At 34.4% G+C, this 72089-nt stretch overlaps 3 protein-coding genes and 1 long non-coding RNA gene across 4 annotated transcripts; 1 reads left to right on the top strand and 3 right to left on the bottom strand.

Moving 5' to 3' along the window:
• Nucleotides 1-10303: 10303 nt before the first annotated feature.
• On the bottom strand, nt 10304-13520 carry LOC149906739 (uncharacterized). The gene is made up of 2 exons (XM_090104922.1): nt 13287-13520; nt 10304-12204 (listed from the first exon to the last, which is right to left on the bottom strand). The coding sequence occupies exons 1-2, from the start codon at nt 13444-13446 to the stop codon at nt 11762-11764; spliced, it is 603 nt and encodes a 200-aa protein (XP_089961048.1). The 5' UTR covers nt 13447-13520; the 3' UTR covers nt 10304-11761.
• Nucleotides 13521-20034: 6514 nt separating this feature from the next.
• On the bottom strand, nt 20035-22318 carry LOC149906738 (uncharacterized). The gene is made up of 2 exons (XR_016457026.1): nt 22133-22318; nt 20035-20445 (listed from the first exon to the last, which is right to left on the bottom strand). It is a non-coding gene; the product is annotated as an uncharacterized LOC149906738 (long non-coding RNA).
• Nucleotides 22319-35979: 13661 nt separating this feature from the next.
• Nucleotides 35980-71864, bottom strand: LOC149906736 (uncharacterized). The gene is made up of 2 exons (XM_090104921.1): nt 71764-71864; nt 35980-37091 (listed from the first exon to the last, which is right to left on the bottom strand). Exon 2 carries the CDS (start codon nt 37088-37090, stop codon nt 36275-36277), a length of 816 nt encoding a protein of 271 aa, XP_089961047.1. The 5' UTR covers nt 37091; nt 71764-71864; the 3' UTR covers nt 35980-36274.
• On the top strand, nt 56726-58516 carry LOC149906737 (uncharacterized). The gene has a single exon (XM_090104920.1). The coding sequence runs from the start codon at nt 56810-56812 to the stop codon at nt 58514-58516; it is 1707 nt and encodes a 568-aa protein (XP_089961046.1). The 5' UTR covers nt 56726-56809.
• Nucleotides 71865-72089: the final 225 nt, after the last annotated feature.

The raw sequence follows: 72089 nt of genomic DNA, 5'->3' as shown, positions 1-72089 counted from the left end.
GTAGTTTTACGTAAAATCTTTAAGAAAGTATTTTGATGTCGTTTTATTAATACTGAGAACGAATACTGTAAGAATTGTAGAACTTATAGTTTCCATTGATTTGATAGATTCCAAAAGGTTTATCAGTAATTATACCGACTTACGATACAATACAGAAAAGTTTTATTGTAATTGTGCACGTATTCTTATCTGATGTTCGCTTTTCGTGATATTTTAAATACATACCTAATTTTTATAATGCACAATAAATTTTAAACAACATAATTTAATGTTTGCATGTTAGTATTTACTAAATAAATTACGTAAATTTTTACGCCAAAATCTGTATCTACCTGAGTAGTTTATTATGGGTTAGACTTAGATCTAAATGTAGAGAGGTAAATTAAGGGACTTTTTCATTCGAGAGAAACCGGAGTACGCAGCTAGTTTACAAATATTCCGAATGATGACTGAGCGAAGTTATTCTATACACGTGTCTTCGCTCGGAATGAAATGTGCTTTTTTGCTTTTCATTTTTGAAAGGCTCTCACATTTGCGATTTTAAGAACGTGCCACATTATTTTCGACTTTATAACTATGAACTTAGAATGTGTTTTTATATATCCATTTCCGATGAAAGGAATGAAGTTTCTATGTACATAATATATGTACGTAGATTGCATAAAAATTGGATCGATATTGAAATTAATTAAAGAACCGTGTTATTCTTTTACTTTTTAGTATTTTGAACTGTAAATCAAAGAATTTACTACGATGACCGGAATCTAATTAATTTCCTTCTCCCCGAGTGTTTTTCTGCTGTTATAAGCATAGAGATAGTATGTAGGTATAAGGTACTGTTAATAAGTACTATAAGCGATTTCCCGCCAATTTACAATTCAATATAAAAATGATTTGCTTGAACTTATACAAACATTTTGTTTGATTTTAGAGAAGATTTAGATATCTATAGTTTGTACTGATCTGTATGTACCTATTTTTGAGGCTAAGTATGTGAATATCTAAATTCTTCTTATGGCTGAAAACTCAAACTCTATCTTTCATATTCATATCAACATTCTCATCATCAACATCTTTTACACGTATATAAATAGAGTTTACCATAGGTTTATCGATTGAATTGTTTGAATAATATCATTTGTAACATAACTTGCGCGCCATTAATACTACCAATAAAAAAAACAGTAGCTCATTAATTAAAAAAAATACCCAAAATGTAAAAGCACAGATTATGTACGTGTTGTATCTATATTGTAAGTTGTAACATTGTTGTCAACAGGTTGGAGCCTCTCGAGTTGAGAACAAAACAAGCGTCTGTCTCAAGATATTTGAGTGTCTGACGCTTTGTAACTTGAATTATTTCGACAGACTCTTTCCAGTCTTTACGTTAATTTTTTTTAATATAAAATGCAGGTGGCTTTATGTTAAAAAGTTAAAAAGTAGAATGCAAATGACATAATGCTTCTGTAGTACGCGAATAAAAATAGTTATTTATATAGCACTTGATATACATATACAGTTATCATGACAATAGGTATCTACCTACCTAACATAATATTAAACATACCTACTTAGTAGTTATCATTAAAACACTCAATTGTCAATTAAGCTTTTACTTAGTAGATTGTAGAGCTAAATCTCTATATATGTGTATCTTAAATTGATGAACGATGGCTCTACATTACTTTCAATCCTTAACATTTATAAAAACTTATGAAATTTTCTTTCAAATAAATTGATTGTTACCTACCAATAAAAAAAACAATCATTTTCTTCTAAGAACTAAAATAGGTACATCACGAAAGTACGAAATCCGGGAGAGTCATTCACGAAAAATCAATTCATCTCCCCATTTCTGGGCCTACCCCAATATACTTCATATAAAAATACCTTTTACGTATTTGTATAATAAGATTATGAAGTAATTTTGTAGAATTGTATAATTAGTTACATAATTTTATAATTTTTTCTTTTAAATTAATGTTTCTTTACTTCTGAAAAGCTTCTGAATATGCTCTGGTTAGCTTATCTGTTAGTTAATATCACAAAAAGTCACAACTGAAAGTTTGAAAAATATATCTCAAAAAGTGTTAGATAGGCTATCCGTAAGTTTATAAGCAATTGTAGTGAAAGATGCACTTACCTACCTAGGTAGGTACTACAATTATAGAAAATAAATATAGGTTATGGTCGCAATTGATTTCAAAGATAAATTAATCTCCTATCCTATAGGTATATTTATTACCTGTATAGTGTTACACTCATAGGATACGACAGGTGGCTAAATTTTAACTCACTAACTAACTTTTATGTTATACTCAGGATACGACAGGTGGCTAAATTTTAACTAAAATCACAGAATAATAACTACCTAGTAGGTAGCTTAAAATTAAATTAGGTAGTTAGGTATAAATATGACTCACAAAAACACAAATAACTACAACTACTAATAAATTGACACCAAGTTTAGTTTCAAATAATCAATTGCATGCACAATAGATGAAAAAAAATAACAATAGCATTATTTGTTGTGTGGTCAACCATTGTGGCCTTTCTAAGAGATATTATGGTTATTGTCCAAAAATAGTCAAGTTGGGGAAATACCCAGGGGCATATTATAAAGATTATATTTGACCCTTTTAAGGTGTGAACATTTTGAATATTTTGTGACTCAAAAGAAACAAATATATCATTATAAGTACATCTAACTAGCTGTGCTCCGCGGTTATACAAGCAGTGCTCCGCTCCTGATGGTCTTAGCGAGATGATATATAGCCGATAGCCTTCCTCGATAAATGGGCTATCTAATACAGAAAGAATTTTTCAAATTGGACCAGTAGTTCCTGAGATTAGCGCGTTCAAACAAACAAACTCTTCAGCTTTATACCATTAGTATAGATATGAAACGATTTCTTATTCTTATGCTGAAGATATTATTAAAAAATTATTTTCTAAATAAATTATCTAATACTAGCTGTGCCGCGCGGTTTCACTCGCATTACTCTGCTCCTGTTGGTCTTAGCATGATTTGTATACGTAGTATATTATTATTAGTCTGTGGCATGATGATATATAAGCCTATATTACTCGTGGATAATGTAGCTTTCGAATGGTGAAAGAATTTTACAATCGGTCCAGTAGTTTATGAGCCTATTCATTACAATCAAACAAACAAACAAAGTTTTCCTCTTTTTAATATTAGTGTAGATGAAAATTAAAAACGTATGTGTAAATTAATCTTAATATCTAAATAACTTTTTAACAAACCATCTCATAAATGTATTTTGGCGTAGGTACCTATTGAAATCAAAATACGCAACAAGATAAAATTTAATAGTGTTCGAAAGTGCAATATAAAGCGCTGAGAGCATTTTAATTAGAAAAGCTCTGCTGTACTTTCTTGGATCTATCAAATAAAACTTACTTTTATTAGCTCTTTTCTACATTCACTGTTAAAAGACGTTATATCACTTAAGGTTTCTCATTGCCACTATTACATTTTCTAGACTTATAAAATAAAACCAAATTTGAACCTACCAAACAAAATGATAGGTCTTAGTTTAAAGCTCTACGAGGTAAATAAAGGATAAATAAATATAAGTTAGCAAGGTAACTATTTTCAGGAACTGTTATCTCGTTTATTATTTGTTTTGCCAGTTTACTGCTAATCGTGACGAACTGTGGATTCTTCCTGGAACCTAGGACACACTTCACTGGTCGCCTTGAAAAGGTAACTAAAAAATCTTAGAATGTTAACAAAATAATTAGGAAAAAGAATTATAGCAAAAGTATAGAATTCTTATCGAAATCTTTGAAATTTCCTCGAGTTATTAAATCTGTAAGTAATAAAGGGGTAGTAAATATAAGCAATTTACGTTAATTAATGCTTAGTGCATCACTATCGGGCTCCGTGCGGGATCGATTCGAGCGACGTTGCCGCGCCGCTTCGTTTTGTTTGGGTTGTGTGCCGCGCCGCTCGGCGCCAAACATCGTACAAAAACTTTTGTGAATCGTACGCGTTATCGGCCGGCTAGTGAATTAGTGCATTCTTCATTCAAATAAAGTTTAGTAATAGTTTATTTAATCTGTGCTCGGACGATTTACGTTTTTTTAACTGTGGTTGAAAATTTGAAATACATAGTAGGGTGGTGGCACCAATTATCGGCCATGTCAACTTTTTTTGAACTTTGACTGGATGTAATTTTTACATTAATAGCTTTTTCTTTCTTACAGTGCCTTTTTTGGGTAGAGAGATATTGAAACTCCATTACTACATTTGCAAAATTACGAATCCATTGTTACTTTATTAAATATAGAATTTTTATTTCGAATATGCCGATTTCCCTCAATATCGGCCACTAACACCAAACTAACACCCTAATATCTGCCGTCTTTGGCCCTAATATCGGCATACCTTTTCTAAGGTAAGTAAGATCAATAAAACTTAAAACTGGTAACATTTTTTATTATCAATTGAGATACAAATCATTTTTTTAACTCACCTATCATGATTGGTCTTTTCGTTACATTGTCTTAAAAACTAAAAGTAATGTACCTAGTTCAGTATTCTTCAGACAAATAAAGATATGGGATTAAATGAGACTTATGTCCATCAACTAGAAAAAGAATTGGTTTGGAAATGTTATCAGAAATCACCCAATCATTAAAGCCATTTGCAACATATTCATAGAATACTACGAGTACATTCACTTCTAGTGCACCCACTATTTGATAAACCAAGAAACCAGGAGATTGGTGTGCTATTAACGATTACTTTAGGTGGTCTACGGATGTAGGGAAAACAACCATGGGAGGCAAAGATTTTCCTTATGCAGATATGACTAGCAAAACAGTTATTGTTACTTTTTCACTGCCCTTAGCAACTTCATAAATGTTGTATTACTTTTGTCTTCGGACAAATACTCGTCTCATCCCTATTAAATATTCTCAGTGGATCTTGTAATATGTCTTCCGTGTCCGATTGATTTTAAGTCATTAAACCACTTCTTGTAAGTCATTAAACCACTTTCTTCTGTAACTACAGCCCTGGCCAGCGTATTAGCTTCTGGAGCCTTTTCATTAAGAATTGAATCTCTTTTTAAAAACAAGGAATACCACTTTTTCCCTGAATTTCCATTGGATTGGTTCGTTTATCATCTTTTATAATATTTTAACGCAATTGCGGTTTTCCTAGATCACGTTCCTACGATAGCCATCCGTATCAACCACTGAAAAATTTCTTCTCCTTCATTTTGGTTTAACCCATTGAGCCCCGAACGGCCCGATCGGGCCGCGACACAATAGATTTTCTATTGTGTGATTCCGGGGCCTGATGGATTAAGACGGTATCTCTACCAACTGTGCAATCTGTGTCTATTCTTCCATGAAGTCTATCTTGTAAAGTGGTCCTCAGAATGTCGTATTGTCGAGATGCTTCTCTGATGCTCATATTTTGATGGCATTCACTGCCTCTATTGTTTTACTACGGTCAACAAAAAGGAAACGTTTGCAATGGCCAACGTTTTCCTTTTTGTTGATCGTTTGGGAGTTTTGATTGAGAAGGCATGATTTTGGCATAGCTCAACAAAAATTAAAATACATCTTGTATCACCTTCCTAGTAGAAAAGGTTTTACTAAGGTGGCCGTTATTACGCATCGATTCACTATATATCGGCCGTAGCTAATAAAAATTGTTTTTAGGCGGCCGACTTTAGGATCTAATGATCAAACGGAGCTGTTGTTTCATTTCTAACCTTATTAATGCTACTGCTGACATTTAAAATAGCTAAACAAGTTATTTAAAATTTTCATGCATTACCCCAATATCGACCACCCGGCCGATATTGAGATTTATCAATAAATATAGATCCCTAATCTCGGCCCCGCAATTATTTTATTAAAAAGACAAGTAAATGTAAAAACGCACTATCTTATCGAAAATTTGAATGTTTTTCTTTAAGAACACATAAAATTTAATACTATAGGTTTGTTTAAGTCGACTCAGGGATTTGACTCAGCAATGTCGCCAAATCACTCACGTCTGTACCTTCGCGTGCTCTATGGCCAACTGAATGTTCCACAGTTGAGGTACCCGCACCCAAATTTGGGAGGTTTTGCGTATGTATATAGAGTAACTTATTGCATAAAAACTTTTATGATTTAGGATCGATTTTTATAGTTATATTCAATTTTCTCGAAAAGGCCGATATTAGGAGACGGCCGATGATAGGAGACTCCACCCTATAACGTGGTGAATAGAGGTTTTTGTTTAATTAGTGGACTAGTGATTTTGTAAACATGTTTCATTCAAGAGAGTTGCATTGGGGATTTGTGATTTTGTATTCAATGGTCCTTTAACCTTTTCTTTATATTTTGGTCAAAACCCCCTTCGAAATATATTAGGTATGCTTTTCATACTATGGACCCTTCGATTATTCTTCATAATAAAATATTGGAATGTATACCTACCTACCTAATTTGTTTTAGTTTGTGTACTGTTTGTTAATTAATGCAAATTACCAAATCAGAATTCTTAATATTAAGTATATTATGTAGGTAACTACCAAATATCGATTTAAATCGATATTTGGTAGTTACCTACGTACGAGATTGGACTCCATTGGAATTTGATGAAATTTTTCACACTGTAGTTAAGTTTGAGTTGACCTGTATAATATACCCACCTATGTTGTTGATATGTATTAAATTAAAATAAAGAAAATGTAAAAAATAGCAGTATATTTTATACCTCCCCCCAACGGTCCAGGCCTTGTCGCGGCGGAGGGGCTCAGTAGCTCAGAGTTATGGCCCTCTGAGTGAAGCGAAATTGGACCAGCGAGGGGCTGAACGGCTGGTTTAGAGTCGGGGAGATTCGACCGGCCCGACGGCCAGGGCTAGGTGTGGCCCAGCGGCCGCTGTGTGCGGCGTGGGATGGCGGCCAGAGGTCGTGGCTTGGCGGACCCCGTGTCCACTAGGCAAAGGTGGCGCTGAACGGCAGTTGGGGTTGGAAAGCCTCGACTGACCCGACGGCAAAGGTCCTGTTTGTGGGCCAGAGAGGAGCCGGCTTTTATGCGGCGGTGGATGGCGGCCAGTGGTCGCGGCGCGGCGGGCCTGCTGGTTGGCAAGCCACACCGTGCAGCGGAGGGCGGGATCCCGACGCGTCATTGTGATGACGCGCGGAGACTCCTGCAGAGAGGTGTGGGGCGGCGGCCGCTGTAAAACGGCCGTCTGCCAACTCGTAATCCGGTCCGTGGGGCCGGACCGAGGGCCGCCACCTCTGGTGAGGTGGGGGCTGCGAGGTAATCTCTATAAAAGTGCGTCGGAGGGTCCCCCGACGTGTATTTCACACATCGGAGGACCTTCCGGCGTGCACCCTCCGGCCGGACGGTGATGGGGTCGGGGGTTCGGGGGAACGCGGATGATGGAGCGGGGAAAAATCCATTGTCTGCGCGTTGGTGGCGTAAGCCTTCGTTCCAGCAGCCACCAGCGAGGGGGGTTTTCTAGTGGTGGGCCTGGAAACGGGCATCTGCTGGGCGGGACACGCGGTAGAGTCGTAACCGTTCCCGCAGTTCCGTCCAAAGCAGCGCGATGGAACAGAGTGGGGTTTTAGTCGGTAGGAATCCGACATAACCACGGCCCCATCCCCGGGAGCCGGGGGTATCTAAGAAGATTTCCCCACTATAAAAAAAAAAAAAAAAAAAAAAAGTATATTTTATACCTAGTAGATTCATAATGAAGTCTGAAAAACTACGGAATCGTTTCATTAGATACTTTGCGTGAGCTTACGGTGCAAGCTTTTCTCTATAAGCTAGCTATGGCCTATGTCTAAACAATACTGTTCCTAACTCCCCAATCTACAGAGTATGTATAATATTACCTAATACCTACGAATCTATAGCCTCTGTGCATATTACTTACTAGCGGTCCGCCCCGGCTTCGCCCGTACCTACATATTTCGCAATAAAAGGTAGCCTAGGTATGTTCTTTCTCTGGGTCTAAAGATTGTCTGTGCCAAATTTCATCAAAATCGGTTGAGAGGTTTAAAGTTTAAACCTCTAGCGGGAAAGCGTCAGATAGACAGACTGACAGAGTTTCGCATTTATAATATTAGTAGGGATGTAGGTATACCCACAGACTAATAATAATATACATACTACGTATACAAGTATACCTGTACAGTTTCACTTACAAGGTCACATTTAATCGTTCAATAATTTGTAGGTCATTGACCTATTAAGAACTAGGTAATAGATATGTACCTACTACCTATCAATATGCTGAGTATATCATATACCTACTTACGCGATTATCCTAGGTATTATGTTCTTATTCTTTGTATAAGAAAACCTGAAAGTAATATTTTATTAACTATTGTAGATAAGATGCCTTCGAAATATTATCTTAATTTTGAACAGTATTTTTTGTATATTCGGAACTTTTGTATACCTGAATTCTGAAGGTCTTTCTGAACAGGTCTATAGGACGTGAAGTATCATTTATTTATATTTACTAGCTGTCCCGGCAAACGTTGTTCTGCCTTACTCATGTTATGAAAAATAGATGTTGGCTGATTCTCAGACCTCGATATGCACAGAAAATTTCACGAGAATCGGTCCAGACGTCTTGGAGGAGTATGGTAACTAACATTGTGACACGAGAATTTTATATATTAGATATAGGTATGTTATATTTATATTTTATTCATTTTATTACATTTAAATTCATTTTTATTACATTTAAAATATTTCACTCGATGATTCTGTTAACCACAAAGGCGGGTAATTTATTATTTTACTTACCTATAATTTTACTGATCGATGTAAAACAGAACATTACCCATAACGAATAACATCACATACCTGCATATTACACACCTATTTTTTTTATGTCACACTGTTCACAATTTTGAGGATGACATGGAAAGTTCTATTCCAAGAATCGTCAGCCCACGGACTGGACACACCGAGATGGAGTTTTTGTTGACTTGACGATGACTCCTTTCTCATTAGTTAAATTCACATTAATTACCTAAAAGCTTAATTATCTTCTATTTAAATTTGAAATATTCGTGGAATTTTGGTGGGAAAAATAATTTTAGACGTATTTTTCGAAGTATACAAGAAATCATAGCCTATATATTTTTCCATTTTTTTTTCTATAGGTAGGAATATGTTGTAGGTTTCCATACATTGATGTTTAAGTCTATCCAAATCCCACCATTCATGCATGACAACATAAGTTTGTTTGTTTGTTAGTACTAATCTCAGGAACAACTGCTGCGATTTTGTGGCGCTAAAACCAATAGTGGCGGAGCAATGCGGGTAAAACTGCGGAGCACAGCTAATACCGAATACGGTTTAGGAATAAGGTAAGCCACAGGATCTACGAGTCTCGAGGGAACTCGGTCAAAATGGTCATAACTATGATCTTAGTATCTCCCCCTGGGGAAGAATTGTATAGCTACGTGCTGTCTTTGCTAACATAACCTTTATTTAATCTGATTTATGTAATACGTTAAGAAGGGCAAAGCCAACAGTCAAAGTAAGACATATTTGACAAGCTAGTCGTAATATTCAAAAAAGCTGAATCATAAGACATGCGATTAATACTTAAATACATAATCTCTTTCGATTTTAAATTAATACTGGATTATTTCCTAAATTTGCTTATTATTTCTTACTGTACAAAATCATTAGATAAGCTTAACTTGAAAATGAAAGAGGCAGGACTAAATTATTATTATATTATGAACTTTATATTTGAGTTCAAAAGTGTGTGTGTGTGTCTAAGTTATTTTATCGAAATCTAAAATTATATCCGTTATGTGCGCAGAGATAAAAATCTTATAGGTACTACCTATGTCTTTGATTCTGGAATTTTCTGGAACTTTGACTCTCATAGTTTTAGTGCTCTACAAATATTCATGATCATCTGCAATCATCATCAGAACGACCATGCTGACATTGAGCCTAATCCACAGCCCAACTGACCCAACTCATTGGGAAAGAAAGAAAATACAATTATTTTAATGGCATAAAATCATACTTATACCTACTTATTACTTATTAATATGTTTTATAAATCTGAAGAGTTTGTTTGTTTGAACGTGCTAATTTAGTCTGATTTGATTTCGGTGTTAGATAATAGCCCATTTATCGGCTATAGGTATAATATTATTATCATCACGCTACTCAAGAGCGGAGCACTGCGGGTAAAACCGCGGGGCACAGCTAGTTACAGAGCAGGGAAAAAAAGATTTGGTTTTTATAGCATGTTTAATTTCATTAAAATGTTACAAAAGTATCATCATGTAATTCTAAGAATGGATGTACTTGTAAGGGTAATTGGTATCGTTTTTATAAGTGATAACTGATAAGTGAAGCCCCTTATGACTTATCATTTAGTGGGGTATTTTACAGATCGATTCTGATTACAGGCTAGTAAATGTTCTGTTTTATCTATTGAGGATCGAACCCAGGACATCTTGTTTCATCGTAACGAGATACACTATGACTTACAAATTACATACAATGTAATACCACAGACTAATAATAATATACTACGTATACAAGTAATACGTTTATTTTATGAAATTCTATTATTATCTATTACTAATATATAAAAAAGTAAATATAAAGTAAAATTTTAATTGTATAATTATGATAAATCCTTCTCCTCATCCTCCTAATAGTAAAATTTTAGTAACAATTTTCATTCCAAATGAAAACAATTTTATTTAAGTGGGAGGAATCGAAATAAAAAGCTTACGAACATCGCATATTTTTTTTTATTTACGGCAATCACAGAATAATTTTAATCTCCACTAATTTAAAACTAAATTACCACTAACAATTCAACAATGATTTTTCAATCCCTGTCGAAACTTATCCGTCCAATTAAGTGTTACACGATAATATCAAAATGTCACCTGTGAACTGTCAATTGAACTGCATTTTGAAATGTTAGTTCTATACGCTTATACATTATTCGACGAATAAGTTTTAACCAAGGATTAAAAAATTAGCCCTGTAAATTAAGATGACAGATAATAAACCATAGAAATAATATATTTTTATTAACACGCTTTTATTAGCTCTGATGAAATATTCGTATGTTTGTATGTAACTGACTCCAGCCCCCCTAGTCAAGTGGTTTATCTACAGCTTACGTCAATCTCATACATTCGTAGTCTATTCTATTGAACGCTACGCTAACAGAAAGCCACTTGACTAGGGGGGCTGTATTCTCAATATTGATCAACTTTAAACGGACAGTTTCAATATATCTTACTGCCCCATATACCTATACTGGACATTGGCGAAGTCCCTTTTTATTGGGTTGAGCCATTAATTAAGAGAAGAAGAAGAAGAATATATCTTAGGAATGGTAACTAAAAATGAATACTAATAATGGATTGCTTAAAACATAAAAGTACTTGCATCTAAAGACATTGGACGAGTTGGTTATACATTTAATCATCGATTGTACCTTTATAATTTCAATGAATATTTATAACGTCAAAACCATACAACATATAGAATTTTACGTATTTTTTCTTAATTAACTAACAATTTAATGTAGTACTTTAACTTATACAAAAAAAGGATTGTACTGTATTAACTATGAACTATTTTTTAACAACTTACTTATATTCTAATATCACCATCGATCGTCACACATAGAGATCATAATATGAACACTTCACTGTGTTATACTAGTCTTTGATCTTCTTTGATAAATCAAAATCCTTGGAATAAAACTGTCAGTGTTTCCGCGATGACGCTTGCGCGGCCATTTCATTTAGTATCAAATCTTGAATTTTATTCCTAACAACTAACTTCCTTAACGGATCCAATTCCCTCAAAAACGGTGTTAGACTCTTAAGGTACATCAGGTCGTAATCATCTTCTTCAGAATTCGCCTGACTTGACCTGTCTTCTGGCAGTGGATCGATTGCAAAATCTTCACTATAGCTCGTTTCATCCCACGGCTCGAATTTAATATGTTTCGGTGACTCGTCAGGTTCAACTACCAGGACCTCATAATCTTCGGTAGATTTGTAGTCCGATTGCTGCAGGAACCACAGCGCCTTGAAATACTTCCATTTGCCTTTGTATTCCTTGATGTCATGTTTGATGCGAGCCCTTCTCACCTCTCGTTTAAATAAGTCTCGAATTGTCTTCCATTTCATACGCACTTTGCTCTCTGGAAATTAATTATTGATTTTGTAAGTTATTTATTAATTATTATCAATTTCTTAAAATTAGTCCCTACTAGGTAATAGGTAGGTAGTTACTAGTTACCTAGTGTAAAGGTTGTCTCAGCTTGGATAATTCTATGAATCAAAATCAATTCTAAAACTAACAAAATAATAAATTCTACCCGGGTAGAAACCGGGCGAACAGCTAGTCTATATAAGTAATACTATCTATACCTTGTATGTAAGTAACAAAATTGGAGTGTCTATTTTTAATATTGAAATAACCAAATAATTTTAACTAAATGCACATGAATGTATAAAGTGTTAAGTGTACATAATATACTAACAAAATAATAATTTTTACAATTTTTGTCTGTCTGTCTGTCAGGCTGATCTCAGGAATGGCTGAACCGACTTTAAGAGACTTTCACTGACATAATATAGGAAGGAATATCGTTATAAGGAGTTAGAACGAAAGAACTTAGGTATACCTACTGATATTCCCACAGGAATATTAATTTATAAGGAAGGAGGAGGAGGATTATAAGGAAAAACTAATTCACGCGCGCGGGTGAAACCGCGGGGCTTAACTAGTTCACTACAAAATCTGTGTGATTGGCGGGTAATATTTGTCTAGAATAAAGTCTCTTTTTTATTATGCTACAGCTGTCAGATAAACGAACAATTAACTAGGTACTAATTGGGTACTAATTATATATGTAGTAAGAATTTTCGGAATTGTAAATTGTTCATTATAATATATGTACTATTGCATTAGATATAGATATAAAATAATTGATATCAATAAAATCATCACTAGCAGACTGCAGCAGGCAATATTTAAAAAAAAGTGAGGTTAGGTTTGTTTGTTTACATTTTCGAATTGAGTACAAGAATCCAAAATTATAAGATTTAGAATTATACAGAACAACAAGTACTTATTTTAATAATATCCACTAAAATATACCTAGTATCATATTATGAAGTAATAGATGTGCAATTTGACGTTTATTTTGGTATTTAAACGTGGTATTTCTCCCGCCATCTTGTTTTATAGGCGAACAACACAAGCGACATGGCGGCTTACCTGGCACGTTCAATATATCACTAATTTGTCCCCAAGCAATAGAAGCATCAGTTCTGTCTTGGTAATCTGGGTTCCATATACACTCGCGCTTCTTTACCTCCTCTATGAGAATAGGGATATTCTGTGAATGGAACATTTTTATTGCACCTTGTCGCGACATCGTACGCGCGACAACCTGCGTGAAACAAACGATCGAGCGACTGCACAGCGACTGGCACTGTATAGTGAAAACGGGCAAAGCTAGCCTGTAATCTATGTGGGTTGCGCCGCGCGACGTTGCCGCGTTGTGCATCGAGAAAGCCGCGCGACACATCGCGTGCCGCGTGGCGTCTTGTCAATTGTCTGGTGTAGATATAGTATTCATAGCCCGTGGACCATAATAATGGAATCGTGATACGCGTTCCCTGTAATAATATTAATATTATTAATAGCAACGTATTTTGCCGCTTCTTAAACAACAATGTTTAAATTTAAACAAGTGACATTATTGTAAAACTGCATTGTAATATTGGTACTGTATGTTGCAGTAGGTTTAACACACTGGCAAAGACTATGACTTGTATACGTAGTATATTATTATTAGTCTGTGCTATGACTATGCTATAAAAATAGATATGGGGAAATAGGTAATTGAATATCCTCTATTTAACCCTTTTTACCCTTATGTTTAAAAAATAAGACCAATTGAGTACCTATTGAGTCGATATAAATTCTAAATTAACATTCTTCAATTTAACTTTTTTTATAGTTGTAGCTTGTAGGTAACCTATTCATAAAAGGTAATAAAAATACCTTTATATAAGATGGTTAATAGAATCATAAGGTATATTATTTTATATATTAATTATTATAGCTAATAATAATGAGTAATTAACAGTAAAAAATGAAGACTTTTTGGTATTTAAAAAATAAAATATGAAAATCGCGCTTTGTCAATTTCGCTGCCATCTCTCATAAAATAACGGTACTAACATAAAATAGACGTTGAAGTTTAAACGTAGTTCTGACGTAAACTCATAGATGACGCTGATACAAAATGCCGAGCGTAAGGTAGTCGACGGACGACGACCGACGCGACGCCGCGCGCGGGCTTGGGTAAACGGTGAAATCTCTACTATGGAATAATGATATTATCTGTAGTGAAATTAAACAACTTTTCAGCTTAAATAGTGTTACAAAAATAATGTTTCAGCATTTTAATTCAGATAGTTGGAATATATCTGGTAAATAATTAATATAAAAAAATTCTCAGATAGGTATAAATATCAAGAGCTCAAGAGTTCAAAGGGGGCGCTTTAGAAAACATTATAATTATGTATGTTAAAAATTTTCTTCAAAATTTCTCATTTGAGTTTTAAATCTTATATATAAAAATGGATCGCAAAATGTGTTGGTAAGCGCATAACTCGAGAACGGCTGAACCGATTTCGATAATTCTTTTTTTTATTATATTCCTTGAAGTACGAGGATGGTTCTTATGTAGAGAAAACGTAAACATGTACCACGGGCGAAGCCGGGGCGGACCGCTAGTTCTATATAATAATGTCGGCAAATCTAATGTACATATACATAGTTTAATATAGGTACTACTTAAGCAGGGGCTTATCTTTTATATTATGGTCGTTTGGGCGACCGGCGACCGCCCGGCGCGGTTCCATATTATAATTTATAGGTTTGTAAAAAAAATTACTTAGATCATAGACAATCTGATTGTAGGTAGTAGGTACCTATAAATTATAATATTATCTATCTACAGGTAAAGGAGTACTACAGTACTAATGTCTCCTCTTCTATAACAGCTGCTGTTATTGCAATTTATACCTTTCTATGGTAATAATATGTAAGTTTCCTCGTATGTAATTTTTCGTTTTATGATTTATTAATAACTAGCTTCGCCCCGCGGTTTTACCCGCATTGCATCGCTCCTGTTGGTCTTAGCGTGATGATAGCCTTCCTCGATAAATGGGCTATCTAACACTGAAATAATTTTTCAAATTGGACCTTCCTGAGATTAGCGCGATCAAACAAACGAACAAATTCTTCAGCTTTATAGTATGTATTATTTTATATTGTATTAGTAATTAGTATAGAAGTAAATATACTAAAAGCGAGCTTAGCTGACTTTTAGGACGTAGAAAATGATTAGGAACTAAGTAGGAAGTTTCTATTATAAAAATAAAGCCACAATATTCGTCCACATTTATTTAGAGACATCAGTATAAAATATATGAGATATAAAACAGTACAGTCGTAACTTAAACTAAAATATATAAATATACAAATATAAAATATTTTAATTTATTAAAATTAAATATCTCTCAACTGTAAAAGATCGTATCAGAGAGGTGTGATATAAATAAATAAGTTCCGATACAAAATATTCATAAAATAAATATAATTCGTGTGAATGGATTCACTGTGATAGATTTAAAATATGTATGTTTATTATAAATATATTTTAAATTTAAAAATAAAATATTATTTAAATAAATATTTATCACAGTGAATAGGACTATGAAGATGATAGGGAGAATGGTTAATAAACTTTATTTAGAAAAGATGTTCATTTCTTAAAATAGTTTAGAAATAGATTGCACTAATTTTAGATAAGATTAATTTTGACACAATTAATTTATAAATTTATTTTCAAAAGCTAACTCATACTAATTAACTGGAAACAGAACTTAGGTAAAACATTGTGTATACATTAGTTTATTATATACATAATAAACTATAATTATATTGAAGTTTATTAACGATTCTCAGATGACGAAGAATAGATTTACACAAGATTATTGTGAACCATGGACGTATAAAAAAAGACGGACGCCGTTTTACGAACAAACAACGTGAAGCCACCGTAGTAAGCTAGCGATCGTGTAAAGACAATAAACACGCACACATTCTCACCATAGTAAGCTAGTCGACCGCCATTACGTCGTGAACTACCTCAGACTGATTAACTGCGTCACTGTTTCACAAATAATATTTAAAATGCCGTCTTGCGTGGTTAAATGGTGTCGCAACAGTACGTCTTTTTTTATACGTCCATGTTGTGAACTATAACATCGATTACAATTAATAATGTATTATTCTAAACATTTACATACGTTTGGCAGATACATAGAAACGCGGAATGTATGACATCTTATACACGAAAATTAATTTTCCAATTTTTTTGGTGTTAGCCGTAAATACAAATTAATTAATACTTTAATTACAATTATAATGAATCATTTAACAAATATGTACGTATGGGTTGTGCTTAACCTCAATATTTAAATTAACAATAAAATTATAATTAGGTATTATGTTATTTACATAGCCATGAAACAAATCATAAGAAGCGTAAGCAATACATAATATTTATACACAACAACATTACCTTCTATTAAATTCATTAATTACAATTGAAATTCGGTCAAAATATAAATTCCGTAGTAGGATATTTTTCAAACCATCTAATTTGGCACGGCAATGCAATATTAAAAGCGAAAAACAAATGTATAATTGTAACATTTTCTATACCTATGTATGCTGCTAAAGTGTAATAATAGGAGAAAATACTAAACTAATACTGTAATGTTGATAATCCTTGTTTGTGTTTCCATAATTTTCCATAATATTTTTTCTCTGTAAGTATTTCAATTTTATGCTATTTTGCGAAGAAAAGTTTTTTTTATAACATCGATATCGCATAGAATACCTAATTAATAATTATTTACTCAAATTATTACAACTTGTAAATAACCAAGGGTAGCTAGGATATCTAAGTTAGGAACTAGGACATTTTAGATGTTGAATTACAACCATAGGTTGAGGTATGACATTTTATTGAAATTCTCATTTATTTAACATTTTCAATCTGAGATGTAAGTATTTATTGTCTCTTTCACTCTCCCTTGAATGACGACGAGTATGAAAGTGACAACTTATTAGAATAAAAAAGAGTAGATGTAAGGAACTCGAGGCAAGAAGCGAATTCTAATGTTTGTTCAAAAAATACAGGTCTGAATATTTTTATGTTGGCAACACTGGGCCACTATATGTCATGTTCATAATGTTGCCATCATTAATACATATTCAGGAAACATTTTGGAATAATTTTAATTTTTATTTGTTTTGTCTTTATACTTTTACTGAAACTGTCCTCATCTTCCTAACTGATTTGAAGTTATCAAGCCAGTACTTAAAATTTTAGACATAAAAATAAAATCTTACTCACTGACAGTGAAACCTCGACATTAATGATGTGATTTTTCATTTGAGGTGTTAGTCCTTCTAAACATTTTACAATTTCACAGTCTCTATATTTAAACTAAAATACTGATTTTCGATTAAACATAAAAATTATCATATTTCTCAATAAGAAGATTTTCTTTAAAATTTTGAGTACTGGCAATAATAACCTAGGTAAAAAGCATTCAAACAATATTTGGCAACATTATTCTTGTAGAAACTAGCGTTGAAAGCGTATTTGTAAATATTCGCATTAAATCTGAATTTTCTAACACCAATATCTTAATCTATTATAAATTAATTAAATCTACGATATTATATGTGGAATACTTAAACTAAACATCGATTACATCGAACAGCAAGATAATACAATGTCTTCATTTATTTTTATAACAAATTAATACTTACGTGATTTATTTGTTATTTGGAATATAATTTTGTTGCAATAATAAATAATTTGGTTACGTTTTAATTTTCTTAACTAAATGCTTAAAGCACCCAAAGAATTATTTCCAATTCGTTTACAATGGTATACGACATATCAAAGCCACTATTTAGTACAACATAGTGGTTTGCAATTAAATAAAATTGATATAACATCATATTGTTTTTGCAATACCTTTAGTATGCAGTTAACACCTATATGTTTTCACATTATTTCTCAAAACTATACAATCAAAACCATAGTCCAAATAACGAACTAACACATCAATCTCAGCTTAACCACGAAAATGATCAACTTCAGAAACAAGAGTTTACTAGACCTTACATTAAGATTAACATCAATAAAGAAACTTGTATAGAATCTAATATATGTAATGACAAGTATGGATCAATTATTGGACCCATATATAAAGTGAGATTTAGATATATGATACCACGTTTAAAAAGGTCTTACAAAATATCGGTAAACTCATATCAGAAATAAATACCGAATCATTTCAGCTAGAAGAAAACAAAAATATCATCGATTAAACGAGTACTTGATTTATTTAGAACACTCTTTTCAGTCTCTTAAGATTAAAATGCTAAGATTTCAAACAAAACAAATCATTCGGAAGTGGTTTGGGAAATATATTTGACGACTCAAAATCGAACGAAAAATAATAGCTACAGGCCCATGTTGAAAAAGTTATGGGTCATTTGAACCACCAAGTGACCTATCTAGAACGATATAAGAGCATAAAATAATAAGATTCAGCACTATGCCGTCACTTGTAAGCTGTCCAACTGAGTGCTGATGAGAATTCGATTTCGAAAGTACAGGTAGAGATTTTTTCTCCTTGTCTCCATGATTTATGTACGGCGTTGCGGAATAATGGATTAAAAGCAGTATAGAAATAGTATGACACAGATGCCGTATCCATAGGTCACCCTGGTGGTTCAAATGACCCATAACTTTTTCAACATGGGCCTGTAGTCTATAAATTTAAATTATTTAAAACTCCAGATGAAAATTACACAATTTGATAGATTAGAGAGCATATTACGTATTATTACGTTATTAATAACAGGGTATATTAAATTAATATTATAATGATCAAAATGGTCACACAATTAGGTATTATAAATTGATTGCATTTTCGCAATCTGTATTAAGCAACATTTTAAGTTAAAAATTACAATATTACCCTTTAAGTACACCGAGATTAAAAGTGGATTTACACTATAATACATGTAGCTACAATATGGGAATAATCCGACCTGCGATTTTAATTAGGTATAGTGATGTTTTTCAATAGCTTTTCCTATGGCAGCCCCATCAAAGTGGGCAAAAATTTTGCACGCCTTGGGTTGTACTTTCTATTCATAAGACTTTTGTTGAAACAAAGTTTCAGTTTGGGCATAGTGTAAGCCTTCATCAAGGGTTAAAGTTCGCGATGTTTTAGCAGCCATGGCGGAATTAGTACTACTTGTATTATAATGTAAACCGTATCTGTTTATATACTATTACATTTATGTGATACTTATAAGTGATACAAACATGGCCACAAGCATGTTTTCGATTAACATTAAGTTTACATTAGCGATAAATTTTGGAATTTTCCTTAAAAGAAACTCATTAAATTTTGTTCAATCGGACGGTAGGGTTAGGATAACATATTTATAAGTATATTTTTGAAATAAATATATACATGGTATAACAGGAAATTCGTAATACTTTTCTTGATAAAAATAATTTCAGATTATGTTTCATGATATGTAACGAATATATTCCTCTGTAATAAATAATGATCTCTATTGTCATTGACTGAATAATACAAGAACGAATATCCGTTTTAAGTCTATAATAGGTTTACAATTAAACACATAAAAAATCCTAATAAAAAAATCTCATATAAATCCTTAAAAACAATAAAAGGACTAGAAATAGAGTTCCAAAAGTTATATCAAAATACAAATTAAAATTACCGTTAAATGGTAAGACTACTAACTTAATGATTCTACACATACAGAACCACAGGTTAACTTATATTACAATATATTTATACTAGAACGGCATCTGACTGTGACTGAATATCGAATATTACTGAGACATCAAATATTATAGATGAGAATAAACAATGCTACAAGTCTATATCTCATATAGAAGATAACTATGCAATTCATCAACTAAACACACCATAAACACAATTAAGTACTCAAAAGTTACAGACCAAGGTAAACTAAACAATATTTACACCACCAATCACAGAGAGACGCCAGAGATTATTCTAGAAGTATGGTCAATGTTTAGGTGTCGCTGCCTGCTGAGGGTTGCTTGATCAGGTCGACCTCGCGCCCCACGCTAGCCTGGGTTTTGAGCTTGGGTCTGTACTCCTGGCCGTCCACCACGCTGACGGGCTTGGGGGCAGCGTGGGGCGCCGGCACGTGGTAGTCGGAGCGATACTTCCTGTTGTACCAGTGGATGCAGACGCACCTGGAAGGAAGGTTATAGTGAGAAAAAAAGAAGGTGTCACATCTAGACAAAAGTTTATAAGTAAAGGTATTGTTATTTAAATATGAACTACAACATGATACTCGTTCCTATTGATATAGGTAGAATTATACTAGATCTATTTTAGAAGTTATATTAAACACAAAACTTCATACAAGATTCTAAGTTTCTTTAAATTCATGTCGCGATGTCAGTTGTACAAGGAATTGAAATCTTTGAAAGATTACATTTCTTGCATTGGAATTCTTAACTACAATACTGGCTAAAGTTCTGCACTAGATTCATTGAGAGTCGAATATCTTGAAGATAAACAAGTGCTTCTATTTCCAATTCGATAGTAATTACTACCGATATATCAGAATTTCAATTAGTTAAGTAGGTACCGCATTGCATTTGGTGCATATGTTACGAACAATGGCAAATACTAGTTTGGAAGATGCTTCAAAGAACAAGGCCCTAGAGATTTTTAGCATGCCCTAGATACTAAGGCTTGCAAACATTGTTCCATATGAACGTATTCAGTAATTACCGTGAGTTGTCTCCACATAACTAGATCGGCTTTCATTAGTCTAATAACTTATCAAACTTTAATTAAGCTGAGTAACGAAATGGTTTTGTTACGAGCGGTAAAAACGCCGTTTACATTCTGTTACTGGCTGATAACGAAATTTCATACGAGTATAAACTTTATAGCAATAGTACCGTTATAAATGGAATCATGAACAAAAATTAAAAAAGTAGAGCAGACATAGACACAGACATATAATTCAATGTATGTATTAGTTATCGTTTCCCGAAATAGATAAAAATAATATATAAAAGCTAAGCTAAGAATTTTACAATTTGGTTTATAAAAAAGGGATATTATATTTCGCACTTTGAGCATGAAATTTGTTACGAAGGTAAGGAAATTTTCGATGTTCGTATCAAAGTGACATTGGACAGGGCTTATGGGCTGGAAAAGGGTAACATATATGGTGAACAACGATCCAATTTTTTTGAAACGATTGGATTAGGAAAAGATGATATTAATTATTAACTATATATTAGCAAATGATATTAACATATCACACGTTAATAACCCTTCCAATCCTACTACATCCTGCTGTTAATATAAACGCGGAAGTTTGTGAGGATGGATGGTTAGGATAGGAGAATTAATATGTAGGTCTGTTACTCTTTAACAAAAAATGAAAAAATCGGAATTGCTTGAAAATTTCTAATATAGCCTAGAATAGCGTACTGTTCTATATCAAGATTCCGAGTAAAACTGCGGACTGAAATACTACAGAATCTTTATCGATGGCATTTCTCTGAATCGCGTAATTGATTTTTTTTCACTTGTGTATAGGCAGAGTAAGAGGCAGAGCTATTCGTATAGAAAAGAGTAGGTACATCCAATACCGGAAACATTTCTTCATTACTGTATCCTGCCTTATTTATTATTATTTTTCTTTTTAGATTGGAAGATCGACCCGCCTTCCGACAAATGATATGAATTCCTTCAAAAAAAGAGCCTATGCGCCTCCCTCAAGGCCGGCAAAACAATCGTAAGGTTACCTGACGTTGCAATTGCTATGGGCGGCGGTGATCACCTTACATCAAGTGTACCTCCCGCTCCTTTGCCGGTTGTAGTATTAAAAAAAAAACTTTATCAGTGACCACTTACCTCATCACTGCTCCAATGATGCCGGCTCCAATAAGAGCAGCCCCTGCTCCCATCAAGTAGTAGCGGTGCTGCGCGGCCTCCGCCCCCGGGGACAGCTGTACCAGCCCGACTACCAGTACCACGATCCCCAGGAGAAGGGAACCCACTACTGCATGCAGGAATGCCGTCTGGAATGTGGTGAAGAGGAATTAATGGCAGAAGTGTATGTTGTGACGAAATAAAGATTAAAGAAACAGTGTTGTTTGTATGTTTTTTTTGGAAAATAATTCTGAATCCTTTTAGAATAATTGAAAATATCAAGAGGAGAAGTTATTGTTTTTGTTAAAAACAATAAGATTGTTTTTGTAAAAACAATAAGACTCGCTCTTCTAATAAATTACTGATAAAATATAATAATTTATACTTTTAATAATAAACATTTGTTATTGTGATATCTGGTGAATGGTGATATCTCTAAGTTCTTTTGTTATCTAAACTTCCATTTTGATATCACGTTTAGCAACTTTAAACATAAGCAACGGACAAGTTTATTTATTTCCTAGTATTCCCAAATAAAGTTAAATAATTTGGAAAATCCAAAAGTGCACGCCTCATAATTTTTTTTTAATAAATATTTATTAATTATTATTTTTGTTTATTTAATAACAATTAAACCACATCGAATCAGACCCTGAAAAATGAAAGGGTTCTATTCCTGAGCATACTCAAGCGTAAGAGAAAAAAAAAGACTCGATTAGTAAAGTATTTCGGTCGCTATCGTGTTAACAAGAAAAAGGATCCGCACATACAGACACACGGACGTCCAAGACAGAACTTTTTTAAACTGTTTTTTAACTAGATTAAATAACAAAAATGACATCAAAAATATCATGAACGTTAAAAATAGTGTTTTTTCTTAATATGTGTGTGTATGTATTATCTTACAAGTGCAATGTATGATACATAAAGACATTTTAAGTTTGAAAAATCAGATGTTTTGCGCGAAGTGACAGTAGTACCCACCTCAACGCTTCGCTTATGAGGCGTGCAATTCATTACACCATTTGTCACGACAAGTTTAAAGTTACGAGACAAAATACACAATAATTCAGTATTTTGTAACCGTAGTTTCATCGTGTGCCAAGACTGTAAATATAACGTTTAAATTCTGTGCTTTACTCGACTTTCCAAAAAGCTTTGATATATCCTCAGGGTTTGTATTTTAATACCATTATAATTTACTATACATCATAATAGAATATATAATGATACCTACATAAAAAATATAAAACGGAAATACCAAAGATACATCATGTAAGTATATTTGATCGAAACACTGACACAAAATTTCGGGTCATTTGTAACAGGATGGCGGTTCTACAGGGGTATGAAAAATGATGGTCAGAACGCTGATACCGGATACCTTAAGATACTGTAATATAAAATATTAAGATAAAATATTATAGTATCTTCACCGTGTGTGACGCGCTTAAAGCACGTTAAAGTCTAGTAAGATTCTAACGTTCAGCAAGATAGGATAGATACCATATGAATTTACCTTCCTACAGAAGTACAGTTCATGCCGGAACCGATGATCCGGCGAGGGGGTGGCCTCCTCCAGCCCTCTGCCGACCTGCAGGGGCAGCTGGGAGGGCCGCCGCCCCCCGCCCGCGCGCTTCTCCGCCCGCCGCCGCTCATGCCGCACGGCCACTGCGGGCATTGCTCCAATCATTTTTTTAGCTGTACCTGCAACCCGCGGTTTACCCTAAATGTATAGAGACGAGCACGTATGTGCCTCGAATCTTGACTGAGCCTAGCTAATTTCTTGACTGTATAAGCGTAAGCTTGTGTTCTTTGCGCTACTGCACACCGATTGTTTTATTTGTCTTTCGGTTGCCTAGAAGCCTTTAATTTTAGTCAATTTTGTTCTCTGTATATTTGTGTATGTGTTGTGTGTGTATGTATAAATTTGGAAAATTGTACTTGGAATTCTTTGTCAATCCCAATAATTCTATAAATGGGAAAGTTTGTGTTTGTGTTATTATTTTAGGACATCGAAACTAAGTAAACTACTAACGGATTTGGTTTACAAATTCTACTAACAGGTACTAAGCCACGGGTTGAAGTAAATTTATCATTATTATTAGTGTTAATCGTTACTATAACACTAAATTAGATTATTACTACGAAAGATCATTCCAAAGTAATAAAAATGTAAGAAAATATGGTTTTGTGAACGATTTAGAGTTATATTAAATGATTAAAATATTTGAAAGAAAGGCTAGAAGTAATGACTGATAGTAAAACTTTGATTCTTCATGCTTAATTGCGTAGTTAATAGGATATCGATTAAACAAAACAACCCAGAACCCCAAGCTTGGTTAAATTGAGAATGTAGCTACAGTACGATTCAAGAAAGATGACCATAAATGGCGGCCGTCTGCGCACGTACACTCAAGAAGAAAATACTTTTTGGTTTTGCATAACCAGTTGCAGTGTTTAACATTACACAAATTATATAACCAACATTAAAATATTATTTTGTCTTAAGTCTTTTCTTCACGAGTGTACGTGCGCAGACGGCCGCCATTTGTGGTCATCTTTCGTGAATCGTACTGTACATTCGATGCTAATTTAAAGATTAGAAGACCAGTTATGTTTTTCATGTAAGAAATTTTTAAAGCAATAGCAGAAAAGTTGTTAAGCGACAAGTAGCATCTAAAGATAATTTTTGTGCAAATATAGTAGTGTGTGTAATAAAATGTAATGCAGTGTTATATAAAAGCTCTTGAAGCGAAGTTGGCATGAAAATTATGTAATATTATATTGCCTAATTTTCATATTTAATATGCAGCAATTTTTAATAACTATATTAATTGAGTACAAAGCAAACTATTTAAATTGTTTTCGTTACTTACACTTCGTGCGTTGACTACTTGGTTGTAATAGAGACTGGAGCATATCTGAAAAATATTCAAAATTCAGTTTTGATACTAATTTATATTATAATCCGTGGTTTTGGTATTCAGCAAATTCAGAGTATACCTACTCTGAATTGTAATGAAACTATAATCCTCTTTTAACATGACACTGTCTTCGCTTATTGCCATAATTGAAAAAAAAACTATATTATGCTGATGAATGAGATAAATCTTTTAGATTGTGGTATAAATATTTTTTGTTGCTGTATTATCTTAATGTACGGTACTTAATCATAATAAGTAATAACTGTCCATATTAGGTATCTATTGCAGAAATATTCTTCTTCTCTGCTCTAAGCGACATTATATTTTTTAACAACACTTAGGTACTGCACTAAATCGTATGATATCCAACGAACTTATTCTATCATAAATGTAAAGTATGAAGCAATCTTCTATATAAATAACGTGAACTACTTTCTATGTAAATACTTAATATGCAACTTCATTTTTCATCGTACGATACTTAGAAAAATATACCTACGTTTTTAAAAGCTCTCCAAGTGCTTGTAAAACTCAAAGCCCAACCCACATTTTATTAAGAATTAAACATTCGACATTTTAAACATGAACTCAATTCTTTAATATGAATTAAAAAAAATGTTGCGTGTCGACTGATATCCATGTTTTAATTAATGTTTTTATTTCATGGCGCTATTATTTTTATATTACTTCGTGGTAAAATTAGTTGTGTTTAATATATACTGTATCAATATGATATGTAGAAGAAAACATATTTTGTCAAAGGTTTTTTAAAGGTACATATTTTAAAGTTCCAGTCTTTAACAGTTAATTTGGATATTTTGATGTCTTATTCTTTTGCTTTTTCGATCATGAAGACTCTCATTAAAAAATACTCTCAAGACACATCTGCATCGTTCCATTCTTATCTATTTATATAAAGAAAGATTACGACGTCTAAAAATATGACAATAAACCAAGAATAAACCCAATTAACACATATTCTTAGAGCATCATGTAACTCGTCTCTCAAGCAATCTTAAGCGCGTCACACACGGTGAAGATACTATAATATTTTATCTACATAAAAAATGTAAAATATTACAAAATATAAAATATTACAGTATCTTAAGATAAAATATTATAGTATCTTCACCGTGTGTGACGCGCTTTATAGAACATATTAATAGCTACCCTTCTATTAAGAGTTTAACTTAATTGTAACATATCGTATATTATATGAATAATATCATAAATCTGTCTATGAAAGCTAGTTATTACAAGTAAATGCTCTTACAGTTAATCACTATGTTTCAGTGGCCATTTCGAACGAAACTAAGTGCTAAATTGAGCCTTGTATGACGTAAATTTATATTCTAAAAGATATCTAGATATAAAATAATGAATACAGATATTCAAAGTACACGTCGTATTTTTCAGACAACAAAATATATAATACAAAGGATCATCATCATCATCATCATCATCAGCCCATATATGTTCCCACTGCTGGGACACGGGCCTCCGCCCTCCTATGAGGGTACAGGCCATAATCCACCACGCTGGCCAAGTGCGGGTTGGCGGATGACACATATCGTCGAACTTTTGATTCTTCGACATGTCGGTTTCCTCACGATGTTTTCCTTCACCGTTCGAGCAGTGGTGATGTTACAACATGCGCAGATAAATTGAAATAATTTGGAAAAGCCAAAAGTGCACGCCTCATAATTTTTTTTTAATAAATATTTATTAATTATTATTTTTGTTTATTTAATAACAATTAAACCACATCGAATCAGACCCTGAAAAATGAAAGGGTTCTATTCCTGAGCATACTCAAGCGTAAGAGAAAAAAAAAACCCCGATTAGTAAAGTATTTCGGTCGAAATCGTGTTAACAGGAAAAAGGATCCGCACATACAGACACACGGACGTCCAAGACAGAACTTTTTTAAACTGTTTTTTAACTAGTTTAAATAACAAAAATGACATCAAAAATATCATGAACGTTAAAAATAGTGTTTTTTCTTAATATGTGTGTGTATGTATTATCTTACAAGTGCAATGTATGATACATAAAGACATTTTAAGTTTGAAAAATCAGATGTTTTGCGCGAAGTGACAGTAGTACCCACCTCAACGCTTCGCTTATGAGGCGTGCAAAATCAATTTATTTCCTGCGCGCTCGCCCGGTCTCGAACCCCGGACTTATCGATTCGAAGTCCGAGGTCTCACCACTGAGCCACCACTGCTCATACAAAGGATATAGGTTGAAAATAGTAAATAGAATTTTTAGCAATTGTTTTCTGTAAAATACAAGGGATACGACTTCATTATTCATTTCACCTGTCTAAAACAGTTCACCTATTCACATGATGTAACCTACTATTCTAAATACATCATATTATTTTAATATTAAACTGCAAAAAACGGGGTAAAGTTGTTGCTCAAAACAAATGTAAGTTGGATCAATTAATTCTGACTGTACTCAATTCCAATTGTACCAACTTGAATAAAACTTGCTCGATCTCCTAAATTGTCCTAAGTCAAATCTATCATGTGATTCGGAGAAATAAAAATGCATAAACAAATAAATAAACATACATCAATTATCAATATTTTAATAGGTATCAGCAACTATGACCAAAATGAAAAACCTCCTTTATAATTTGTTAAACAACTTCTTGAGTTTAATTTCGCGATTAATTACATTTAAGAATTTTTAACGTACCTATTTGGAAGCTTCAAGGAAGCTTCAGACTAGGCTCATTTAATAAATAAATCTTGTTTATAATCCGTTAAAAAGTATCTGGATCATGATGCTATCTGACTGGACGGTACTAGGACTGCATATTCTTCCAGCGGTGAGGTAAACTGTCAAAAACATGATCCCACAAGTAATATAGTATGAATGTACCGTAATTTGTACCTCGACACGTATATACCTCGACATTCGAGATATGAGAGGACACCCAGCGTAAATAACACTTCTCCTGACAGTTAGCGTTGTTGAAAAATTACACGTCAAATAGCTTTTAGTAAAGTGTATGAGAAATTGTTAAAAGTTAGTGGCGCTCGTATATTTGTATTAAGTTGTCATAAAGATGTGTTTCTGATAGTAACTTTCGTTTCAGTTTTCCCGGCTGTGCTCAGGGGATTGTGTTTTTTGTGTGTACCTATTTTTTTGGGATGCTTATAACCTTTTATCATGTTTTGTCGCCTAAACAATTATTTTAGATACATTCAACATTCAACAAAATTCGCACGCCTTATTTCAACCTTACCAAATACCAACCAACCTTCGCCTTACAAATAGTTCTTCAAACCCCAAAAGTTCGAAATTGAGCATTTCAAATGGGTTTTTGGACTTGCATGCGATATTTCTACTGTAACAAAGTACTAACTACTAACTATGTACGGTACTACTAACGAAAGACTATAAATTTCAGTTTAAAGTTTGAAAATGGGGTTATTGAACTCAGATTTGGCAGAAGTTTCAAGTGATTGACCCAAGACCAATTAGTTCAACTTCTACCCTTTCATATTGAGGTTAAAAGTTCATTTAGAAGTATGAAATTTTTTTAATTAAATCTAACTATGTATTCACTAAAATTATAAAATGAAAAATTTGATTGTGTGTTTGTTTGAAGTGAATAGAAAAGTGTGAAACTACTGGAGCGATCTATTGTAGAAATACTGATGAATTAGAAAAACATTTTCCAACTACTACAATAGACACTACCATAAATAGGTTGTTTATCCGGATACATCGCGAGTGAAGCCACGGGCTAAAGCAAGTATTATATTAAAGTACATACTACATGTTCAAGGCAATTCGCTCAAGTACGACATGTATCTAAAATTCAATGAAACGTAACAGCGTAAAAGTAGATGGTAGATAGTAGATACATTCGCTCGCAAATTAAATAAATCTGTCGAGGTCGATAAAGACAAATAGGACAAAGTTTGTCCCACTCAGGGACCAGGGCAAAAGCAATAAGAAGAGACATACTGCTACTACATTATCTGTGCTGCTACACTTATAGTACTATGAATTATGATAGTTTTATATTAACTGTGCTTATTGTGTGACGATTAATTTCATGAAGGATCTTGCTAACAGTAACGTGATTTGGGGATTTTAAAAGGATGTGCAGGTTAATTAAGTGATTGCAGAACCTGCGTAAGTGTCGCGTAAATCACTTTTTTATCACTATATATTTTTTACTCTCATAGAGAAGCTGTAGTGTTTGTTTCTATCACTACATAGGTATATTTACTCTCTCATAGAGCTCACAGCATGTACATTGTACAGTGTAAAACAGTTTATCGATTGAACACGAGGGGTGGGGCCAGACGCGCGAGCGTATCGCACTGTACTTACATTCTATACACTTTTAGATCTTTACTGGGTTACTGCTACACTAGTTGAGGCAACTGTCACTGCTTGAGTTATAAATTCTTGAGTCTTGACGGTATATTTTAAATAAGATATGAGAGAAGAAAAATATTCAATTTTATGCAAGTTATATTTTAAATAGGTAAGTAGTGTATATTTTTGTGGTGTTTTAAAAAGATGATGCCACAAGATATTTTCTTTCAAGAACAGCTAGTTGTTCATAATCAAATCTTGATTTTATACCAATTTAAAGTATTGTATTAATATTGCTACTTATGTGGGTTAAACGGACGAATAAAATAACAAGAAATATTTTTATTATTTATTAAGTGTAATAAATCGAGTGAAAATATACTAACGTGGAATGATGTGATTAATTTAACATGTTTGAGAGAAAGCTAATTCAATGTTAAATTTTATTTTCAATATTTATTTTAATTCAAATTTTAACTTTCCATCTGGGAAGTCCAAATGTAAAATTAAAATATCGACTTTATTCGAAATAAACCCATCGTGTTTGCTACTCAAATAAAACAAGATCAACAAAGCGTATAAACAGTGTCAAATGCACGTGAGTTAACGTGAAATACAGAGATTATACAAAATATTGTGCATGCATTTTGGATTAACTTTTACAAGTTGTTAGATAAACATTTCATAATAAATAAAAACTATGAACGCGAACGTAAAGCTAAATTTTAAAGGTTTGAATTTAAAGTTTAATTTTGCACAGCGAAATGCGACTCATATTTTCGTTTAAGCTTAATATAATATGAATAGCAGAGAAAGTTTTGTGTTGTTTGGATATTAATAAATATTGTAATTGGAAATTATCGAAGTAATGCAAATTCCTTGTTATAGAAGTCGATAAATTTTAATTTCTGCTAAGTAATATTGCAGTTAATATCATGAACCTATTACTGTTAATCTGGATGAATGTTTATTCCTGTTATAAGTTGAGGAAATTTTCATAAAAATATTTTGCAAAGTTCTCTATAATATTACGTTAATAAATAACTATAATAATTATGTGATGTTCGTGCCGTATCTATTTCATAGGTCTATGGAGTGGGTTTCATTTTAATAGCAATAGGGTTGTGAAGAGGGTCTTAAAATTTGTTGATATTTTACGGTATGATATTTAATGTGTTTTTGTATAGAAATGATACTTGAGCTTCGTACAAATCTGTTATTAATGAAAGGCAATATTAAGTAAAGACAAGAAAATATTATAAACATTTTAGATTTGTTTATCTCAAGGCATTTGAAAATTTGTTAAATTTAATTGATCAAAGAATTAACAAAAACCCTTTTATTCGATTGAAAAACTGTATGTTAAATTAAATTATGAGAGCTGTTTGATTAAAAAAAACAAAAAATAGTTCTGTAATACCATCGATATCGCTTTCTCTCAAACATCGATAAAAATATTAATTTACAAAAAATATTAACATACGGATCGCTATAATACTTGTAGATTTTTGTATCATTACAATATTATCTTAAAAAACTATTAGAAATTGGTCTGAATGTGACTAATATTAAAGTGATTTATCGAGAACGTTGTTTAAATATACCTACATGTTTTTTTTAATATTTTTTAAGGAAATATACAAAGAGATACAATTTAAGCAAAGATAATGTAGATTATTAGTAATACTTGTAGGCATCATTCATAGATAATATAGAAGTTGTTAATTAAAGTCATAATTTAAATGTAGTTAGCAAATATTCTCAATAAAACACTTTAACATATTCTGTAGTAGAAGTATCAAGATCACTACTTAAAATGATATAGATACAATAATATAAACCAGTTGTAAATAAATAACAATAAAAACTTAAAATTAAACAAGTCTCTTCGTTGGAATATCTGCGCAGAATCTTTTGAAATACACTAAAAGTTAAAGTTTAGTTTTGAATTTTTACGACAAACATACAAAGTGTGGCTAGGGTTGTCAACTTTTGTCTAAATTAGTTATACATATAGGAAAAATGAGTTTATTATCAAAAGTAATGTAAAAGTGTAGTCTATATAAATGTAGGTAGGTATATTCCGATAATTTGTTAATGCTAAGTCCACAAAAAAAACCTTAACATGATATAGTAGACAACTGTCTACAATAAATACACAATATACAATAAAGTAAACTTACTTTATTGTAAAATATCTTTAATTTTGAGGAAAAAAAAACAAATCATAAGATTATTATTTAATTATTGACAACCCTGGCTTTAGTGAGAAGGCTAAAGTACTTGAAACTACGGTTAGTAGTATGTGAAAGTCTAAGTAGCTATTATCGATTTACTAAAAATATTTAGTTTGTTAGTTAAGAGTTTGTTTATCTGTACTTTGTATCTAAATAGTATCTAAATATCTACCGAGTCTAGCTGTTTATCCTTAGATATAAAAGGGGGTCAACTGTATTCTAGTCCTGTCTATTTAAATAAAAATGTCATTTAAAATCAGATAGAGTCAATATTAGACGGAATGACTTATTATTCGGAATAAAAATGTTACATACTATATCATTAACACCAAACAAAAAACAGATAGGAAAAAACTTAGATTTGCGCAGATATTATTTTGTACTTAGAAGATAAGTATAGATTTTAACAGTAGTTTTTTCTAGAAAAATATTGCATTGTGATTGTAGAAACTTGATGACGGATGTAGATAGTGTGATACTCTCTGTGACTTTCTATCTATTTTTGTATCATCTCTTCAGAAATAATTAAAAAAATTTGAAAAAAATCATCGAAAAAATTGTACAGTAAAAGTGACTCACAATATTTCGTTTGAAAGGAATCTGAAGATGATCTTAAAAATTTTAGTTATAGATACAAAAAAATAGACATAAAATCACAGAAAATTAAATCTATTATATCTTAAGAAATAGTAAAGTATTGCGCGTAACACGCATAAATATATAGGCGCAAAAGCGTTTATAAAAATTCTTCACGACACCGAAATTTTGCATCAAGACTCACAACTAACACCTTTGAGCGTTGCACAATATTAAAATAACTAAAATTGTTCATAAAACATTATAAAACACAACAAAAACAATTATAATTATTATATTTTAATAAACGAAACTAATTTATATGAAAAAGTTCGGCTGGTTGTGAGCTAAATTAAGGAGATGTTGTATTAAGAATGTACCTACGTCGTATAATAAAAGAAAATAACATAATATTATAATGTTTTACCGAAAGACTAAACCACCTTTAAATTGTCAGAATTAGGCAAAAGTGGGATAACCGGAGCGTACCAGCTTTAAAAAAAAAACAATCATCAAAATCATCCTATCGAAAGCACAGAATAATAACTAGTAGCTAGCTATCGAAAGTTAAATAGGTAGGTAACAAGCAAACAAAAAAAAATCGAATTGAGAACCTCCTTTTTTGAAGTCGGTTGAAAGTACAATATAATTTATTCGATCAAGTCCCTCTTGTGTTTCATTAATTATACTAATACTGTCTGAAAGAGGTGGCCATGTGGCTTACATTTCACGATTTATAGGTCCATGGAAGTTTTGTATTGCCAAATAAATTATATTAAATAAATCAATCCAATCAAGGCAGGGTTCAGAATTATAGAGGTGTCTACGTTAGCGAAAATTATATTAGTATTTCACAAGTTTAACAAAATAATAATGATCAACACAAAATTATCGTATACTTATAAAATAGATCAAATTGCGTACAATTAATTTTATTTTGAGAATATGAGTGCTCCTGAAAACAGTTTTACTAGTGAAGTAGAAAAACAAAACAATAATTGTAACAAAAACGCAGAATATAATAATGTTTATATACTCTATTAATCTGGCCCTTAATAAAACATCTCCTTTACTTTGGGAATATTTACTCGTTCTATAAATGGATATAATCGATGAGCCATGAGGATGGCGTGCGGTAAACAAAACGATCAAATAGGGTTCGTTTATTTTGCTACAGATATTGAGTAGCCGAGATAACCACTCCTCATTTATTACTTTATCTATTACAGGATATATCCAAGATATCACATGCTTCTATTTCAATTATTTCGTAAAGATCCGAAACTATTTAATAACTATGATATTACAAAAAAACGTCTTGAAAAAATTACGACAAAAAACTACACTATTTTGATTAAATCGTGATATTAATTTCAGCTTGTTAAACGTATTGTGTACGTGAATATTGTAAATAGGATACAAAAAGCGAAGGCATTTAGTAAGAATTTAGTATTAAAGTGATAAAAGTGGCGTATTTACACGTGTCACTTAGCGAGTATACAAAATCGTAACGATACAATCCTATAAAATATCTAATATAAAAGTATAGGCACAAGAAATTTCATAATTAATTTGTGTGCAGCTAATCTCACGTTATTTGTGCAAAATTTTTTATTTTACAATTAGGTTCGAGACCGATTTACAAGCCTTTTGTAGCGAAAGTATTGCTTTGAATTTTAACGAGAGTATTCCAATTTCATATGAATATTGATTAACCGTTTGATAATTATAATCAAATATAGCCTTTTTCTTTGGGCTAGAAGTTTACCTATATTTACGAAAATCTTACCATTTTGCTACAAAGGGCTAGCAAATCGGATCTAATCCTACTAGAATTAAATAGGCGAATAAATGTAAAAAATTATCTAAGTTTTGCCGCAAAGCGCATGATTATGGCACATTTGAAAACGATATTAAAAATTTAATTTATCATTGATTTCGTCTAATTATTTAGAATTCAAGATAAGTTTGTATAAGTCCCTCGAGGGTTTATTATTACAACTGTTTCGCGTAATTCGTGTCTATATCACTGTAAAGTCCATCTTTTTATTATAATTATATACAAGCTAGCTGGTTCTAGACACAGAGTAGACAATTTCGATCAGACTTTCTCTACCGATATATTTTACTCGATTTTTCTTCCAAACTCAATTGTACTAATTTCAGTTAAACTCGATCAAATTTCGAGGCAACCGTAAAATACAGCAGTAGAAAAAGGCTTTAATAATAAGATTTGAAGAATATTTAAAACATTACTTTCATTTTTAATCTTTCATCGATATCATGTGCTCTGTAAATGTTTCTAATATTCGTCAAAAATCCTTAACGAATTTAATAATCTATGAATCAAGTGCAACTACAATACACACGTGTAACAATAATATTTTGAAAAAAGACAACATTCAGATACTTAAAACTAACAAAGAAATAAACTATAACCTTAAAAACATCAAATCATTTACATAAATCGATTGTCTTCTGGAATTTTTATGTCACATCGAGGGCTGGATACTTGGCTGGATATATCTCATGTATGGATTTATGCCTGTGATTTATGCCTTTTGTCTGCTGTCAAAGTCAATGTTGACAGTTATGACAGTTTTTTATAACTGCCTAGATTAATTTCATCAATAGACACCACATCGTGACACAATGTAATGTGATATTTGGTTCAAAATAAAAGAAGATATCATCAGTCATGGTCCTTGATGTGGCATAAAAATTGCCAGGTTCTCTAGCTGTTTTCTTGAAAATTGTTTAAGATGTAAAACGGAATAATCATTGTTTATAAAATCAAAAATTGCTTAATTGTGCATGGCAATCAACAGCAAGCATATTGTAAAAGACGTGGCAAGATTACAAACAACAATAAATATATAAATTCTAAGATAAAACTATATATGCCAATAAAAATAAAATTGAGCTCGGTGACATACATATAAATCTTCACAATCACATTAAATGTGCAATAATATAACAACCAATTAATTTCTAGACAAAAATTTTCGATATTTGATAGGAAAGTATAATTTCACAGCCGTGTACCTACTAAATGAGACAAATCATCGCTTTCTTAGCAATATGGGCCAAAGACCAAAAAGGTTGCCTACATAGTTTCTCTTTTAGTCATATAATTATGTTAGATCAAACTTGGACCAAGAGGACTATGACTATGACCAAATATGATTCAAAGTTTTCAGTGCCATGTCTGCATACTTATTTAGGCCAGAAAGATTATTTTAAATTGTTTGGTCTTTGACAAGAAACTTAACATTGAATAATAAATAAAACAACGAATTATACCATACACAAAACAACTTAAATAATATGCATTTGGCACAGCTGCATCAAGCCTTGTGTGCTAGATAAATTTAAAACGAAAGAACAAATTATACATAAAATCAGTCTCAAGCTAAATTTGTAAGTCTATAAAAGAATAATAACTCCGATTACAACTGCAATCGATATTTTATATTGCGTCCGTGTCCGTGTTACGAAACAATTCAATATTTAAGATCATTAAATCTGTCTTCGTTCTAATTTCGTTTTATGATTGCAGTTGTAAGTTTTACAATCGTTTTATAAATATAGAAGGTACATACCATACTTACTACAATACACTGGAAATGAAAAATACACACATTTCGTTTTAAACCGAGAGTCGTTTTGGTCCTTAAAAAGACATTATAGTAGGTATTTCTAATTAACACGAAGCCGTAAACTCGTTGGTAGCACACAGCACAACGTTATCACGAGAAGCGTCGGAGAAAAATAGTCTTTTGGATACAGGGATAGCCTTCAACGCATATCGGTTATCTCCCAATTTGACAATTCGCTGATACCGAACATTCTAATTTTAATGGAGAATGCGAGTGAAGTTTGAAAAGATAAGGATGAAAAGGAATCAAAAGAGAATATAAAGAAGGGAGTTAAAAGATAAGAAGTCAACGGGGTATAACATGATTACCTATGAAATCAAAGACGAGCCCATAGAAAAGTAAAATGTACGGGATCAACGAACGGTCAAATTTCGTTATTCACATTTTCGACATAATCATGTAACGTCCATCAGAGAGTAGTTCCTTCGTATCTGACGGGGACCCTGGACTGAGACTCGGAGCCATAGACGGCGTCGAATATGTGTCTTTGTTGAATTTACCAAACCTTCGCTCACTTTCTGACGCCATGGACACTTCTTCTTCGACGATTTGTTCCAGCGGCGTTTCTCGCATCGCATCTCCATTCAAAGCTAAAGCGTTAACAAATCCATGAGCTCTGTCCGCAGGAGGCTCGGTATAAGTCTCCGTTATAGGTTCAGGCAGGACTTCAGTTGTACGCGCACGTCTAGCGTTTTTCGTGCGCATGCCACCAGTCTCCGCATCTCTTTCCAATCTATGTCCAGATCTCGATCTCGTCAGTTGTGTCTGGACGTAGTCCTCCAAGGCGTCTTCCTCGCTCTTGGTCAAATATTTGTGCAGTACAATTAAAAATACGCCGATGAAGAGGGCGAACAGACCGGAGCACACGAGTTCATTAAACCAGCTGACGGAACCGACGCTGCTCCAAGAGGTAACGTCATCGGGGAGCCATCCCGATGCAACTAGAAATAATCCCAAGACGAGAAACACGACTCCGAGGTGGAGCATGCCAACGGAGGAGACGACTTCATTGTCGGCCGTGCCGGACTTGCGGTAGCGTCTGCGCTCGAGGCTGCCGGTGGAGCAGTGGGGGGACGTGACGCCCGACTCGGTAGACTGCATCGAGTAGCGGCGCTCCTTGGCGCGCTGCTGCTCGGCGCGGCGCTTGCGCTCGCGCCGGATGGCCAGCGCGGAGTGGAGGCCGATCGCATGCATCCTGCAAGCACGGGCACGGGTGAGCGAGTGGTCAAGTGGCAAGCCGCAAGTGCGTCGCAAGTGCGGCACATTTGCGGCGCGCAGCGGCGAGCGGCCCCAGGCGCGGGTTGCCGCACGCCTAGCGGAGTCCGCCGACCCGTGCCCGTGCCGTGCCGCGATTTACAATACAATTACATCCATCAAAGACATTTAACTGTCACTTTATATTTCTGCGTTAATTATCCACACAATTTCATGGAAACTCGTCATGAACAGATCAGTTAAATGTTTCTGAAGCTTCGAATTAACTTTAAATTCTATAGACATTTGTTAATTATAATTTTACTCCTTCATTCGCAGTGCCTGCTGTTCTCATTATGCATTTTATATTTAATAAATGTCCGCATTCTAGGTGTGTTTTAGGAAAATACTAAAAAAGAAGTTCACTTTAAAAAAATATACATAAAAATATATAATACTCAGAGTATACTACTAAAAATGTCAACAATAATGTTGACAGCGATAACAAAGAAATAAAAAGGGTAGTTAAAAGTTAACCAAGAATGCAAGGGTCCGTCTCTTCATATAACGAGGAACGTAAAAGCGCTTGTGGCAGTGTCTATTATATTACAGCTTTTGTTAGCTCTAAGATCTCTCTACTTTATAACTACGTTGGAAAACTGGAGAAAAATAACGAGTTTATTGAAAACACTCAATTGCATTTATTTATATGGCTGGTAAAGTCGCGCATTCAATTCTATACGATATCATTATTGTCGACTTCTAACATGTTTGAAGTAACGAACGATATAAGTATCGTATTTTATGTTCAACCTTACTTTTCTATTTGATATGGATATGAGTTGGAATTTTTATATTCTAATTTCACTTAAACAGATTAACTGTGCTATTTTATCGGATCTTTTCAAGTGCTGAAATATTACATCTTTCATACTTAACAAACTTCTTTTTTTTATTTTGGTATTTACGAATCTTGCCAAAGAAGTTTCACTTCTGACACGCGTGCTCGGCACACACGCTCTTTTTTTATTTGAGAGTTGGTGCCTACCATGTGGTCCCATTTTAAAATATTCTTTAATTCTGCCAATTTGAAGGCGGTACTTATTCTTTTGTTAAAAAAAATCAATCAATTTTGTCCAGGGTCAACCCGGGCAAATACGGAGCAAGCTGTTTATTATAAGGACAAAAACTGAAAAAGGTCATCAGCTGCCAAAAAATCTGACAAAGATATAAATTGTGTGCTGTTAGATCTTTTATCTCGCCGAGCGCGAGTGTACTAGAATCAGGAAGGGTCCTTTGCTCCCACTTATTGCACTCGACGATCACTCATCCGTTGGAGTTATTTATTTAGTATTCATAACCATGTATAAAATGATTGTTTTATTGATAGAACAGATCGTATTGTGTATACTTCGGATGTTGACTTAATTGTTAAGTAGAGAATTTTGCTGATGAATTGGCAAGCTGAACTTCTAACAAGGGTTAAAATGTTAATGAGATAATTAAGTATTGGAATCTATAGATACTAATATTATAAAGCTGAATAGTTTGTTTGTTTGAACGCGCTAATCTCAGGAACAACTGGTCAGCCCATTTATCGAGCTATAGGGCATAGGCTATTTATATCATCACGCTAGGACCAACAGAAGCGGAGCCACGCGGGTGAAACCGCGGTGCGCAGCTAGTAGTTTATAAAACTAAGTTTGTGTCTTATGCATCTTATAATTATGTGTTAATATTTACAACTCGATAGAAGTCAATAAAAGAACAAATGCAGCATTATTTATACAAGTCATTTAAAATGTCATAAATCAGACCATCAACCTACATCTTTAGCTTACCACGCAATAATAAATCCATAATAAATCGCTGTCATAACTGATTTTCTTGCACATTAGTTGCTCAGTATCTCTAGACAGATGTCAACTACAGGTGGAAGGTTTTGGCCTGAAGCCAGTGAGATCTTACCAAGTTAATCATTTAGTTTTGTTGGCAAGGCTCTATTTACTGTTGCGGTTATCGCCAGTTTAAAGCTTATGCCATAACCAACTGACAGATAAGATATGATTATGTGAATAGCTTTTGGATTTAGCGAAGGATTTAGGAGGGTTTATTTTACAGTTTAGCGTAGGAAGTAGGTGGGAAAGAGGAAAACTTTATCAAAGATCAAAGATGGTTAAGGCGTGACAGCGTAATAGTTTCAGTAGTCATGTCTCATTTGAACTCTGATTTTTTCAAACTCAAACTCAAACATTTATAATTTATTCAATTTGACTTCTTATAAAGCATTTTGGAATCGTCGTAACATTTTTTAACATTTACCACTGATTCGGAAAGCAGTATCTATGGAGAAGAACCGACAAGAAACTCCGATTTTGTTTGTAAGCTTAAGCAAAGTTCGGTGATACATATTATATGTAATAGGGTGTTTTCTTTGCATGAATACAATTAAATATCAATATTCTAGTCTCTAGGATAACTTGTTGGAAAGACATAAGACATCAATACTGGAAAAATCTAATACGGTAAAGTGTACACATTAAAAGAAATGTAGTCTAATGACCGTATGAACAAACACTCTAACAGACATAAACAATCACGTCCCAATAAAACTTCTCTACGCGGAAATCCCAGAAATACAATTGAATATAAGTATTAAACAAAATGAGAAGCGTATTTATGAATCATGTGCTCTAGTTACTAAAACTGTGAGCATGTGCTGTTGCAATCGGGCTAACTGCTTGTAATGACTCGTATTTTAGTATCGTACGATTTATTGTCTTCATTGTAGGTTATCTTTTAGGGTTCCTGAGTGACTTCTTTAAATATTATAACATAGGGTTGTTTTGTGTTTTCAATATTTATCATATTTATCGTACAATATTTATCAACACGGGGTTGTCTGTGTTACTAAATATTTTAAAAAATCACTGTTTAACTATTTCAAGTTACGCCTACGAGATAAGTTTTGAAAGAAAAATATAGGAAAATATACCTATATCTTTATAATTAATATGCTATTTGTTTTAATTAGTGTAGTTACCGAAAATCTCTCTCAATTTCGCGTTTGCGAATCTAACGACACCATTCAATTTAAAACGCATTAATCCGTTGACGCTACTAAACGTGCCAAATAAATATCTAGATCTATTAGGTATATTACGTACCTTTAAATTAGGAAAACAGGTTAAATCCTTCAATATTACTCATAAACCTTTACTTTAAAACGCTCGTAGTTCATCAGCCTACATGCCATATCCCAGGGCTTAATAACTTCAAATTCTTACGTTCACAGCAGAATAAGGTCAACAGGAAATATTATAGCGTTTTTTTAATTAGTTACATAATAATAATAGTTAATACGCATTGTTAATCAAACATAATATCAATTTGTAAACGACACGACCGACGCAATGAATTTCTGTTCTGTTTATTCTCCCGGTCAAATTTCACTGCGCAAATAAACATTAACGGGGTTGTAAAAGTTATATGACAGTACTTATTGTTACAGCTACGTTTTTCTCGTTGTAATTGGCTTTGTAGTATCCTATTATGTTAATGTGTTTTAAACACTCTAAAGTCTCAACAGACGGAAAGTTAAATTCAGTTTTCTGTTACTGGAGTAAAACTATAAACGTTTGGCAATACATATACAATTAGAGATATAAGTACTTTGAATACAAAGATATTTTTTTTGAAGAAGAAGACTTGTAAGGGAACAAAAGAAGATAATTTTCTGAGTGAACACTTTCTATTAAAGAGTTACAAAGGTGTCATTTTACACCTAGTATTGATTTTCTTTCACAGCTTGCGATTAATAATTGCGAAACATTGGACTACGATTATACTGTTCTGGTTTTAATGTTTGGTCAATTCAAGTTTTATTTTCTTTTCGCGGTTCTCCTATTTAAGTCTCGCCTATAAGGCCCAAGCCTATCTGAATACAAAATCCGAAATTTTCATGAGTAAAAACAACAAATACACAATTAACATAACAAACTTTCGTATTTACATTCAGATAAAGAATTAAACAAGGCGGAAGAGATTTATACAACAAAATAACTGTTCTGTATCGATGCTTGCGTCATCATATTTCCTGTTATCGATTGAACAATAAATAAATCTAGGCTATACCGCGCCCTATATTGTGACCTAGTATTTAAATACTGCCGTTCGTAATTCACGAGTGAATAAAACGTTTTCAAATGGAACACTGGATAATGATCGCGTATGAGTGCTGTATTTTTAATGATAGGTTAGTAAAAGACGTAGGTATTTAGGTATTGCGATGGGTATTTTTTAGTTATGCTAGTGTTTAATTATGTAGGTATGTTAGTAGGTGACATGTTTAAGGAAGATAATCACACACATTTACAACTAATATTTGTTTGTTTTTTTGACAAAAATTAACCTTTTATTTCAGAACTGAACAGACGTGAAAATGTTTAATTATATTATCAATTAGGACTAAATAAATGAACACCTGAGTGCCGTATTTACGTATTTATTGCTGCTCTCAATAAAAGGCGTATTAAAAGTGCGATGCTCTTTATCCCAAATTGATACTAGGATAAAATAAATACATATCAAACGGGCTTATTTTAGAAGCTTTGCGCGCTTGCGTGGAAGTAATCTTTTCCGTTTTCCCTTGTGACATGCTCACCTACTTATGGGCGCCTGGTGGATCGTATAATATCTTATATTGCGATTGCCCAATTTTTTTTCCCTATTTAGGAATCATTTATGTGAAGATGAAATGGAAGAATAACCGTGATATAAAGAAAATGTTATTAAGCTTTATTGTATTGTTTTGTGTTTTATATCTGAATGAATTCATAACAAACCTCAAACGGTGTAACGCAAACCCGTGTAAAATATTAAAATTCCGAGAATTGCGCGAGATATGAAATTAATGAGATTTTTGACTTTGCGTAATAACGTATTCGTGAAAATACGTAAACAAAATTAACTAAATAACGTTTATATTTTACTCATTTCCTTTGTATGTGACCTAATTGTGTTTTATGGTATGTAATGCGGATATCTTAAAGAGCACGTTAATAATAACTGGGTAATAATTATTTGTCTTTTATTAAATGTTGTGGAAACTGGTAAATTATATTCACCTCAAGTCGTTTCTCGTATTCTTTTGTTATATAAATCATAATCTAATTAATTTTATGTCAAACAAGTTCACCAGAACTTTCGATAGAATCCTTACAAACTATACATTACTCGCTTACATCACAAACTAAATAGATCGACTCTCTATTTCCATACCTAACAAGCGATGTATCTCTTGCATTTGATCAAAGCCAACGTTTATGGAGACTGGATGAAAAGAATAATAACTAACATATAAAATAAAAGTAATGTATATTACATCAACTATTTTTCATATTCAAATATCTTCGAAATACCATAACCTTCGAAGCTGTCACGGTCTAAAATTTAGACTCTAAATATTGTCTAGAGCTTATTGTTTAACTCACAATTCATAAACATATATTTTTATTTTCAAAGTAAAAATCACACATTATTTATCGTCTCTAGACTGTAGGTACTGCCTATTGTTATGCGCCTTTCCTCAATATCTCATTTAAACATTCTTCAAACGGCTCAAAGAATGATAAAAGAATATACTTAAACGCAGATATTTTTTCAGATATTAACTGACTGAATATTTATCGTCTTTATATTTCATTAATTCCACGAAAACAACATAGATCACCCTCTGGCGCAGTCGGATAAAATGTTAACAAAAGGAGACACGGCATGTTGTGGCAACACTTGGAAATGCCAAATGCAGTATATTTAACCTATTTGGCGCCAACAATGCGGTCCACCATGCACTATAGCTTTTGTTGAAACATCTAGAATTTGGGCCTGGCCATTTAAACCTGCTTGTATAACACTTTGTAGTTCACCAAATCACCACTGACCGAGGAAACGACTTGCCACAGATAATAAATGGTGGCTATTTCAAAATACGATAGAACAATGAAATAATTCAGATATTATTCACAGTAGGTCGTGTGGAAAACGTCCAAGAATTTTATGATAAGTTGAAATATTTATCAAACAATTTAAATAAACAAATGTGATAACTTTTTAATTTCTACGCTATTGTTACCAATTTGCTAATCTCTGTCGTCACAGCGAACTATTCAAGTTCACCAGAACTTTCGATAGAATCCTTACAAACTATACATTACTCGCTTACATCACAAACTAAATAGATCGACTCTCTATTTCCATACCTAACAAGCGATGTATCTCTCATAGGTACGTAATCTTCGAGATTAGCTAAACAAATAACATAAGACGTCTTAAAATATTACACAAATCACTGTCGCTCATTGAATGAAATATTTACGTGTTCAATCATACGCTAACTATGCTCTGTTTACGGCAAACCCACACAATTTTTACGGAAATATTAAATTTATAAATAGATCAGGTATGTGAGGTAACGTATTGATTTCGCGTTAAAGTATCGCAAATTATGTGAGAGTTATATTCTGGGTTACATGCTGTCCATCATTTTGTTTTGTAAGACTAGATGTGTTGTGTGGTTTCACTCGGGGACTTACTTGTCTATAGCTTATAAGTGTTATTCTCTATACATAATGCATCTATTATTGTTTTTTGATGCGGGTCCTTATTATTATTATATATGCACGAAAAAAGAGTAGGTAACGTAACGGCACCAGTCTTGTACAGATTAAGGAAAAAATTGAAGTTTTTTGCAAATTTCTCGTAGGTTTTTTAACTTTATTGGATATTGTTTAGTTATACCTTTAGTTCTATGTTAGTTTAACGTAACCAATGTTAGAAAAAAGATTACAATGCATAAATAAAGAAGTTATTTATAAATTAAAAAACCACTTTTTTGCACCAGTGTTGGACAGTGTAAAATCTAATGATGGACACCCAGTTTTGGACAACATCCAGTTATGGACACCCATTTATGGACTGTACCTAATGTTGTTTCTCCAGTTATTTACACTTGGAGAAGACTTATAGTTAGCAATAGAATCTTGAAAATGATGATTGGAATACAATAAATCGGGGATGCATTTATGAAAAATAGTACTTAATAATTATTTTGCATACTTATAATATTTAAAACTGTTTTAATTTCCATTTTCTAGGCAAAAATTGGACAAATGCATCGTTAAATACGAGTTATGTCCGTTAAGAAACACCAATATTGTTTTTTTTTCTCAATAAGTCAGGGATGAAAAATATAACTAAAAAAGTACTGCCATTCCATCCATTTTGGGACTTATTCTTCTTCGTTATATCACTCTAGTCAGAGCGAACGTGGTCAACATGAGGTTTGGGGGGGCAGCAGCCTTAATCTGATCGGTCCATCGATATGGATTCCAAATTGTAGCACCCTCGTGCTACAATGGATTCCAAATTGTAGCACGAGGCAAAAAGCTTTTTTTAAACTGTTGTCAAGATTGTGTGGATGAAATTTAAGCATGTATGCTTTATGGTGATGAAATTTAGCAGCAGACAGCGATCCAAACAGTTCATCAGAGAACTCTCTATGATAGATGCGTTACAATACGCATAAGTATGCGACTTCTGTAGAGAAGTCGCATACTTATGCGTGCAGTATGCAGTGATAGAGAATGAAGCCGAGAACGAGTCGCACAGCACATAATGACCCATTGTTCTAAAATATATTCTTCATGTTTAGATAGATATTATGTTGTTGGACCCATTAGTGTAATTTTAACAAAAAATATCAATGTCCATTATAGGAACCAAAGCAAATCCAGTCATGGACAATTGTTGTACAATATTGGAACCCTTTGTTTGAAATGGTCGTGATAGGTATATTATTAATCAGAAAGAAAAGACAATACAGAGAAGCGCATGTAAATAATAACTTTAAAAAAAGTTTATTTTCGACATATGTCCATAAATGGATATATCCATAGAATTAAATCCAGTTATGGACACTGAAGAATTTTATTTAAACAACATAACCTATCATGATACTAAATCGTGTAATATTTCGTACACTTAACTACTATAAATAAAAGTAATATCAAATTTTGCTGACATTTATACAAAAATTCTTATAACCAAAATTGTGTCCTCACTTCCTTAAGGATTTCCTTAGTAAAAATGGATTTCTTCGAAACGAGTCGCAGCAACTAAACATAACGTTCTGCCATCTTCAAACATTTTGGCCGAATAAGATGAAGTGTCGTATTCTGATAGCTTATGAACCAAACTTTTATTTTAAGTATTGCCAAATTATATAACGTTAATTTTGGCCTTAATATTTAAATTTAATATTTATTTTGTCCATTACTGGATGCTTGTCCACCACTGGTGCCGTTACCTTACACTACGAATGGAAAACCACTGTTATATGGAATATTAACTAAAAATGTCCATCTAAAGCTCCTTTAATTGAAAAAAGGTACAATATATCTTGAATAGACATTTAAAATACAACAAAATATATTTAACAGCTCCCACTAGATCAATGATACAGTGCCACAAACTTATCTGACCCGGTGGCAAAAACTGGAACTACGTGCCGCCATTTTGAAATGTCACATTTTCACAGACTTTTCATAGGGAGTATTCAGAGAGAAAGCTTGAAACTTATAAGCGCTTATCGGCGCTTGTCATGTTCATATATTTTCCTGCGCGGGTTGACAGCACTGACAGGAAAATATATGAACATGACAAGCGCCGATAAGCGTTTATAAGTTTCAAGCTTTCTTTCTGAATACGCCCATACGGAATATTTTGTTTATATAAAAGAAAGCGACATCAGTGACACCTGTCACCGGGTCAGATAAGTTTGTGGCACTATACGTGCAAATCATTTTTAGTGACATTGTGAATGTGCCAAATTGTGAAACTTTATAGCCACAAGCAAACGTTTAGTATTTTTTATCTTTAAGAGTATTCATTCATGTCTTTCATTCATTCGGAATAATTCTAGCAGCTTGAAGAAAATATTTTAATTTTAATTTTACGCAAGAATTCTCGTAGTAGGTATCTAAAATTAAAAACTACCTACATATATCTTCATAAAAGGTGATAAAAGTCGTAATCAACTTTTTTCGTTAATTTGTGTGACAGTTTTGACAGTTTTACTTTTTATTGTAACTATATTATTTAGCCTAAATGGAGCCATCAAATATTGTGGAAATTTATTATTTTGGAATGTTCTGAGTTCTACATTTATAAAAAATGTTATCGTTTTGACAAAACAAAGATATTTTAGTACCATTTATCCGTATATTAACCAACTGACATTCCCAAAGAAAATTTCCTGAAAATGCAACAAACTGATTCTTAAATTTTCAACAAATAACGGTGCAAGTAATATTTTATGTAGGGTTGTAACGGAGGCCTACTTAGCGGAGGCGGAGGCGGATGCGGAGGTGAAAAGGTTCGCCTCCGCGGATGCGGAGGTTAACGGAGGCGGAGGCGGAGGTGAAATTTGTTGGGAAAATTTATAATTATCGTCTACTTCTACAAAGTACTGCCAAATTTCACTAGTTTTCGGCTTTATCACGTTATTTAAATAACAATAACTAATAATTACGCACAAATTACTTAAACAATCCCGGCTCAATTGCAACTACGCGGTACCGAACGCTTTAACAAGTTGATTCCTGTTATTCATTCACTCACACTCCCACCACCCGCTTGGCCGTGTTCCCGCGGTCTCTCGACCCGCGGTCGCAAACTCTCGAGTCTCGACCATTTCACTTGAAAACACGCAGCCGAGCGGCTGCGTTGCCTAGCGTCGCTCCTTGCGCGTTGTTTGTGATCGTAAATGAACTTCCGATATGACTCCGCATAAATTTTGCGGAGGCGGATGCGGAGGCGGAGGTTAAATTCTTTGCGGAAGTTCCGCAGTAACGGAGGCGGAGGCGGAGTTCCGTTACAACCCTAATTTTATGTACCTAATAGTTAAGTCTGTCTTCAACGCCAATTTACTGGCAATTTGCACATCCTATGGACCGGCATGAATCTGTGATACGCTATAAATTATAATCTACGACTTTATCATGCTAGATCAAGCCTTGTTATAGACCTCTATTGCGTGGTCTATATGATTTACATACAAATTTCTGATAGAAAGAAAGAAAGAAAGAAAGAAAAGAAATTTATTGCAAAAAAAAAAACACAGCCAAACACATCATAAAATATCTTACAATTAGGCAAACGGAGACAGCCTCAGCAAAATGCTGCACAAAAGCAGCGCTGATTTTCAGGCTGTACCGGCGATTGCGGTTCGTCTTAATATTAAAAAAGAATTAAGTCTAGGTACTTAAAATAAATATATAGATAAGGAAGTATATAAATATTAATAATAAATAAATAAATGCATATAATTTATATTACGGCAGAAACATATATAAATAAGAATAATATAATATATTATAAGGCATATATATAGCTATTGGGTTGAAGCACGCCAGTCTTCAATTTGCTTTTTGTTTGCTTGTTGTTTGCTTTTTGTTTGCTTGTTGTTTGTCATAGCTGTAATATTTGTGATTGGTAGAATATGATTTGTGTTGATTACTTGTAATAATTAAGCTAAAGCTTAAATACAGATATTTTACTATCGGGTAAACTGATATGATATCTAACGTAAAAACACAGAATACATAATAGTAGCTCTACGCTCGTAAAAAATAAATAGAAATTATAAAAATTTTTGCATCCCAACAGTCGTTAAAATTGCCAAACGTTTTTTCTTCTGTATACCTAAATTGTTTAAAAAAACCCCTAGAGATTAAGACTCTAATCGTAAATCATTCACAACACAAAAAAATAGTGGTTTGTTTGTTTGGATCAATTTTATGCAATAGCGGTAAAGCCAAAGCTTGTAATACAGCAATAGAGAGGTCATCGGTATGCAAGTTTCCCAAAATAGTCCTTGCGAGAGACGCAGGTTCATACAAACAGATTGGTTTATGAGTTAACGTTCGGTTTCATTTTTGAAGTGTAACTTCTTTAGGCGCGTTGAGAGTAAAATTTCAAGGTTGCGTCATGGATTACCATCGCCTCGTCCATGATTTAAGGCGACGATTTTGGAATCTTTGAATCTTGCCAAAGAAGTTTCACTTCTGACACGTGTGCTCGGCACACACGCTCTTTTTTCACGCGCAAAGTAAGTTAGAAACGTCTTAAACAAAACTAAGTATTAAACAACTAAGAAAATATTTTAGATTATTTTATATTTTGATTTTTGGATTAGATTTGTATCTGTTTCGGGTAACATTATTTTATTGACGCCTACATAATATATTCTGGTAAAGTTTCCATGAAACGCCCTACGCCGTAAAAAAAAGATCTTTGTCTTTTTCCTTCCCGTTGTGAATGTACTTATACCTCATTACATTTGAATTTCATGAATCTATTACTGCCATGAATATATTTTAATCAAATAGTAAACAAACGTCATTGGAAGATGTAAATTTTATTACCTTCGTTAACATTCTTGATAGACCAGCGATTGTTTGGAATGTTAATATTTATTTAATTGGCGTCGTTGTGACGTCTATTAAAGAAAAATATAGAGCTTTTTAAAACACAAATATCTGTATGATTTTTTGTTTGTCTTTGTAATATAAGTTTGCGTTGTTTAATCTAAAATTAAAATGTCGCTATCTCTCATTATAATCCCTTATTGCTAGAATCAGTTTAAACTTCTTCCACAGAATACATAATAGTAGCTAAACGCTACAGAACGGACACTCTCCGCCTCCCGCCAAAATTAAACTTACCTCACCCCCTCGCGATCAGACATAAAATGGGCCATATTTTTCTGCAAGGACGATACGCAACGAAGATTGACAACATTAATCAAATTGACTTAAAGTAATTTTATTATTTTGGATTTGTGATTATCGTTTTTCGTAGAAAATGGTTAGATATTGTGCTGTTTACGGATGTATTTCATCAGAAAAACGCGAATTTTTTTTACGCTAGTCACAAATGTGCCAACCATAAAGCGTTAACACACACATTTGCAGTCTCTACAGTGTGACTGTCAAAACGATCATTTTGTATGGAGTGTCCGGGGTGTGCTTCTTCAACAACTCATCGGGTGTTGGTAAGTTCATTTATTTAAATAAATCTCTTACTCTTATTGCAGAAGATACCTGGTCTAGCGAAAAATATAGCCTCACACAGAAATTCTTATCTTTTCCCTTTAGTTTGGTTCACTGCCATAAATGGCTCATTATCCTGTCAGGGAAGTCACCCGCGAAGATAATGGACGACATTGTGCAATTCATCTAATACCACATAATTCATGCTCATTCTCTATTCGTATAGTATCTGTGGTTTATATCTGGCAAAACAAGATTGCATGCTATGGGTCATTTGACGTTAAATTAGCTAATAAATTAGTTAAAATAGATTTATTTGCTATGCCATTAAACGAATTTTAATACATTCATTACTTAAGAAATTAAGTCTCTTGTGAATCATTTTTGAATCGCAATAACATTACCTACTTTACCATTTACCACCGGTTTGGAAAGCTACAGAGAAGAACTGACAAGAAACTCTGTAGTTGTTATTTCAATAAGTACCTACGTATACGTGTTCAAAATTTAATAAACGGAGATTTCATCCTAACTTCATTTCAACTCGTCATATTCATGTTGGTAAAACCCGAACCGTTATTAACAGTCCACTATGATTGATTGGTCAGCTACATCTGTAACACGTCAGTTATTTCCTGCCGCATGCCTGCCGCAAACCTATAAACCAGCTGTACCGAATTGTGACCAACCGTTACATTTAAGTTCGTTTTAACTACCCTCCTATATTTGCAATTGGAGGCGGATCATCCGGTGTTTAAGCGCTTGCAAATGTGACCGTTTAAATGTTAACAGCTTTGCAACACTCATTAACATTTAATGAGTCGTCGTTCTTTTTTTATCTTACGCATTCAGGGCTTTAAATGCATAGCATATTTTCCTATAAGGGCCATTCTAATATCTACCGCCAGTAGATAGTAATATCTACGGACCAGTCTTTTATGTTTATAAGATGAGACTTTATGCCCCTTTATTATAACTTCGTACAATAAAGTGAAAGTTGTCACAAATTAAAAGGAATATAATTAACCATAGTTTGGGAGGACATTACACCAATTGCTTCCGTTATAAAGTAGGTATCCTTTCAGCGCCCGAATCGAGTCAAACATCTATTAATTAAATTAAAAATTTAATGGAAAGCAGAATACACATCACATTATATCTAGTTAATTTATATCCATCCAAATTTATTCTTATCAACATTAATCACGTAAATATAATCAAATCCTTTGTGATCCCTAACCAAACGAACATCATTTACTCCACAATTTATCGCACAATTAAAATCATATCCAAAAGTACATGATTAATTTTCATGTTTTAAACAATGTTAGCTGCATTGTAAAGTTTCCGATCCGTGGACGTAAACATGCGTTGATTTATCCGCTCATCTCACGTCAAATCTCCGCGAATAGTACAATGGATGTGCAAACGGGCCAAATATAGCTTACGGATTTGCTCCAACTAATTTAGCAAACAATTAATCTTCTGTTTTATTTAACTCTTGTGTGAAGCCAATTTATTTCGAATTTTATGGGAAGCTTTTTGAAGGGTAATGTTGCAAAGGGTCTCAGGAATTGTACACTCAAATATTTGATCTTTGGTATAAAAACCATTGGGGAAATTGGCCACTTGAAGTCAAGACGTGAAAAATATAATTGAAATACTTATATAATATTATACTTATATTGTAAAAGGTCTTTCTGGTCTCCAACCAAATAAAACTCAAGCTAGTTCTAACATCATGAATGTAATTTAAATAAGATACGATATGAATCAGCAAATTGGAAACACACATGATTTTGTTATTTCCTAGTCTTCGAATTCAATAAATATTTACATGATTCGAACTAAAAGTAATAAAAAATCTTTATGAAAGCCGACATTCGCTTATGATCCATTAGCCGTTACTTCTCTTGCCTTTTAGAACCTTTCTAACAATATTGGCGCCATTTTGAGAATGGCATGTATCCAACTTCACATACTTTCAGTGTTTCAGTTCTTTTCAGATTGCGCGAGCCATTTTCCTATTCAGAACTAACTAGGTCGGGATATGACGTCATTTGGTTACCCGTTAGATGTTCGCAAAAATGGCGCGAAATTACTCCTTTTATTTTCGTAAGCATCTGTTACGTTATATGAATGATATTTATTTATGAGCCTTTCTAATATGGGTTTGTACTTCCTTCATGCTTTATTTATTAGTGCGCTCTTTTATTTGCGTTGTATACGTCAAAGAAATTGCATAATTGGAATGTTTATAACCTAATTGTTGTTCTCGACTCTAGAGTTTCATTTCATTTGTAAATGGTAAATGAAAACATGTAAATTAACAATTATGAAACGTTTAAATGCAATTTAGTAGTTCACTAATTTGTGTTTTTACATTGAAGTGAAATGGAAAAACTTTCAATTCAATTTTAAATTTATAGTGAAACTATGTCAAGCGTCAGTCGAATTTTCCAGAAATTTCATTCACAGTTCATAATGCAAGTGAAATAGTAAAAGTTTGGAAGTTCCACTATTAGTCGAGCTAAACCGTGGGTGAATGCACCGTTTAGTAGTTTGATCTAGTTTAAAACTTAAACTCGGGTCATAAAATGTTTTCAGGACAATACCGTACAAAATATATCACTTTAGTATGCATTTGTTTGTAAAATCCTCGTGGAAAAACACAGATAAACGTATTCGCGTCTCTGAATAAATGTGATAATTTCAGTTAAACCCCTGTTTTATTTGTTTTCTTTTGGTACGAGTTTAAGCTTAGTATTTTCGCTCCTTCTTGAAAAAACAAGCCGAAGTTACAAATGTTGGATGAAAAATTTGAATTTTAAATTATAATGAGCACTTCGTTAACCTGCGAATTAATTCATGTTTTTACAATCTTTTCATAGCGTATTAGATATTGTAAAACAATTCTATAAACTTTCCAATATGTATTATATTGTAAAACTCTTTTAACCCTTGGCATGCCTGGTAGGGTCTGTCAGACCCACACCAACGCGCAAACTGTTGTAGTTCGTTTAAATTTGAATTTCGCGCCTCACCGTTTTTAGTAGCTGGCCGTTACTAACCACGGAATGGCCTCCACCCGCTTCCTCAGCCCGAGGCGAGCTACGAGCGTAAAAGGACGTGCTTAAAGTGCGTGCGGGTCCCACAGACCCCACTAGGCATACGGCGTGACTTTATTTTGTAAGTATTTATTTTTCTTTTTTCTTATAAATATTGGAATTTGGTGTTAAATAATATTAGTTTGTACATTACATTATCCTATTTTATTGTTTTTTTTCAGTTTTATCATGAATAAACAACTAACAGACGAGGATATAGCTAGTTTATTATTCTAAGAGTTGGATGAGGAAGACTTAGTTGCATTTGATTGAGGAGGAAGAAAATGATGCAGGCTCCACCACTTTGGATACTGAAATGGAGGTGCCTCTGTCCATCCATTAGTACATTTGTGAGACATGTAGTTGTCACATTTGTCTTGACCAGTCGATTTTTCAATGCGCAAAGTGTTACCAAACCAAAGCTTTACAAAGTGTAAATGCAAGTGATGAAGACTAATTATTTTGTAATTTATATTAAGTATATGATAGTGCCTTACACTGGATTAAAGTCTGATTATGATCTCATTACTTTTGATACTAATTATATGTTAACAAAGTTATAGTCACGAAATGTTGCTTAAAAATGTGAGTTAAAGTTTAATTTCAAATATTTTAATAAAGTTGATTAATTTCTAATGTGATTTCTTTTACAATCTCTTTTTTGCCCTTTAAGCATGCGTCTTGAATCATTTAATCATCTTACATAATAAAATTTATAGAAAAAAATACCATTTTGAAATCGGGGTCTGAGAGACCCACCAGGCATAGAGTGTAACTTATGCCCACCAGGCATGCCAAGGGTTAAATAAATTATGTTTCAACGTGAGAATTAGCTAGTCCATTGCCTGAAAAGCATCCTAAAAAACCAAAGGAATGTACTTTCCCCAAATAAAACAAAAAAAGACGTGTGGCACTCGGGGACTGCCGCGGTAAAGCTATTGCATGCTATGCCTTCAAGCCACACCTCCGCGCCCGTCGGAGTGGGGAGCGTGAGGTTTTTCGTTACGCACTTTCTGGATTCGGTCCCCGCGCTCAAGGCCCGCGATAGAAGCTATGCAATAGCCTTTCCATGTTATTTAAATCTTCTAATAAACGAAACTTGTCTGGTAAAATTCTGTAAACTTCCCAAACCGCAGCTTCGAATGACTCACAAATCCCACAGCAATACATCATACCAATGTTTACGTTATACATATATTTTTGATATCTCACTCATTCCGGTTTTTAATAAATACGCTATGTTTACACAAGGAATAGCTGTTATACGACGAATTGTTGAAAGTTGAAACTATTTCGACTGTGTCTATCCATCAAGATGTTTAAAGTGTAATATATTTTTATAATGTGTGTATAATATATTATAACATGGAGTGTTGAAACGATTTGGTTGGCTGAGTGAGAAACAATTGACGCATCCAATATCTTAATGCATGCTAGCATGTGCTAGTATCTAGGGAGCGTATGCTATGTTTTTGTCGGAATTTTCATTGTTATAACTTATCACACGACTGCGTATAAATATGGATATGTATTTTACACGTGTCTCTTCCAATCAATTTTATGCGGAGTATTTTTTTTCGTTTTACCTGAAACTTTTGAAAGCATTGTTTTTATATTAAAAATCAAAATTTTCTCTATGCGGTCGTTAAGGTTGTGATATGAAGTGTATATTAATTATTAATAAAAATTTAATGTAACTAAGAAACATACTCTAAGATAGGGCTACGTATTTTATTTAACGTTCTAATATCTCAAATTCAAAACAAACCTTTTAATTATTTTCTGTTTTGTTCTGCTACGACAGCATTATATAACTTTTCTTGAAATTCTAAACAATCTATAGTAATATTATAAAGCTGAAGAGTTTGTTTGAACGCGCTAATCTTAAGAACTACAGGTCCGATTTGAAAAATTCTTTCGGTGTTGGATAGCCCATTTATGGAGGAAGGCTATAGGTATATACGCTAAGACCAACAGGAGCGGAGCTACGCGGGTGAAACCGCGGAACGCAGCTAGTACAATAGATATACAATATGGCTAGGTACGTTTACAATTTACAAAGACGCACGCACGTCAAGCCCTATTGAGCTCAGGATAACAACTCGCACTTAAAATGCTTCTCCATTGCAAATAATTGTATTATACAACATTTGTATTGCATAATAATCCTTGAATTGCCAATATAAGGATTATAACAAGCCTTTACATCAATAAAATTAGGCATAAACGTCATGAGGGATCTTAAACTCGTAACAATAAATTATATTATAGGAAAATCGAATAGTAATGAATAACATAGGGTTTTCTTGACTATTATATTTTAGAAGAATTTTATACATTTATTTTAAACGCGATCTATTCATTGTAGGTACTTACCTACTTATTACTTACTAAATATCCCAACGTCTGAACACTAAACCGAGTGTTATCACAGGCAAACTGAGACCTCCATCTAAATAAAATAAACAAAGAGAAGCTGGAGGTAGTTCACATACAGCCGGGTACAATCAAAAACAAAAAAGAGCGGTGTAATATAATAATAAAGTCCTAACCAGGCAAACCACCAACTGAATTCCGCAATGAAGTAAATACTTTTAAAACCAAAATGTCTCTTACCTATTTGTATACATATTACTTTATGGTATTTATCCATAGATTACTAAATAGTTACTACGTTTATCTATCGAGTTTGTCCGCTATAAAGCACAAACGTTGGCACTGCAGAACGGCGGGAGTCAACAAACAATTGATTGACGGTAAACTGATATAAATAGATTAGTTGGAGACCCCGTATGAGTTGATGGGGAATTAGATTTATGGGATTTCTTTAAAAATATATATCTGCATGCTGTGACTAAAATCACAGTTAAATATACGACACTAAGTACGTAACTTTTTTTTTGTAACTTAAATGTTTACACGCCCTTTTTTTTTTTTGGCGAGCTTGTTTCACTTGTCTTAATTTTTATTGCAATTTGAATGGTACTAAAAATATAAATTGTAAATTAATTTTATTTTAAAATTAAAACGGATTATTTAAAATTTAAATCTGTTTACAATAGTATAGTTTGATCTGGTTGACATACCTAGGTACTGTTGATAATCTTAGTAAATACTCTACAAACAGCTTTTCTTCGATTAAAACAATTATTCAAACATAAAGTAAGCAAATGAACAGCTGCCTCCCGGACTACGTATAAAACGGTAACGGTTTCCACAAGTCGGTTTGTGTGTAATTTCAATCAGTCATCGCAATTTGTTTCATCGACAAGCAAACACATTTTGTTTATGAATTTTATGAATTTTCGCGGCGATTGATTAAAAAATAATCACCTTTGTTCGTATCTTCATTGAAAAACATTTAATACTGAGAAACACGTTATTGTAATTAAAATATACGTTTTTATAATGAAAAATGTGAACGGTACTGATTAAGGTAAAATGAAGTTCACTTTAATATTTAAACAAAAACGTAGGTTAATACTTGGGAGCTTATTAACAGCGGTAATTAAAAATATACCATTGTATTTCTGGAAAGTTCCGTTGTTATATTATATTCTGTAACAATACACGAGCTTAAAGCGTTGGAAGCTTCCTTTAAAAATGTTAAATATGAATTTTTTAAAACTTTAAACTGCACTGATCGTCGTTTCGTATTTTATTTTGAGTTTTACGGAATCAATATACCATTTCCAATTTTTTTGGGGTTTGGCGGCGTCACTCGCGTCCGTAGGTTTTAACCACCTAATTATAATAGGCTTGCCCTACACGTGCCCCCCGGGTGGTGCCAACCGAGTGACAACTGGCCGGAGGGCTGCTAAATAATACTCCTAGGTGATGGTATGTGCGCAGCATCACCTAGTACTGGGGTTGGGGCCGATGAGGCCGCTGTGGAGCCGAAAGGGCCCAGCCCCAGATAGCGGCTGGCGGGTTTTATCCCGGCAGGCGTACTGCAAACTGGAGGGGAGAGGAGGAGAAGAATGGAAGCAGGTTTTAAAAATGAACTACCCCAGGAGGGTACCACCAAGGGTGGAGAATCCCTCCCTGAGTCGAACTCAGGCAGCCCCACGTATTCTGGGGGGGGCAAAAACTTGCTTAAAGAAACTGTCACTGAGGAGGTGGGATCCCAGGCCTCCTCGGTGTCAAATACTACTGGACCGAGAAACACTATTAGTGCTTTAGGCGCTGGGCCCCCGGGGAAACCCAAGGGACCAAAGCCTGCAAATTTGGGGCGGGGCTCTGCTTCGGCCAAGGTGACGCGACCACCCCCGGGCTTGTGTTGCCGACCTGCGGCTGAGGCGGGGCCTCGTTCTAAACACGGCCATCCTAAGGGAAAACCCAAAAAGTTGGCCAGCTCGGCGTGCGCTTCTCCGCCGAGCTACACTGAAGCCTCGGCTGACGTGGTGAACGAGTTGAGTAGCGCATCAAACCAAAAAACACAAAAACCGACAGCGGAACGAGTTGTTGCGTCAAAGTCGCGACCAGCCGGTGCACCGACGACCATGAACAGAGGGACCTCAGAATACCTGACGGGACCGAAGGAATTGGTTGAAGGAAATCCGGCTTTGGGTGTGACCGAGATGCAATCGTACTCCCGCCACCCTACAACATTACAAAATCCTACAGCGGAACAAGCTGCTGCGTCAAAGTCGCGACCAGATGGTGCACCGACGACCGCGCACGGAGGGACCTCAGAATGCCTGATGGGCCCGATGGAACTGGTTGAAGGGAATCCGTTAGTGGGTGTGACTGAGAAGCAATCATGCTCCCGCCCCCCTACAAATTTGGTTGTCCCCACTGCGCCGAAGGTTGGGCTGCGGGGGACCCTCGACCCTGCAGGGGAGAAATCTCCTGCGGGGCCTGAGTCGTGTCGCCCACAGTCATCGGTCGGTGGTGATCTGTCCTCGGACTGGACCGTTGTTCCCCAACAGAGTCGCAAAGCAAAGAATGCACCAGTTGGGAAACACCAGGAAAGCGACCCATCAGGGAAGCGGACCTCCAACTCGAGCGACGGAACGACAAAAAACCGATTGAGCAGAAAACGACGACGCAAATTAATGGCTCGTGATAAACTACAATCTGAAGTAGATAAAACTACCGGCCCAAATCCGCATGTGCCCGCGGCTATGAGCGGTTCAGCTGCCGCTGCTACGGGTTCCGGACCAGGCCCAAATCGGCATTCAAAACCCGTTCAGACAAGCTCGAGAGACCATGCTGGCTCTAAAAGATCGCGTCTCGATGACACTATATCACCGAGAGGGGCGAAAAAGAAGCCATGCCTTAATGAGTCCCGGGCAGTCCATTCCGCGAGCTATGCGGATGCAGTTAAAGGTGATCTAATTGTGGCGATAACGTCTGACACACCAACTGGTCACCTCAACCAAGAACAAGCCGACCACATCCTGGCATCACTCCAACCCTTGCTTCATCAGGAAGCATTGAACTATAGGGAAGGAGACGCTCGCATCCTATTTAAGGGCAAACCCATGTTTAAAGGGGGCGTCCTTAAGCTATGGTGCGACGATGCGAGGACGGTGGATTGGCTCAAAGCAGCCACCAAGAAGGTTACACTGCCCTCTGGTGACAAAATCTGCGTCAGAAGACTTGCGGACGTGCCGCGTAGAGTGCGCTGTGGCATCCTGCTCCCAGGTGTATGGAAGGATATGAAGGTTGTCGGCCTTCAACTCCAGTACCACAATGACTGGGCGCAGGTACACCGCTGGTTGCTCCTTCGGGCTGAGGTACAGGAAGCGGAAACGTTTGTTGTCGTCAGCATACCGGAGGATTTGGTCTCTACGGTCATGGAGCATAACCGATGCCTAGGATTCTTCTTTGGCTCGGTCTATATTAAGTTCCAGGGGCCAAAGGGTAAATTTACCGAACGGCCCCCCGTATGGAACAAACCAACGGTGGAAAACGTGACCACGTCTGCAAAGTCGGATTCTGACTTAAACAAGGCTGCAATACCGCCTAGTTTAACAACAGAAAGTGAGGAGCAAGCCACAGCTCCCTCCACATCGCGCGACACAACTGATGCGCCTATGGAGGTGACGCCTGACGATGAACTCATCCTGCTCTCAGTAGATTCGGGCGACCTAGAGTCGGCTGATTCGGAGAGCAGTGATGAGTACACCAGAAGGTTCGGTGGCTTGGCCCTTGGTCAGGAAGAAGGGGGGATGCTATCTGATGATGGCGAACCCCTCATCTGAATGCCACTTTCTTCAGGCAAACCTCCAGCACAGTCAGAGCGCTACGGCTCAGCTCAGGAAATGGCTGGAGGTAACCACTACGGCCATTGTGCTTATCCAAGAGCCGTGGGTAAGCAACTCTGGCAAAATCAACGGCCTCACTAACATCGGAGGTAAGATTATTTCCATAACAGGTTCTAATAAACCCAGATCCTGTATTTATGTCTCTAATAATCTACAAGTGCATCCACTAACAGAATTCTGTTCTAGGGATGTATGCGCCATCCTACTACTAGGGGATAACAACTACAGGCCCAACATTGTGATCGCCTCGACGTACATGCCGGCAGACGAAGACCCACCACCGCGAGAATTTGCCAGGCTGGTGGAGTACTGCGCGGGAGAGGGTCTGGAGCTTATCGCTGGTACAGACTGCAATGCACACCACCCCCTATGGGGGATGCCTACAGGTAACAACAGAGGCAGAGACCTTGTTGAATACTTATTTACAACTAGTCTTAATTTAGTAAATACAGGTGCTGAACCAACCTTCGTTACTCGCCGATGTAGAACTATCATTGATCTCACACTGGCGACCCCTGGCATCATAGATAGCATAAACAACTGGCACGTGTCAAAGGAGGCTTCTTGCTCCGATCACAGGTGGCTACGTTTTAACCTACAGGTTAACACTATTACACCCATTCCTACAAGGAATCCCAGGAAAACTGATAGGACACTCTATCGGGCCCATCTTGAAAACCTCCTCGCGAATTCATGCTTTCCAGACAGAATAATGCTTATACAGGATTTAGAACGTCTGGCAGAGCAACTAACTACAAATATTATTTCCAGCTATAACACTGCCTGCCCACTGCGGGTAACGAAAGCAACAGGTGCCAAACAGCAATCCTGGTGGGGACCGGAACTTGCCAAACAAAGACAATTGGTCAGAAGATCACTGAACCGTGCAATGAACACTAACTGCGACCACGATTGGAACACTTACAAAGTAAACAAAGCTGAATACAAAAGACAAATAAGATTCAGAAGCAGTGCAGGATGGAAGAAATTCTGTGATGGCATTGAATCCTGTAATCAAGCAAACAGAGTGCGCAAAGTCATCTCCTGCTGCAATACGTCCAAGCTGGGATCGATCAAAAAATGCGACAACACTCTTACAAAAACACCAGCTGAGACGGAAGCTGTTCTGATGCAGACACACTTCCCCGGCTGCAAATTCATACAACGACATGAAAGGAAAGACACAGCAACCCACACACCATGTGAGGAAAACTGGAGTACTGCTGAGCTCATAGTCAGTAAGGAAAAAGTACAATGGGCAATCGACAGCTTTCAAGCATACAAGGCACCTGGTCCAGATGGTATATACCCGGCTTTACTACAATGGGGGGGGCCGATACTCACGTCTCACCTATCTGCCATTCTGACATCCAGCCTCGCTCACGGCTATATACCGACCAGCTGGAGGACTGTTGATGTTATTTTCATTCCTAAACCAGGGAAAACAGACTACACGGATGCGAAAGCCCACAGACCTATCAGCCTCACATCCTTTTTACTCAAAACATTAGAACGGCTCTGTGACAGACACATTAGGGATACTGCCCTCGTGCGTATTCCATTACATCGGAACCAACATGCTTACAGCCACGGTAAATCTACCGATTCGGCCTTACACTGTGTAGTGTCCAAAATAGAAGAAGCCCTACAAGAAAAATCAATGTGCTTGGGCACTTTCGTAGACATTGAGGGAGCTTTCGATAAGACACACTACTCAAGTATACAAAATGCCCTATCACAGCATGAGGTTAACCCCACAGTAGTCTCATGGATTATAAACATGCTAGGCAGTAGAGAGATACAACTTAGCAAGGATAAAACAAAGAAAGTGCTGGTCACCAGAGGCTGCCCACAAGGGGGAGTTCTCTCACCGCTCCTGTGGAACCTAGTTGTGAACGACTTGATCAGCACACTAAACAAAAACAAATTCCATACCATTGGATATGCAGATGACCTAGTAATACTTATCTCTGGTAAGTTCACGAGTGTTGTCTGTGAAATTACACAGAGAGCTCTATCAATAGTTGAGCGCTGGTGCAACAAATATGACCTTTCAGTGAACCCGCGCAAGACGGAACTTGTTCTATTCACTAACCGACGCCTTCTAGGAAGCTACCAGCTACCAAAGCTATTTGGCTCCGTACTTCAGTTATCGAAAGAGGTTAAGTACCTCGGGATTACCTTAGACGATAAACTCAACTGGAACAAACACCTTGAGAATAAGATCGAAAAAACAAGCATTTCTTTCTGGCAGTGCCACAAAATGATTGGTAATAGATGGGGGCTCTCCCCGAAAGTCACAATGTGGCTCTACAAAACTGTCATAAGACCAATGCTATCTTACGGCTCTGTGGTTTGGTGGCCAAAGACACAACAATCGGCGGCTATAAGCAAACTGCAGAGATTTCAAAGACTCGCCTGTCTGGCAATCACTGGCAGCATGAGCACAACACCGACTGCTGCGATTGAGGCAATGCTCGACCTGCCACCCCTACATCTTTTTGTAAGACAAGAAGCTCTAGCGACAGCTGTAAGGTTAAAGACACAAAACCTATGGAGAATGGTGCCTACAGCACACAGTAAGATCTTAACTATGGCAGCTGAGAAGGAGTCCTCACTCCTTGCCATAAGTGATAAGATCCCAAAACAATTCATCTTTGACAAGAAATATAAGATACAGCTACGTGAATACACGTCAGAACACAACAGCGTTGAAGACCTACTAATCTTCACGGACGGGTCTAAGACTGGAAATGGCACGGGTGCTGGGGTCTTCTCTGAGGACCTAAACATTAACATCTCGCACCCCTTGGGACCCCATAATACAGTCTTTCAGGCTGAATGCCTAGGACTTCTACTTGCAGCTTCGGCCATAATTAAAAGAAATGTAACAAACTATTCGATTCGGATCTTATCGGATAGTAAAGCAGCACTCATGGCAATCAAAAGCCATGAATTCACTTCAGGGTTGACCCTTGAGTGTCACTTAGCCCTTACCAAGGTATGTGACCTGGGAAATTCCCTAGTATTACAATGGATAAAAGGACACAGTAGCTCACGTGGAAACGATGCTGCTGATATACTAGCCAGAAGGGCATCTGAAACACCGGTCATGGGACCTTTTCCCATTATACCGCTACCTGCTAGCTGGACCCGGATGATGATTACCCAGCTCACTAGCACTGCTCAGAGAGCGGAATGGTCATGCAGATCTGACTGCAAGCAAGCCAGAGAAGCCCTACCGGACATTGACTCGAGACTTGCACGTCGGCTTCTCAACCTACGTAGAGTGCAACTACGCGTAATAACAGGGACCCTCACAGGGCACGGCCCCTTTAACAAACATCTCTTCAATCTAGGGATCACAGACAGTCCGCTATGCAGAGCATGCATGGAGACCGAGGAAACGGCAGCCCACGTCATCATGGAATGTAAGGGGGTTGCGGAGTACAGGGCAAGACACCTGGGGTCTCCCGGGTCCCTCCCCGAAGCCTTTGGCAGCCCTCACAAGCTGCTTGGCTTCATGGAGGAGCTCGGGTGGTTTCAATTTTAGCTGGTTTCCCCCACCTCCCTCTCTCACGCAAAATAGGCGCTTGACGTCGAGTTGCGGAGAAATGCCCGTATTATTATTATTATTATTATACCATTTCCAACACGAAACAGCTGATCACACAACAAAAGTGCTGAGGAAAAACAAACTTTACGAATTAACAAATAATGTCCTGTTTCATTTGCAGCTAAATGATTTGAAATACCCGCTGTGTACTTAACCTTGTCGAGTATGAAGAGTAATGGACGTTATTTCGACCGTTGCTAGTTGAAAACATGGTAAATGTTGTTAGGACTTATAACCATTGCGTCAAGACCTAAGTCTCGAGAGACACTAGCTACTGAACAATTAAATCTATACTAATATTATAAAGCTGAAGAGTTTGTATGTTTGAACGCACTAATCTTAAAAACTACTGGTCCGATTTGAAAAATTCTTTCGGTGTTAGATAGCCCATTTATCGAGGAAGGCTATATCATCCTGCTAAAACCAACAGGAGTGGAGCACTGTGGGTAAAACCGCAGGGTAGTTTCAGATAAAATATTATGTTGTAGTATTATCTACATTACAAGGAATCAAAATAAGACATGTGAATTACGCTTTATCTAATAGTGAAAACACAAAAACAAATAAGCTAACTTTTAAACAAATTTCATAAAGTACATTCCTATCAGCTTTTTTGTGTGAACGACATCGTCTACCCTCACAAACTTTAACATTTACAATATTACATATAAGGATATAATCACAGATATAAACTATTAGATTAAGTATCTACTATCTACATACCACTGTGACAATTTATTATCTGTACCTATAGAAGTATATCAAGTCTACGAGTAGTTGATATCAAATACGATGCATAATAAATAATGGCATGATGAAGGGGGGTGTTGGATTCGTTTAGTCGAATTTCCTATACAAAGTATAATATGGTTTAAAGAATTTAGATCCGAGGTCGTTTAACCAGAATAATTTTAATTTGCAATATTACCTATATTTTATTATATTTAATTTGCAATAGAACCTACGTAGGTAGTTCGTTTTGTATATGATTATTATCATCATTTAAATGGGAAAAAAAGCTTTTATAAAATTTATTTATATTTAAGGTTTCATTCATTAAATTATATGTACCTACACGCATACCTACACATTCTATTAGAGCCTACGTAATCCTCCCAATTTGTTACAACAACTTTGAATCAATCTTCGCCCTACTTACTACCTACGGCCTACCCAAAAGAAAAATCAATCACTTACTCATCCAATCTATTCCATAAATAAGGAAAAATATTCATACGGTTTGTAATAACCTTTAGAAAAAAGTAATAAGAAATTTTAACAAAAGGTTGTTAAGAATATACAGTCCAATCATGTCAAATTTTATCCTCATTTCATTCAGTCATAGAAGAATATTTCCCACAATATTTGGTTGTGTTTGTGTTTTAAACGCACTAGAAAAGCTAAGCTTTAGATGTAATCTAAAAATAGGTAACTATACCCTCACTCAATATTCCTATTTTGGAATTATATCGTCAAACTATGCTCTAGAATTATGCTTGAAATAAATATAAGATTAGCCTCATTTATTCGGTTGACATTTACAGAAATAGAGTTGACCCTAGGTTCAAATAAACCTATATGAAAAGTTAAAAGTCGTAGTAAACTTCTTAGGAGAATTACTACTTTGATTATGATTATATATTCCACCCGATAACTGTTGTAGGTATTATGTTGTGCATTAGTTCGACTAAATACATGACATACGTTATATATTGACGTTTATTAATTTTTAGGTACTTCTAAATTAAGAAAAATATCAAAGCAAGATACAGATTACGTATAACTTCTTAATTATATATTAGATACATTTCATTATTAAGGAAATAAACCTTGCAGCATGACGTATATGACAAAACTCACGTGCATTCAATACATCAGTGAAGGTAAACCTAAATAGTGATAATAAATATTAACAGCGGATATCTATAAACATTTGGTAACAATAAAACAACGGGGGCTTTGCCAAAATAACTGTTTTGATTGGAATTGCGATTGTAATTAAATAATTAATGTTTCTTGTGATTAATTGTTTGGAAACGTATAAATAGTTTATATACTGGTTGAATAAATAGAGACCGGTTTTAACTTGCTTGTTTTTGTGTGAAGATCTAAAATTAGAAAAGTGCAGAATAAAGCAAATAAGGTGGTGGCAAGAAAAAACTGTGTGCACAATGTTAGAGTTGCATGTACCTATGTTGTTCGTGTTGATATTTAACGTTAAAATAAGACCCCTAAAATGAAATATAAATTACCGATTAACCAAATTTATGGGTTCAAAGTGTCACTTTCATAGTTTACACATACTTTAGCATCAATGGTAAAAATATATAATATCAATAAGATTATTTTAAAATAAGATGTGAAGTCGAATAAGAATTCTGAAATTCCCTCTATAATTTATTTCCAACATACATTCCTACACAAAACATATTTCTTTTAATCTGTATATGCCAGTAAAAATTGCAAAGAAAAAATTGATAATCTATCATATCGGGTAATAATAATTAATAAATATACTCTATCACAGATAATAAACTATGCAATATTTTATTTATTAAGATGCTTCGCTGGGTTCCGGAAACTTGCCAAGCAAATTATTCGCTTCCGATAACATCGGCTGAACCTATTTTAGTCTATATTTCCAGCAAGATTATTAATATTTATATTTTCGTATCTTTAATGAACTGTTAAATTAGCTTCTAGGCTATTTTCGCAACGATTCATTAATTTTTATTCAAATCTTATTTGCGAATGACGAAAAAATATTTTCAAATAAGTACCTATAATATAATTATTTTATTTCGGTCTACCCACACTGTAATTTAAATTTATAAATTGTCCGGTAGTCAATCGTCATCTATAAATTACAATCCTTTCGGAAAAAGAATTTAAAAATAAATTTAAAATGTTCAATAAAAATGTATGTCAAAAATTGTGAATATTTTTAATTTTCAGTTTTAAAAAAACTTATAGGTATTTCAAACGTTTCAGATTTTGTTATACAAATACCTACCACGAGCATACACATTAAAACCGCAGAACTATCTCGATACAGTATGATTAAAACCAAACAGCAATCGAATCAAAGTCTAATGAAGGCCAATCACATAACTGTATTAGAAGATTAATCATCTCAAACCGTTTAGCAGTTTAGCAAGGGATACATTATCACAATTCAATGCTCGGCTTATTTACATATAGGTATTAATATATCTACGTATCAGGGGTGATAAGCGATCTACTCACTGTGCAATGTAGATAAATTGTCATTGATTAATCTGTATACAAATTGTTACTGAAGGTCTGTGAATAATAGATAGAAAATAGAGAATTTAGTTATTTCAATATGGTGGTTTTTGTTTGGTAAACATTTCCCTTTTGTATCCTTTTTGGGTTATGTTGTTGAGTAAAATTAAAAATGTTCATTGAATCAATACCTTTATCTTAGTATTCATAAAATCAATATCAAGCTTTCAGGCAAAACGAGCTTACTGCAACAGCATATAAAAGACAAAAATAATGAAATTCTTGCACTATTACAAAGCTCTGGTCCGGAAAGGAAAGTAAGAAAAAAGTTAAGTGAAGTCCCATGTCCCCTAGTGGGGTAAGGGGCAGATGCATTATACATCTGTTTCACTGATCGATTATCTTTAGGGACAAGTAGGTGATCAGCCTTCTGTGTCCTGCCAGACCGAGACATTTTTTTTTCTTCGTCTCCAACGGGAATCGAACCCAGGACCCCTCGGTGTTACGTTCACGCATCAACCAGTTTACCAAGGAAGCGGTCAAAAAGTCCCTTAGTAGCTCAGTTTAAATGTAAGTTATATTTTAGACTGAGATTTATGTCTTTATGCCTGTCCAATACTTCAGCAAAACGATTCCAATATGGATACAGACTTTGAATATAACATGAATGTAACGAACTAAATACACATTATTACAAAGTGTATCAATCAGACACGTCGAGGGTGTAAGCCGAACTTGTATCACTCGAGAGTCGAGTTATTCATTTACATACACTTGAAAACGTCAGTCTGTCTGTGGCGAGCTACTGACTGCATTAGCTGAACGATTTATTGCTGTGACTCAGGCTGATAACGTTCGTTTGTTATGATAGCGTGTTGTGGATTAATATTTTTGTAGAACACCACAACACATATGTAAGATATTATTGTACCTATACAAAATTATAACAATAACTTTATTAAAAACAATTCATAAATCTTAATTAATTAAAATAAAAGAAAATGGTACAAATGAAATAAGTCTTTTTATTTTTATGTGGTTATGGTGAAGCCAAAAGCTCGTTAAGCTCATTAATGATGTGCGTATGTATGTTTAGTTTAAATTTGCCATTTAATTATTATTTTAAGATCAAAAAAGGTATACCGTATAAGATGAGTCTTTATAAGAGCTTTAGTAACCAAGTCCCACAATATTAAACATAAGTAACAACGAAATATTGTTTCATATTACTAAAAAGCACAATTTATTCTCAGTCAATGTTTAGTTTTTTAAACTCATATTAGTCTCGATTATTTCCAACATTTATCATTTTATATACCTAACAATTACTACATATAAAACCTAACTATTACGAAGAAAAACCTATAACCCCTATTAGAATAATACTTCAATATTTACACTCAACTGTTTTAAAAAATATGATAAGAGCTAGCAAACAAAAAGCAGGTCGACTAGAAAAAACAAGTTAACAGTGTTTTACGATTGTTTCGTCAATAAACACGCCCCATAAGGCAAGCTAGAATAAACAATGAATAGATAATCATGTCTGATGTCATAACGTTTGCCCTTCGACCTTTTTTGATGAGCCCTTTTTTGAATCTTTCATGTCTTAAAAATACGATAGATTCGAATGCTGTTATGTAACGTTCGTTAAAAGAAAACTGTGCTATGGCGTATGTTTTTAATTAGTATTCATTGCAATTATTAAGACAATCAATTATAATAAACTACAATGGAATTTTGAAGTATTACGAATTTACGAATTTGCTGAAGTATGGTTCACAGGAAGAAAAACTTCAAAAAATTGTATTCACAATTTTATTCTACAGTTAAATGCTATAGAAATGAATCGATTTGTAATACATATAAGTTTTCTTCGTCTTCGAGATGACAACTTCTGCTAAAGCATTAAAGCAATATGCTATTTCCTGTCATATCAGTAAACTAATTAGATTGTACCTCATTTTAAAACAAGTTTTTAAATATTGTACTGATAAAATTCAAAGAATATTTCAGCAATTTCCTCATAAGAAGGTTACACACAATCTAAAATATCTTTGAATGTGAATAATCCCAAGTTGTTTATAATTGAAATGTGCTAAATATAACGGATATTGTTTTATCCGTCGTTTGTGGATTGATGTTACATATTTACATTTCAAAATCAGTATTTATGTGAAAATATTTACGTGTTCTAAACTGAGAGGTTGGTTAATTTAAATTAAGAAGAGAATCAAGTATTTTCTTTGTTTTGTAATTGTGCAGTTTTGCTATGCTAATACTACCTAATATACAAAATTGAGTTGAATAATATACTATACTTAAATACTATATCTACTTAAATGGGGTGAATGTAAATTACAAATTATAAATGTATTCAATATAGTAAGTAAGATATTGAACTATCATAATTATAGATATTCAATTAATATTTTAAAAAGTCATTTGTGTGATAAAAATATAATCGAATAAAATTATAAATACCAATTCGATTTAAATAGATACGCATTTTACAGCAAATATAATTTGCAATTTCTTCCAGTCGAGGGAATATTCGACTTCGTCCCTTCTTATACTTTAGGAAATTCCCTGTCAGTCTTAAATTATTTTTTATGATTCACTGCTTTATGAAAAACGACATCTTATATAACATGGCGCCCTGGTGCGTCTTTCCCTTGATAGCTATGGGATTTCATAAAATAACCAAAGCTCTGAAAGCTATCTTTTTAATTATGTTCAATTTAGGGCTGATTTTTCAATCCTTGGTTAATACTTATTCGTCGAATAACGTATTAAACTACCATTTCAAAAATGTATTCTTTGCCCGTCTTTGTTAGTTTACGGGTGACATTTTAATATTATCGTGTATTTTTACGTGGTTATTTCATTGGGCGGATAAGTTTTATCCATGGATTGAAAAATCATCAATTAGTTTATGTTCTGGATTTGTATTGTTTAGTTAATCTGTCAGTTAAAATTAATAATTTATGAAAAACTTGTAAAAATATTGAACAAGCTGTCTACAAATTAATACGCTGTCAGTGATTTTACCTGCAGGTGGTAATATTTGCTTTTAGTATTGAAAAACCTTATAAAAATGATACAAAATGTATGCATGGTACATATTGCACGTGGTATGACGTAATTATGTTTGTTTCACCTTGTGGTGGAAATAGTGTACAATTCGATTGAGAAGTTTCCAGAAGCAGCACTATTATCTGCTAGTAACCACTCCAATTTATTGAATGTATTTTTCCTTATCTTTCTATGTTAAATAACGTGGGTTTAGCCTGTTATGCTAATGAAATATAAAGTCTATGCCACTCCGGTCTATGTCTCTGTTATAGTGAAACAATTAAAATGAAGCAAAAATTGACGATCTTGAGATTATTTCCTAAAAACGAATTCCTTTAGTCCTAAAAAGAAGTTCCATTCATTTTTGTGTCTTTTAAAATTTTCTCGTTTGTTACTATGCAATGATTTAATATCTGTGTTCGAAGTAAAATATAAATATCAATTTGATATTGTTAACCAATTCATAAAAAGTACCGATTTAAAATGAAATAAAACGTCATTTTCTAGTATCCAACCCTCATCTACAAATAACAAATTCGTACGTTGATATCAAACAAACGAAGTATACAGGTCAAGTATAGGCTAATTGTTACGAAGGCTTTTAGGCCATGTTTGTTACCTATTGATTAACGTACCACACGCTAATTGCAAGCCACACTATCACAATATTGCTCAATAATTAATACTACACATAGACACCTATAGACAAGGTATATAATATCACTAGCCGCGCCCGCGGTTTCACCCGAGTGGCTCCGCTCCTGTTGGTCTTAGCGTGATGATATATTATAGCCTTCCTCGCTAAATGGGCTATCTAACACCGAAATAATTTTTCAAATCGGACCAATAGTTCCTGAGATTAGCGCGTTCAAACAAGCAAACAAACTCTTCAGCTTTATAATATTACTAGCTGCTCCGCGCGGTTTTACCCCCGTGGCTCTACCCCTGTTGGTCGTAGCGTGATGATATATAGCCTATAACCTTCCTCGATAAATGGGCTATCTAACACCGAAAGAATTTTTCAAATCGGACCAGTAGTTCCCGAGATTAGCGCGTTCAAACAAACAAACAAACTCTTCAGCTTTATAATATTAGTATAGATAGTATAGACTATAGATTGCTAATGAACACTATGATTTTGACTCAGTGATTGATATACTCAGTGTATAATATTATGTATCATTTTCTTGGATAATTATTGCTAACAAGCCAATTAACTTTGTATTACAATTAGTGTATGTTTTGGATTAATTACATGATTAATGAACACTAGATACGGTTCAATTAGAGATGTGTGATTATCAAAGTATTGAAACTTTTTAGTAAGAACATTGCAGTTAAAATTAAAAGAATCCATATAATACACTTGTTTCAGTTAATCAGAAAAAAACGATCACTCTATAAGACCCATATTTAATTAATTTTTCTCACTACATAAAAATGTTATTCCTTCCAAGCGATGAAGCACATCCACAATTAAGTGCTTCATATAAACTGTATGTCGTAATAGGTACAACAGGCGACGCGGCGTCTGCTTTGCCTTCTTACATGATAAAAATAAAACGCTATATCGTATAGAAGTAAAAAATTAGGTCGTCCATTGTTCTTGATAAACGCTTAAAATACTAAACTGATATTTTGTAAGTTATGTTTTATTTAGACCAACTTCTACACGATATTATTTTCTTTTTTGTAAATGAACTTGAGACATATGGGTGTTTTATAATTTTGTTTCAATCTATACTAATATTATAAAACTGAAGAGGTTTTTTGTTTGAACGCGCTAATCTCTAGAACTACTGATCCGATTTGAAAAATTATTTCGGTGTTGGATAGCTCATTTATCGAGGAAGGCTATAGGCTTATCATCACGCTAAGACCAACAGAAGCGAAGCCACGCGGGTGGAACCACGGAGCGCAGCTAGTGAAGAATAAAGGTAGATTTAATAATGAAAATTAGCGTGGTGTAGGAAAATGCCCGGGTCAGCTAAGCTGTTGTATATATTTCAATTAAATAACAATAAAGCCCGGTTTATCTTGGATTTAAGCTGTTTTGTTATGATAATATAATTTAATTTATTCAACAAAACTCCTCCTTATACCAGGCTACATCAAATTAATTGAACCAAGTCATAGAACTTTGTTAAAATAAATAAATATTTATTTGTTTTCATTGTTTTGTGCTTACAGTTTTCGTTCGTAAAATTGTTAGAATGTACAGTAATAAAATACTTCAATAATTCAATTTGCAAATACTTTAAAGCCGAAATTTATGTATAAAATCATTCGCCTTCAAAAACATTATTTATATAGCTTTCCTTGTAGCATTCATGGTAAAAAAGCTTTAGAAAGCCATGATTTTAAGATAAGACTTCTACGCCGTAGCCGCCTCGTAACCCATCTACGACGTAGCTCGTAAAACCTTCTACGATTCTTCAATTTGAGGAATTAATTTTTTATTTTATTTTACAGAATAAAATTACAATTTTACAGCTTTATGCAAATGCTTTACTTTTATTATTCCTTATGCTGTTAAAAAGTTTTCCTCATTTATCTTTTCTTCGTGTAAACACAATAATATTATCATAAAATGTTATTTTGCTTTAATTTATCCGCCCAACAACTGAAATAATTGTAGCAAAAACCGAAGAAAAGAAAGTTCGCCGCAAATCATATTTTATTATAACCCTTTTAACTTAAAAATATTATTAATTTAATATTAAATAGGTTACCCTCACGTCAAACCAGAATATCGCGATGTAGGTAGGTACTACAGCTAGACAAAGTGCTCGTACTGCGTGTTTCGTTATCTATCGACCTTACAGCCTGTAACTTACAGGCTGTAAGGACAAGATCTAGGGCGAATTGTGTGACGCAATTTCAATTCCTTACTTATTCGAGAAATATAGAATATTTATTTGCTGGTTTTGAAGTTAAAAGTTATGGAAATACTTCGCAAAGTGAACTTATGAAGGCGTAGACGCCGATGCCGACGGCAAAATAAGCAGAAAAAAATTACAGAATACCTAATACAATTTTAAGATTCAGGTAAACCAACAAAGATGCAAGCAATTACACAATATCAAACACGCTTCTTTGTTCCACCGTAAACGTACGGCGCACTTTAAATTCATAGATTTACAAACAATAAACCGAGAATAGCGGTAAACGGCAAAAAATCTCGCAGCAAACCCAAACATTTCGCCGCAACATCTAAACAAAGATCTAAATATAAGGTTATAATCACCTGTAGACGTTCGTTCAGTGCGGCGTGTGCCGAGGCAGCATGACGTTACCACTAGCGTCACTAAATCACTCGCGGTGTGCAGACGTCTGATACGTGCGAAGTCTGCGCTAGGACTGGCCGCCGCGCCCCGGCCGCCGGCGGCCGGCGGTCGATACGCGCCCCCCGCCCAACAGGTCCATGCGTGCGCCGGTTGTAAACCGCTTTGTGATGTGTAAACATTGCATTGCTGCAATTGCATCTTGAAACCAAAGCTCTTGATGGTACATGATAGATGGATGAAGCCACTTGATGGGGGACAAAGGATCCCTTAATAGCGAGTGGCTATA

Source organism: Colias eurytheme, chromosome 8 (assembly GCF_061535395.1).
Source record: "Colias eurytheme isolate Ceu_HAF_F1 chromosome 8, ilColEury1 Martin Lab GWU primary, whole genome shotgun sequence".
Classification (NCBI taxonomy): domain Eukaryota; kingdom Metazoa; phylum Arthropoda; class Insecta; order Lepidoptera; family Pieridae; genus Colias; species Colias eurytheme.
This window is presented reverse-complemented; position numbering and strand designations above follow the sequence as displayed.

Coding starts and splice junctions, on each gene's coding strand:
- LOC149906736 (XM_090104921.1), bottom strand. CDS start 37,090: ATGCATGCGATCGGCCTCCACTCCGCGCTGGCCATCCGGCGCGAGCGC.
- LOC149906737 (XM_090104920.1), top strand. CDS start 56,810: ATGAACAGAGGGACCTCAGAATACCTGACGGGACCGAAGGAATTGGTT.
- LOC149906739 (XM_090104922.1), bottom strand. CDS start 13,446: ATGTCGCGACAAGGTGCAATAAAAATGTTCCATTCACAGAATATCCCT. Junction 12,205..13,286: donor TGATATATTGAACGTGCCAG/GTAAGCCGCCAT, acceptor ATTAATTTCCAG/AGAGCAAAGTGCGTATGAAA.